The sequence below is a fragment of the Musa acuminata genome, chromosome BXJ1-3 (genome assembly GCF_036884655.1).
Source record: "Musa acuminata AAA Group cultivar baxijiao chromosome BXJ1-3, Cavendish_Baxijiao_AAA, whole genome shotgun sequence".
NCBI classification, from domain to species: Eukaryota; Viridiplantae; Streptophyta; class Magnoliopsida; order Zingiberales; family Musaceae; genus Musa; species Musa acuminata.
In genome coordinates this window covers 11,065,555-11,137,643 of record NC_088329.1, presented here as the reverse complement: position 1 = coordinate 11,137,643, position 72,089 = coordinate 11,065,555, and the positions used below count along the sequence as shown (strand labels likewise).

Genomic DNA, 72,089 nt, shown 5'->3' with positions numbered 1-72,089 from the left:
ATTTGTTATGAACCAAATATGTTTGATTAATATGTCATTTGTGATTTTGCATCTAATGATATTACGTCTATGAATTCTTATATTCTGCCTTGTATTTTGAAACTTTATCTCTTTGGAAATTGTCCTATTTTGACATGGATATGTTAGTCACTTGCTGAGCTTTATATGCTCACCCCGTTGTTGTATAAATTTTTTCAGGATAGCTTATCGCTTGCTTAAATGTTAAGATTGGGCTGAGCCAGTGGAAAGCTAAAAGATTTTGGGCAGATCTTTATTAGTATATATGTTTTTGTTGTATAAGCACACGCTGCATCTAATGAAATGTTGACGATGAATCTAAACTTGTGGATTTTGTATAAGTTTAAAGGACCTCTCATGTTTAGGATTCTGGAATGTTAAGTTTAATTCGTGTAACGATATGAACTTATGGTAAACGTTGGTTTTATGACTGTATAGACTCCCACACTTGTGAATTTATGTTGTGGTTATTAATTTGGTGAGTTGGGTTCAGATTTTATGAATTATCGAGCAATGTGTTATATGTTTATGAACTGCACAGGGTTTATAAATTTATAGATTATAGAGGTGAAATTTTGATCTGAATGTTTTCTTAGTGACCTCAAATGTTAGTTTGGATCCTGGATTGATTTGTTTTCTTGAATTTTAATATCATGGATATTTTGAGGGGCGTGACAATTAGTTTCATGCTAGCATGACTTAATCTCCTATGTCAAAGCCAAGCATCCTCATTCAAAACCGAGAAACACACTTCATTGCAAAGATCATTGATGTCAATGGTGTATACGTTATTCTGTTTTAATGTATTCATAGATATATTTTTGTATGGTTTTTCAATGATGCAAGCATTAGATTCGAATTTGATGATATATCCTTTATCACATAATTGACTAATACTCAAGAGATTATGTTTTAAACCATCAACTAATAAAACATCTTCAATAAAGAAGTTGGATTTGTTACCTATGGTTCATTTGCCAATGATTTTACCCTTGTTGTTGTCTCTGAAGGTGACATAGCCTTCATCTATGCTAGTGAGCTTAGAGAATTGAGATGGATCTCCGGTCATATGCCTTGAGTATCACTATCAAGGTACCATCTCTTGCTTCTAGCTTGTGATGGTGTATGTCTCTGCAAGAAAGGATAATTTATAGGTACCCATTTATTTTTGGGTGCGTCAAAAACTAATCTACATTATTTATTATGTTGCATAGAGTTTATCATGGTTCCTTTAGGAACCCAAATCAGTTTGTTCGGGCTAATTTTCTTGAATGGACAATGATACGTTTTATATCCATGTTTGCAACAAAAGTTGTATTTGCTTTAGTGTCGAACATGTAAGATAGGGCCTTTTATGAAGGTGGTTGGATTTTGGTGAGGACTTCTCACAAATCCGATTTCACTTCTTTTGGGAACGTGACCCTTATTTGATCATGTTCAAAGACTTGCTACCGACCTCGAATTTCTTCAAGGCGTCCTTAAGTAGCAAGTTCTCCTTTTGGAGAGTTTCTAGATCATGGCATTTTTCACATTGAGCTAAACTATCATAATATTTAGTTTTTAATTTATCAAAATTGCTAACAAGACTATCATGCTTATTTTTAGTAATTTATATTTTCTACTAATTGTTTTACATTCATCAAATAAGTCATGGAAGACATTTAATAATTCATCAAATGATAAATCTGCATCAATTAAATTTGTTACCTACTCTCCGATGGTCATTACGGCGTAATGAGCAACTTACTCGGTGTTTGATTCCTCTTCTTCGGACGCGCTCGAGTCATCCCACGTTTCTTTGAGCGCCTTCTTCTTTGATGTCCTCTTCTTGGCTTGGGGACAATCACTTTTGTAGTGTCCCAGCTTTTTGCACTCGTAGCAAATAACTTGGTTCTTTTTGGGTTAAAGTTTATTTTTTGTGTCATTTTTAAACTTGTTTCTCTTAATGAATTTTTTAAATTTTCTTATTAGAAGTGTCAAGTCATCGTCACAGTCCTCATCACTTGAGTTTTCTCTCAAGTGGTCATCTAAAGTTCTAAGTGTCATATCCTTCCTGTTCTTTGGAAGGATGTCTTCTTGCTCTTCATGAGCCTTGCAAGTCATTTCATAGGTCATTAATAACCTGATTAGTTCTTCAAGAGGGAAGTTGTTTAAACCTTTAGCCTCTTGAATAGCAGTGACTTTAGGGTCCCAACTCTTAGGAAGGGATCTTAGAATCTTATTTAAGAGCTCAAAATCTGAAAATCTTTTACCGAGTCCTTTTAGACCATTGATGACATCCATGAAACGGGTGTACATGTCGCCAATAGTCTCACTCGGTTTCATTCGAAAAAGTTCAAAAGAATGTATCAGAAGATTGATTTTTGACTCTTTCACTTTACTTGTACCTTCGTGAGTCACTTTGAGTGTATGCCAAATATCAAATGCAGTTTCACAAACTGAAACGCGATTGAACTCATTTTTATCAAGCGTACAAAATAAAGCATTCATAGCCTTTGCATTAAGGGCGAAAGTCTTCTTCTCCAATTCATTCCAATCGATCATTGGAAGATAAGACTTCGAAAATCCATTTTCGACAAGATTCCAAAGTTCAAAATCTATTGAAATAAGGAAGATCCTCATTCAGGTCTTCCAATAGGTGTAGTCCATCCCATTGAACATGGGTGGACGTGTAATGGAGTGGTCCTCTTGGTTTTTGACGTATGCCATCTCTCTTGGGTTTTAATTCGTTTGAGAGTTAACCCCGCTCTGATACCAATTGTTAGGATCAAGAGCACTAAGAGGGGGGGGGGGGGGGGGGGTGAATTAGTGCAGCGAAAAACTTTCGATGATTAAAATTGCATTCGTACGATGAAATCGTTTCCGATGTAAAATCGTTTTCATAAACTTAACTTGAAAGCAAGTTCGTAAAGGAGTGCAGCAAAAGTAATAAGGAAGTAAAGCACATATGAAGGTTTGCAGTAAGGTAAGCAGCAAGAAGAAATGCAAACCGGATAGCACCGCAATTTTAGAGTGGTTCGGTCAATCTTGACCTATATCCACTTTTGGCTTCCTCCTCCGACGAGGTTACCGACTTCCACTAGAGGCCTTACTTCAATAGGCGAAGGCCAACCACCCTTTTATAGTTTCACTCCTTTTGACAGGCTTAGGAGACAACCCTTACAAACTTTTCTCTCCTCTCTTGAAAGATCAAAACTTGGTAGAAAAGAGGGAGGAGAACTTCTAGCCTTTACAACACTTTTAAGCTCTAAAAATCACATAGTAAGATTGGATTTTTGGTGCATTTTGGTTCCCTTTCACGCAGGAAAGGGTGGGGTATATATAGGCCCCAAACTGGTTTGAATTTGAAGCTAAAAAATGTCACCTCTCGGATTTTCAGGGTCTTAGCGATACTACCTCCTGACTGGGGCGGTACAACTGCTTGACAGCTCGGAGACTGAGCCTCTGGGCGGTGCCACTACTTGACAGGGGCGGTTGCACTACCCAATCTCGCTCGAAGACTGAGCCCAAGCGGTGCCACCGCTTGACTAGGGCGGTTGCACCGCCTAGTCTCGCTCGGAGACTAAGCCCAGGCGGTGCCACTGCCTAACTGGGGCGGTTGCACCGCCCAACTTTCCTGGCAGACCATCTCCTGGGCGGTGCCACCGTCGACCCTAGCAGTGCCACCACCGACCCTGGTGGTGCCACCGCCTAGCAGGAATTCTGGTCCGAATGGGTTGATCTATTCGGCCCAATTTGGGTCTATCAAGGGCCCAATTGCCCACAGATTAAGTTAATGGGATCACCTCCCATTCCTAACTTAATCTACATGCTAACTATGATATTTCTTAAGACATTTACTACAACTTGCTCCAGTGCGTCAATTGCTTCTTCTGGCGAGCTTCCGGCGAACTTTCGGTGAACATCCGACAAATCTTCGGCGATGCTCCGGCGGACTTTCAGCAAACTCCTGGACTTGCGATGATCCACTTAGCGAGTTCCGACGAGCTTCTTTGGCAAGCTCCTGGACTTCTCGGATTTGTTCCCGCAGAACCTCCGACGACCGTCCGGACTTCCGTCAAACTCTCGAACTCCCAACGTGATCATAGTCTTGACTCCGGCGCAACTCCTGCTGCATGTCTTTCTTCCATCGTAGTTAATCCTGCACCTTATCTCAACATATGGATTAAATAACAAATGACAATTGACTTCATCATCAAAATCCGATATTCAACACTATCGACACTCAATAGTTCTCATAAAGTTAGCTACCACTCCTAGTGACCAGTTGTGCTAGATCTGGAACCTCCAGATCTATAAGTCTAGTATCAAAGAGTAGAGTACTTATACAGGACATCCTTAGTGTCTTAAGTCTAAGGACCAATTACACTACTAGGACAACGGAATCGCTGTCTAATAATAATGCATCATCAACCATCCAGCATTACGTAAGCAGATCAATCAGTGAACACATTCTTCAATGAGCAACTATGAGACCAGCTGCATCCATCATATGGATGGGTATACAGCACACTAGTCTGTCTAGTTATCTCGATGCCCCTCTCGAGTAACCTATGATCGGGATTATTTAGGGTCTGTGTTTAAAGGTGAATCAGTCTCATTATCGTGATCTTATCACGATCCGATTCCCATTACACATATCCAAATACATCATAATATATATATATACATACATGTATATATATATATATGTATATATATACATACATATATATATATACATAAATATATATACATACATATATATATATACATAAATATATATACATATATGTATATATATATATTGATAAGACCCTAAAGGTCTTATCGTTGCTCTGATACCAAATGATAAGATCCTAAAGTCTTATCGTAGAAGAAAGGGGAGAAATGGGGATGATAATGATCGCTTCGAGGGGATCGGCCTCCTTGATCGCTTCGAGGGGATCGGCCCTCCTTGATCACTTCGAGGGGATCGGCCTCCTAGGGTTTGTCAAAAGACAGAATAGTATTTTTCATAGATTACTGAAAAGAAGCAGTTACATCCCTATTTATAGAGTTCCACCTAGAGTCCATCAAGACTTGAACTCTAATAATAAATAAATATTAAATAAACCTCTACTTGACTCTAACTGAACCAAATCGACTCAATAAATAACTGGACTAAACAGACTCAATAAACATTATTCAAAAGCTCAGAAAAAGAGTCCTAACAGTTCCTCCCTCTTCAAATCAGCCTTGTCCTCAAGGCTGAGTAGCATCAATCTCAGGGAGCTTGTCTTTTAGCATTTTAGTCATAGGCTATCTGCAACGCATCATAACCCGTTGCTCAAGTAAGTATGGTCTCCACTTTTAGGCAGTGTAAGCAATAGGTCGATCTTTCAGTATAGTAATCGTTGCAAGAAATTCCTGACCTTTGCTATCATAAGTTAAAATCCGTCCATCAGCTTCGAATATATCACAGCTTTCAATGTGGTGGGCTAATTGGGCTACAACTTTCCTGTCCATAAAATTATAAGTGCTATCTGTATCAATCAAAATAGTGACAGGTCGATGCTTCAAAGTTCCTCCGATTTTCATAGTTTGTGGGTTAGTGTAGCCATAAAATGCATGCACTGTATGTGTGATGGCTTTAATATTTTCATCAGTTTTCATACCTTTCTGATCGGAGCCAACTCTTTTACTTCTGGTTCCTCTCTAATTGGCTCAATCATCCGAAGTTGCCCTTGTTTACATCGGTGCTCCATGCTCCACTTTTCATCATATTACAAACCCTTTGCTGATCTTTCCTTAAGTTCTTCTTGGGTTAGTCTTCGGGTGTCAAGGCTTTGGTTGGGAATAGATAGGGTTGGTAGCTTACTGATCATCTGGTTATTGTCACTTTTGTTTCCATGATTTTCCCTGTTGATTTTTTTCTCATGTAGATGTGCGAATGAGATCGCAACTATCATAGTGCGAGATTGATGAGCCTTAGCTTCACACCGGATCTCTGGAAAAAGACCTTCAATAAATGTATCCAGAAGTTGTCGTTCCGACCAATCTCTAGTTTGATTTGATAATCTTTCAAACCTACTCTGATATTGCAACACTGTAGAAGTCTAATAAATTTTTGAGAGTTGTCCATCCACCTTCATGTATGAGTAGATTGTGTCACAATCTTGGGGCCCTTTTCTCGTATTTCCAGATCTGTGCAATGTAGAACTTGAGCTCCCACCTTGTTGAAATTTACTAAGGCTCCCCAGTAAGTCCTTTTTGAAATCATTAAGTACTTCTTGTAATCGATTCTCAATTCTAATTTCCAATGCTTCCATTTGTGCTTTCACCGAGTTATCGGTGGCCATTTCGTAAGACTACAAATCTGTAATCTCAACTCCTATTTTTGGTGTTGGTCAACGGCATCAATCACTGCCCTATTCGGTGCTGCTGTTGTGACGCAGTCGGTGGCAACACTATGAGAATGAAGGGTTGCTGCGAGGATGCGAGGATGTAGCTGTGATCGCCACGTGGGAGGCAGCGATGCTTGTTGCGGTCGCTGCGTAGAGGGATCGTTGTTGCTGAGGGCTTGGAGGCAACGATGGTGGTGCAGTTGGGGCAGCACCGCCAAGGGCTCACCGCTGCAATGGTAGCGACGGCGCGGATGGAAGGCAGTGTTGCTCTGTTTCTATCACACTGTGGAAGAGGCACTGGTGAGAGGCAACGATGCTTGTTGCACTCGCTGCGTGGAGGGATCACTGCTGCTAAGGGCTGGGAGGCAGCGATGGTGGTGTGGTTGGGGGCAGCGGCGGCAAGGACTCGCCGCTGTGGTGGCTACGATGGAGGAAGAGTTGCTGCCCTATGTTTTTGTCACCATGTGTGATGAGAGCGCCGAGGCTAAAAGGCAACAGTTGTGACTGCTGTGACCCAAGGAAGCAATCGCTGAGTAATCGGGTTGAGGCTGCGGTGATGGCAACCAACAACTGTACCAGCGGAGGCAGAACAGGAGGGAGGTAGCGTTGAAGCGGCCGGGGTTGAGGCTGCAGTGGTGGCAACCGGCGGCAGCGGCAAAGATGCAGAGCAAAGGGGCTGCAGCAACGGTGCAGATCGAGGGGGTTGAGGTGAAGGCTGCGGTGGCTGGCAGCAGCAGTCATTGCTGGCCGGAGCACAGTGGCGGCAGTGGAGAAGGAGGTAGCGAGGGTCGTGGCAGGCTGGGCGGCAAGCGGCGTCGTCGCTAGCTGGGCAACAGTGGCGACGGTGGTGGCAACCGATGTTCGCAGCAGCAAGGGGATCCACGACTGCGGCAGCAAGGGGACCCACGACTGCGACGGTGGTAACTGCCCTGTTTCGGTCACCATGGATGCAGAGCAAGGGGGAGCAGCGGTTGGGAAGGCGACGACGACGACGCTCGAGGCGACGGTGGCAGTTGGAAACAAGGGCAGCAAATGTGAGTTGCTCGTGATTGCCCTGTTTTGGTTGCAAAAGATGCAGAGCAAGGGGGAGCGGCGGCTGGGAGGCGAGCGGCGGTCCGGCTAGGGTAGCGTCACTGACGGACGACTACGAGGAGTGGTCCGCTGGCTGGGAAACAGCGGCCGCGGCCTTCTTGCTCGGGCGAGATAGGGAAGCGAGGAGAGGAGGTTGCTAGCCGGGGCGCAGCCGCGGTGGTGGGCGCTAGCCAGGGAGCAACGGCGGCGGTGGTCGTCGGCTAGGAAGCAGCGCCGGTGGTGGTGGTCGCTGGCCGGAGAGCAGTAGTGGCGGGTGGGCTGGCTGGAAGCAGGGGATGCGGGGGTGCATGGTTGCAGCTTCTTCTTCCTCTCTTCATTTCCTTTTTTTTTTTTTTTTGATAACTACGATAGCGTTACAGAGAGAATACCAAGGATCACCGCTCTGATACCAATTGATAAGACCCTAAAGGTCTTATCATCGCTCTGATACCAATTGATAAGATCCTAAAGTCTTATCGTGGAAGAAAGGGGAGAAATGGGGATGATAATGATCGCTTCGGGGGGATCGGCCTCCTTGATCGCTTCGAGGGGATCGGCCCTCTTTGATCGCTTCGAGGGGATCGGCCCTCCTTGATCACTTCGAGGGGATCGGCCTCCTAGGGTTTATCAAAAGACAAAATAGTATTTTTCATAGATTACTGAAAAGAAGCAGTTACATCCCTATTTATAGAGTTCCACCTAGAGTCCATCAAGACTTGAACTCTAATAATAAATAAATATTAAATAAACCTCTACTTGACTCTAACTGAACCAAATCGACTCAATAAATAACTGGACTAACCAGACTCAATAAACATTATTCAAAAGCTCAGAAAAAGGGTCCTAACAGTTCCTCCCTCTTCAAATCAGCCTTGTCCTCAAGGCTGAGCAGCATCAATCTCAGGGAGCTTGTCTTTTAGCATTTTAGTCATAGGCCATCTGCAACGCATCACAACCCGTTGCTCAAGTATGGTCTCCACTTTTTGACAGTGTAAGCAATAGGTCGATCTTTCAGTGTAGTAATCGTTGCAAGAAATTCCTGGCCTTTGCTTTCATAAGTTAAAATCCGTCCATCAGCTTCGAACATATCACAGCTTTCAATGTGGTGGGCTAATTGGGCTAATCAAAATAGTGACAGGTTGATGCTTCAAAGTTCCTCCGATTTTCATAGTTTGTGGGTTAGTGTAGCCATCAAATGCATGCACTGTATGTGTGATGGCTTTAATATTTTCATCAGTTTTCATACCTTTCTGATCGGAGTCCAACTCTTTTACTTCTGATTCCTCTCTAATTGGCTCAATCGTCAGAAGTTGCCCTTGTTTACATCGGTGCTCCATGCTCCACTTTTCATCATAGTACAAACCCTTTGCTGATCTTTCCTTAAGTTCTTCTTGGGTTAGTCTTCGGGTGTCAAGGCTTTGGTTGGGAATAGATAGGGCTGGTAGCTTATTGATCATCTGGTTATTGTCACTTCTGTTTCCATGATTTTCCCTGTTGATTTTTTTCTCATGTAGATGTGCGAATGAGATCGCAACTATCATAGTGCGAGGTTGATGAGCCTTAAGTTCACAACGGATCTCTGGAATAAGACCTTCAATAAATGTATCCAGAAGTTATCGTTCCAACCAATCTCTAGCTTGATTTGATAATCTTTCAAACCTACTCTGATATTGCAACACTGTAGAAGTCAGATAAATTTTTGAGAGTTGTCCATCCACCTTCATGTATGAGTAGATTGTGAGACAATCTTGGGGCCCTTTTCTCGTATTTCTAGATCTGTGCAATGTAGAACTTAGCTCCCACCTTGTTGAAATTTACTAAGGCTCCCTAGTAAGTCCTTTTTGAAATCATTAAGTACTTCTTGTAATCAATTCTCAATTCTAATTTCCAATGCTTCCATTTGTGCTTTCACCGAGTTATCGGTGGCCATTTCGTAAGACTACAAATCTGTAATCTGAACTCCTATTTTTGGTGTTGGTCAAGGGCATCAATCACTGCCCTATTCGGTGCTACTGTTGTGACGCAGTCGGTGGCAACACTATGAAAATGAAGGGTTGCTGCGAGGATGCGGGGATGTAGCTGTGATCGCCACGTGGGAGGCAGCGATGCTTATTGCGGTCGCTGCGTAGAGGGATCGTTGTTGCTGAGGGTTTGGAGGCAACAATGGTGGTGCGGTTGGGGCAGCACCGCCAAGGGCTCACCGCTGCAATGCAACGACGGCGCGGATGGAAGGCAGTGTTGCTCTATTTCTATCACACTACGGAAGGAGGCACTAGCGAGAGGCAACGATGCTTGTTGCAATCGCTATGTGGAGGGATCGCTGCTGCTGAGGGCTAGGAGGCAGCGATGGTGGTGTGGCTGGGGGCAGCGCCGGCGAGGATTCGCCGCTGCGGTGGCTATGATGGAGGAAGAGTTGCTGCCCTATGTTTTTGTCACCATGTGAGATGAGAGCGCCGAGGCTAAAAGGCAACAGTTGTGACTGCTGTGACCCAAGGAAGCAATCGCCGAGTAACCGATTTGAGGCTGCAGTGATGGCAACCAACAACTATACCAGCGGAGGCAGAACAGGAGGGAGGTAGCATTGAAGTGGCTGGGGTTGAGGCTGTAGTGGTGGCAACTGGCGGCAGCGGCAAAGATGCAGAGCAAAGGGGCCGCAGCAACGGTGCAGATCGAGGGGGTTGAGGTGAAGGCTGCGGTGGCTGGCAGCAGCAGTCGTTGCTGGCCGGAGCACAGTGGCGGCGGTGGAGAAGGAGGCAGTGTGGGTCGTGGCAGGTTGGGCGACGAGCGGCGTCGTCGCTGGCTGGGCAACAGTGGTGACGGTGGTGGCAACAGACGTTCGCAGCAGCAAGGGGATCCGCGACTGCGGCAGCAAGGGGACCCGCGACTGCGACAGTGGTAACTGCCCTGTTTCGGTCACCATGGATGCAGAGCAAGGGGGAGCAGCGGCTGGGAAGGCGACGGCGACGACGCTCGAGGCAACGACGGCAGTTGGAAACAAGTGCAGCAAATGTGAGTTGCTCGTGATTGCCCTGTTTTGGTTGCAAAAGATGCAGAGCAAGGGGGAGCGGCGGCTGGGAGGCGAGCGGCGGTCCGGCTAGGGTAGCGTCACCGACGGACGGCTACGAGGAGTGGTCCGCTGGCTGGGAAACAACGGCCGCGGCCTTCTTGCTCGGGCGAGATGGGGAAGCGAGGAGAGGAGGTTGCTGGCCGGGGCGCAGCCGCGGTGGTGGGCGCTGGCCAGGGAGCAACGGCGGCGGCGGTCGTCGGCTAGGAAGCAGCGCAGGCGGTGGTGGTCGCTGGCCGGAGAGCATTAGTGGCGGGTGGGCTGGCTAGAAGTAGGGGATGCGGGGGTGCGTGGCTGCAGCTTCTTCTTCCTCTCTTCGTTTCCTTTCTCTTTTTTTTTTTTTTTTTTTTTTTTATAACTACGACAGCGTTACAGCGAGAATGCCAAGGATCGCCGCTCTGATACCAATTGATAAGACCCTAAAGGTCTTTTCGTCGCTCTGATACCAAATGATAAGATTCTAAAGTCTTATCATGGAAGAAAGGGGAGAAATGAGGATGATAATGATCGCTTCGAGGGGATCGGCCTCCTTGATCGCTTCGAGGGGATCGACCCTCCTTGATCGCTTCGAGGGGATCGGCCCTCCTTGATCACTACGAGGGGATCAGCCTCCTAGGGTTTGTCAAAAGACAGAATAGTATTTTTCATAGATTACTGAAAAGAAGCAGATACATCCCTATTTATAGAGTTCCACCTAGAGTCCATCAGGACCTGAACTCTAATAATAAATAAATATTACATAAACCTCTACTTAACTCTAACTGAACCAAAACGACTCAATAAACAATTGGACTAAACAAACTCAATAAACATTATTCAAAAGCTCAGAAAAAGGGTCCTAACATATACATGCATATATATGTATATATATATACATGTATATATACATGTATATATATATACATGTATATATATATGTATGTATATGTACATGTATATATATATACATGTATATATATATACATGTATATATATATACATGTATATATATATACAGGTATATATATATACATGTATATATATATATACATATATACATGTATATATGTATATATATATACATATATATATATACATGTATATATATATATATATTTATATATATATATATATGTATATATGTATATACATATATACATGTATATGTATATACATATATTTATATATATACATATATACATATATATATATATATATATATATATATATATACATATGTATATATATATATATATATATATATATACATATGTATATATATATACATGTATATATGTATATGTATATACATATACATGTATATATGTATATGTATATACATATACATATATACATGTATATGTATATACATATACATATATACATGTATATGTATATACATATACATATTTACATGTATATATATATATGTATTATATATATATACATGTATATATGTATATATATATTTATATATATGTATATATGCATGTATTTATATATATATACGTGTATATATACATGGATATATATGTATATATATATATATATATATATATATATATATATATATATATATATATATATATATATATACATATATACATATATATATATATATACATGTATATATATATATATGTATATATGTATATATATATATACATATACATATATATATATGTATATACATGTATATATATATATATACATATACATATATATATATACATATACATATATATATATACATATACATATATACATATATACATATATACATATATACATATATACATGTATATATGTATATATGTATATATGTATATGTATATATATATATATATATATATATATATATGTATATATATAAGTGTGTGTGTGTATGCAATAATCAATATAAAGAGATAAAATGCTAAAATATAATAAGCAAAAAAATTACGTGTCAAGTCACACGTATCATCACTCACGTGATTGGCTTGTACAGCACTTATGACTAGCACTACGAGCCTCCATTTTTTCTTATTTATTGGTAGGCCTACGTACTTGTGATTATATTATGATTACTCGAGAAGGCGTAGTGGGAGTGTGGAGGTGATGGCGAGACCCATGAGGCCGATAATTGCAAAGCATAAAGATGTATCGAGATGCTAACGGAACCATTGATGACGAGATGGACGATCACCGTGATGTGAGTGATCGGGCCCAATAGCTCGGGCTTGATCAATTAGGCTGTGGTCCATGATCATTTGGTGTGATTTCTCATGTGATGTATGATTGACTATACACTTACTAGGTATGTATATATATTTGTATGCGATATAGATATATATTAAATATGTATATGTTTGATACGTCATATTAGGAGATCAAACCAAAATACCCTCTCTCTATAATATTAAGTCGGTAAACATAAGGTAATTAGATTAACCCATGTGGCCTTCCATAATTATAGGGAGAAATCGATTCTCGACATAAGTTGAGTTGGTCGATTCCCTCGAGACTCATCTATATTGTGATTCAAGATCTTGCCTATAATATAGAGATATCACTAGTGACCTGAGGATATGGTATGCTTAGTTGAGTCCCTCGAGGGTATATCATTGAATTAGACTCATCCTATGACTTCACCGAACAATATGGTTGGTTGAGTCTCTCGAGGCCATGATGGTTCGGAGGCTGAACGGGACAAGAATCATAAAGAGTTGTGTGATCGGCAAGACTTGCCTACCTTTTTGGGCTTATCGTGATTGGTCGAGTCTTTCGAGATTACGTTAAGATGCTAATTAGATCCCGATCCCTACTAGAGATCCGTCAAGGGGGTCTTTGATTCACATACCAAAGGGAGTTGTATGTTTTGCGAGAAAATAGTGTAAGTTAAGATAGAAGTTCTTATCTTAATTATATATTTTTTTATAAAATCTACATGTAATTTATTTCTGCTACATATTTATTTTTAAAAAATATCATTTTCAAATCCATTACATGACATACTTGATGTCAAATGCCTCATTGGTCCAAATTATATAGATTGGCTTCACAACCCGAAATCATTCTCACAACGAAGAAAAGCGCATACATCCTTGATATAGTGATGCCTATGCCTGAGGAAGGGGCAAGCGAGGATAAAATCACTCGCTATATAAAGTATATAGGTGACTTCACTCTTGCTCAGTGTTATAAATTGGGCTCCATGACTCTAAAGTTATATAGATAGTATGAAAAGATGGATGCTAGATCCATTCTTCTACATCTTCACAAATTATTTAAGGAACAAGAAAGAGCTCAATGATATGAGATATCTAAGAGTCTCTTATGTGTCAGAATGACTCAGGCGACACCAATTCAGATCATATCCTTAAGACGATTAAGTGGATAAAGAAACTAATGGGTCTACGAATAGTCATAAAGGATAACCTATGTGTGGATCTTATGCTTCAATCTCTACTAGATTTATTTTCTTAATTCATCATGAATTTTAATTTGAACAAGCTGTTAGGAAATCGAGGGGGCGACAATACATATGCAACGGAAGAACATAAAAGAAAAATCCCTAATTCCCAAATATGTGTTCGCCGTCGTGCGAAAATTAGTGCGCAAAAATCCGTAAAACTTAAAACTGCGTAAATAAAAGATTGTGTTACCTAGGGAGATCTATATCCCTGAATCCCCGCAGATCTCTAGGAGAGGATAAAGGAGGTCAAGCGCCCTCCTCTCTAGCGGTGATCCATATAGTAGGGCTACGACGATGCTCCTCAAAACTCCAGGCCTGCTCTGAGGAGGAGAAGGGGAGGAGAATAGGAGAGACAAACCAAAAAGGTCTAGCCCATGAACCATTAGTTCCATCCTATTTATAGAGGTCCCTTGTCAACATAACTCTAATGGATCCTGCCCTATTGGTTATTAGATTTCCATCCAACTACCTAATCCTCTTAGATTAGTAGATCTTTATCCAATAATCTCTCATTAGCTCTTATTGGATCTCATCCATAGGATCCAATAATTCAAGGCCTTATTGGATATCCAATAAGATAGGTGCTCCAACGGATATCTCATATCCAAACCTTTACTCATTGCAACGCCTACCATATGTGTATGACCCTATATGCCCAATATTGAGCTGGCTATGAGTCATGCCTATCGGAACTCCTTTTGGCTTAGTGATTTATTATCTCTATAATAATTCACTCGACTCATTGACTGCGGACGTACTAGGCCACTACGCCATAGTCCCTAGACGATATAGGGAAATCCAATCCATTAGACCCATCTGTCCATAGTTATCATGTACCTATAGTCCCTCATCCATCTAATATCCCAGAGACTGTATATCGGGTATGGTGCTGTCAGACCTATATGGTTTATGTTCAAGTCTCGCTCTAATTGAATTCTCCCTGAGAACTCTTTCTCTCTCATTCCGAATTACCCTAACTAGGGATTTGTTTGAGCAAGAACACATAGGATATTCCTCTCATGATACCGAGAGTGGATGATCCTCTATCGACACTCAATAGTCCTCGTAAGGTTGGCTACCACTCCCGATAACTAACTATGCTAGATCTGAAACCTCTAGACCTATAAGTCCAGAATAAAAAAATGGAGTACTCATACAAGACATCCTTGGTGTCTCAAGTCTAAGGACCAGATACACCACTAAGACTACGGAATCGTTATCTGATAATAAGGCATCATCAACCATCCAGCATTTTGTAAGCGGATCAATCAGTGAACTCATTCTCTAATGAGCACCTGTACTATATCCCTAGTGTCCCCACACAGGCAGCTATGATACCAGTTGCATCCATCATATTGACGGGTATACAACACATTATTGTATTCGATTATCCCGATGTCTCTCTCGAGTAACCTATTACCGGGATTATTTAGGGTCTGTATTTAAATGTGAATTTGTCTCATTATCATGAACTCATCATGATCTGATTCCTATTATACAAATCCAAGGACATCATAATATATACATGTGTATATGCAACAATCATTATAAAGTGATAAAATACCAAAATATAATAATAAAAAAGGCTGCGTGTCAAGTCACACATGTCATCACTTACGTGATTGGCTTGCACAGCACTTATGACTAGTACAAGCTTGAGGTGACTCTCCCTAAGCTCCTCAATATATTGAGGAAGGCTTAGAGCACCATCAAGAAAGAGAAGCTAGTTCTTCATACTAGTGAGAACAAAAAGAAAAGGGAGGCAAAGAAGTCCTTTAAGAAGGGCAAGGGGAAGGGCAAACCGGGTAAAACAAAGGTTGCTAAGAAGGACCCGACAAATGATAAAGGCTAGTACTTCCATTACGGTAAATATGGGCACTCGAAGAGGAACTATAAAGAGCACCTTATAGAGAAGACAAAATAAAAGCTTGGAGAAGCTTTAGGTACATTCATGATTAGTCTCCATTTGTCACACACTTATGATAACACATAGGTATTAGATAATGGTAGTGCTTATTAAATCTACAATTCGTTGTAGGTTTTGGCAAGACCTAGGAGATTGGCAAAAGGCGAGATGGATCTCAAGATGGATAATAGAGCAAAAGTTGCTATAGTGGCTATTGCCGAGGTCACCCTACATCTGTCTAGTGGAGCTACTATTACATTTGATGCATGTTATTTTATTTCTTCTATTATCAAAAATATTATTTTTATTTCATATTTGATAGTTAGAGGAATATAAATTAGTTTTTAAGAATAATAGTGGTTCAGTAAAATTGGATGATAAGATCATCATGAGAGGAATACCTGCTCGTAACACTCAGATCATGTGCTATATCAGGCCTGGTATATAACATGGCATACATGATAGACCCTATCACTAAGGCATAGGATATCCTATCTATTTTTGTCCTTTCTTTAGGAGTCTTTGGGGATATACTTCTAGAAAGCGATATCTCATGTCTTATTGGTATGAGACATCTCTTAGAATTTTCATGCCAACATCGACAAGTTAGAATATAGGATAGAGCAGTGTAAGTTCATGGAATACCCCAAAAAAACTTATGAGAATTATTTCTATCACCCCAAGGACCAAAAGATTTTTATAGCTAAGAGGATAGTGTTCCTTGAGAAGGAACACTTTATTGGTGGAGATAGTAGGAGTATGATAGAGTTGAGTGAGTTTGGAGAACCTAGCTTAAGCACTATTCTACAGTCCAAGTCTGTTCAGGTACCTAGCACAAAAATTTTGATTTTATGTAGTGTCACGAAAAAAATTATAAATAGAGTATTTAATGTAATGCTCATATATGTCCGTGTCTTTTGGTTTATTCATGCTTTGCATAAAATATAGAAGAATGGTTAAAGGCTTAACATCACCAATTTAGTTGGGTTTGGTGGCTATTTTAGGCTTGTAAATAAAGGTTATATCATGTGGACACTTGTGAGATATTTCGGTCTGTAGTGGACCATTTGGACCCTTTGTTTTGCGACCATTCAGAGCTTGTGAAGTATGTTTGTAATTTACATTGGTTATAAAGTGTTTTCTGAAATGTTTGCTTATGAATCCCGAGTGAGGCACTTTCTCTAACCCGTTTTCTCTTTTATAGGTCCTAAGGGACCATCGAAGGTCTTAGAGAGGTTGACTTTTGCGGACGAACATGCAAAAGTGACACACGACTTAGGCAAAACCAGCTAAGTCCATGATAGATAGTATCAGAGCGGGACAAGCACTAATAGAAATACTTAGCATGCAAACATAAGGGAATTAGCAAGGCTGCGTTAAGGGCAGAATGCACACGCGATCATTTGGGGGGAAAACGAGCATGGAGATGTAGAGAAAAAGGAGTCGCTCAGATGAGCAGGCATCTTAGATTGGCATTCAGAGGAATGGCCAACCTTTCATGCAAGAGGCACCATAAGGACAAGCAAGCTGGTAAGAATGTGTAGTGCATAAAGGTTGGGATGGCTAAATTTAAGCTACGGCTCAACATTGGCAACCATACTTGATGGTGCTCAAGGCAAGCGAGGTGCTTGGTAAAGGATGAGACCATGTAAGGTGGAATAGGTTGTTCAGCAAATGAAAGAGTTGTGCAATGCTCATAGAGGTGAGGGGAATTGCTAACTCGAAGAATTCGATACTCATTCAAAGGCTTTCATGCAAATGATGGAATGTTCGTGGCCATCCAAAGGCGATCGAATCTCAACGCTATAGAGCATTGAAACTTTCTCTTCGGCATGAGAAGGATACGTCTGTGGGAGGCTAAAGTGTGCAGCGAGTTCAGCATGTTGCTAAGCCTTGAGTGGTGCAGCAGGGGCTGTATTGACGTAGAGTCACAATCTAGCAAGTGTATTTGCGGGAGGTAGAATAATGTATAGTTTATTCAGCAAGGCAGAGTAGTCCAAGAGGATGGTGGTCTCCAAAACTTTCAAATAGAAGGAAGGGAAGAGAAAAGTTACTCCAATGGGCTAGATATCCATGAGGGATAAGTCCTGGCCCTCTAGAGGGAGAATCATATTAAACGGACCATACATGTTGAGGAGGAGTACCTCAAAACTGTTGAATCTCGGATTTTGATGATGAAACTAATTGATTGTGTTTAGATGTTTAACTGCATTTTGAGTGATGCAGGTCTACTCGATCAGGATTAGACAGTTAACGCAGGAGGAATTGACATTGTGCCGGAGGAGATCACGTTAGGATATTGGACGGCAGAACGCTTCGGACGTCGGGCATCGAGCCAAGGAGAGCGGAATTGCGCCAAGGATATCGAGGTTGCGGAGGTCAAATGCTGATTGGGCAACAAGCCATAAGAAAGGACGATGAACTAAAGAATTGGATGAAATGCTAACCAATGACGTGCCGGGCAACAGAATGTCAATTCGCGTTGTAATAATTGTCTAGATCGGAGTAGAGTTTTAGCTTGTGTGTGCAGGATTAACTACGATAACGACGAAGACATAAAGCAAAACAAAGTGTCAGAGTCAAGCATGAAGGATTCATTGCGAGTTCGAGAGTTCGACGAAAGTCCGAAGGTTCGTCGGGAAAGCTGCCGGAACTAGCCGAGAATGAGTAGGGAGCTTGCCGAAGGGTTTTTCGGAAGCTCGCCGGAAGGTTCGTTGGAAGTTCGCGGAGCTCGTCGAGAAAGATCGGAGCTTGCCGAAGAAGCTCGTTGGAACTCGTCAAGATCAAATCGTGAAGTCTAGGAGCTTGCCGGGAGTCCGCAGAATGGTTTCCGAGAGTTTATCGGAAAACCGTCGGAAGTTCGCCGGAAGCTCGCCGGAAGGAGTCTTGACTTACGGACTTTGTAATAGCTTAGAAAATGTCTTTAAATTCATAGTTAGCATGTTACTTAGGGTTAAGATTAGGTGTTAATCCTATAAACCAAGTAGGGGCCAATTGGGCTCTAGTTCGGACTAGTTTGGGCCAATTTTGGAGCCCAACCAGTGAGCTGAAATAGTGTAGGCGGTGGCACCGCCAGATTTGGTGGTGGCACCGCCTAGAACCCGAGAGCCAGGCGGTGGCACCGCCCAGCACCCGAGAGCTGGGCGGTGGCACCGCCAGCATCGGGAACCAACGAGAATTCAAATTTTGGAGCCCAAATTTGAATCCTCTTAAGGCCTATAAATACCCCTCAAATCTCAGCTGAGATTACAACCTTTTGAAAAGCAATAGTTTGAGTTAAGAGCCTTAGAATAGTCTTTGCAAGCCTTGTTTTTCATATTGCTTAAGTGTTCACCTCCTCCCATCTTGTTGAAAAGAATTGTAAGAGTGTGAACCACTTGTAAAGGTTGTAAGAGGGGTATTAGTCCTTCCCCTACAAGAAATTTGCTAGTGGAAGTTGGAAGCCTTTTCAAAGAAGGCTTCGCAAGTGGATGTAGGTCATTTTGACCGAACCACTTTAAAATCTGCGTTATCTGGTTTGCATCCTACTCTTGCCATTTACATACTGCAAACTTCTCTACTTAGTTACTACGCTTCCATACGCTTCTAAGTTATCAAGCTTCTAAAATCGGTTTCCATTGATATTGCTTTTCATTGTATGAAAGATTTATCAAAATCGAAGTTTTAATCCGTTGCACTAATTCACCCCCCCCTCTTAGTGCCGCTCCGATCCTAACAATTGGTATCAGAGCCACGTTTTTCTACTTTAGTTTAACACCCAAATAGAAATGGCTCTTTACGGCTTTCAAGAGGGCTTTTCGGTTGTTCGTCCACCGTTGTTTAACGGATTAGACTACACTTATTGGAAAACTCGAATGAGAGTTTTCTTGATTTCTATGAATTTGGATATATGGAAAATTGTTGAAAATGGTTTTCAACTTCCCTCTAAACCGATGAACGAATGGTCGGATTTGGAGAAGAAGTATTTTTCTTTAAACGCAAAGGCTATGAATGCCTTATTTTGCGCTTTGGAAAAAAATGAGTTCAATCGGGTTTCTTTGTGCGAAACGGCTTTCGACATATGGCACACTCTTAAAATCACACACGAAGGCACTTCTAGAGTCAAGGATTCGAAAATCAATATTTTAATGCATGATTTCGAGCTTTTTCGATTGAAGCCGAGCGAAACCATTGTTGACATGTACACTCGTTTTACGGATGTCGTCAATGGTTTACAAGCTCTTGGCAAATTTTTCTCAAATTTTGAACTTGTTAGTAAAGTTTTACGATCACTTTCTAAAGCTTGGGAATCAAAAGTAACGGCAATACAAGAAACAAAAGATTTAAATGTTTTTCCACTTGAAGAACTTATCGGCTCATTGATGACATATGAAATGGTACGCAATGCACATGATGAACACCATGAACACTTGAATCACCTTCCAAAGAACAGGAAGGATTTGGAACCCCGGACAAATGAATACCACTTGAGCGATGACTCAAGTGATGAGGACAATGATGAACTTGAACTTCGAATACTAAATCTTAATAAGTTTATTAAACAAAAATCTAAAATAAACAATGAACTTGAACGGAGGAAGAGGCCAAAGAAAAGGAAGGCACCCAAGGATGAATCAAGAACTTCCAAAAATGAAACGGCGAATTGGGCTTTGACGGGCTTCGACTACAAGGTAAGTAACTCAACTCTCTTGAATTATTTTGAAATTACTTGAAGTTTTTCATGAGTGCTTAATTTAGATAGTAGGAATAGAAAATAAAAAAAATATTTTTCAAAAATTATATCATGTTTTTCTTTTAGCATCTTTGAAAAATTAAAAAATTTAAGCATGAAAAGATAGATTCACCTAAAAAGAAAAATGTATGACTACAAATAACAAAATGATTTTGTTTGAAAATGCCTTATGCCCAATGAAACCATCATTGATGAATATGCTTTATGTTTAATAGTTTCTTTGGCTTATATGCTCTATCATTATAAATATTTTGAAAATAAATGAAATCATGTTTGATTTGAAGTAATGCGTAATGATCATGCTTAATGATGCATTTTTTGATTTGACATAAAAGTGGCTTTAAAAATGATGTATGTTTTGATTTGACATAAATGAAATAGGCATGCTTATATGAAATAATGAAGTGTAATGCTTGACAATTGTATACTTAATGATGCATAAAGTTGTAATGAAAATATTAATATTTTAATACTATGATTTGATGATTTTATGCATGACATTGTAAAGTTATATATAATGATGCATAATGACGAAATTGTGTAATAAAAATATTAAACATTTTGAAAAGTTATATATAATGATGCATGACATTGGTGGTTACTCCTACTCCATTACCTTTATTGATGATTTCTCAAGGTATGTACATGTGTACTTAATGAAATATAAGTCTGAGGCATTTGAGAAATTCAAAGAGTATAAAAATGAAGTGGAGAACCAGACTAAAAAGAGTATTAAAACTCTTCAATCAGATCAAGGAGGTGAGCACTTGAGTATAGAGTTCACCCAATTCCTCAAGGACCATGGGATTCTATCCCAATGGATACCTCCTTATACACCTCAGCTCAATGGTGTATTTGAAAAGAGGAATCTTACACTATTAGACATGGTGCAGTCTATGATGAGTTTCGCTAACCTACCCATCTCATTCTGATGATACGCCCTAGAGACTGCAGCTTATCTTCTGAATGGAGTTCCAACTAAATCGGTAGTGTCTACACCATATAAGATATGGAAAGAGAAGAAGCCCGATCTTAAGGTTGTTAAGATTTGGGGCTGTCTTGCCCATGTTAAAAGACACAACTTCGATAAGTTGGAATCGAGGACGTAGTTGTGCAAGTTCGTGGGACACCCCCAAGGAAACTTATCTATATTACTTCTATCATCCCGATGACCAAAAGGTCTTTGTAGCTAAGAGAGCAGTGTTCCTTGATAAGGAATACATTTTTGCCAGAGACAATAGGAGCATTATAGAGTTGATCGAGGTTGGAGAACCTAACTCAAGCACCACTCCTTAGCCCGAATCTATTCAGGTACCTAGCACATAAGTTTTGACTTTACGTAGGTCCGGTAGAGTATCCCATCCTCCTGAGAGATATGTGGGACATATTAGAGGAGAGGATGTTGAGGATATTGATCCTCAAACCTACGAGGAGGCTATTATGAGTATAGACTCTAGGAAGTGACAAGAAGCCATGAATTCTGAGATGGATTCCATTTACTCCAACAAGGTTTGGAACCTAGTTGATGCACCCGAGGGTATTATTCTTATCGATTGGAAGTGGATCTTTAAGAGGAAAATGATAGTAGATAAAAAGGTAGAGACCTATAAAGCCTAACTTTAAGAGGAAAATCGATTGCAAGTGGATCTTTAAGTCTAAACTTGGGGTTGATCTCTTTAGGGGATCGGCCTCCTTGGAACTCTATAGGGGTTCCTCCCTCCAAGTTGCTACTCAAAGGCTGTAGAAAAGATTCATCTATTGCTTATGAAAAGAGGAGGAATACATGACTATTTATAGGGCTTCTAAACCCTAACTCCTAATAGGACTCCTACTCAAGACTCTTACTTCTAACCAACTCCTAATAGGACTCCTACTTAAGACTCCTATTCCTTTACAACTCCTAATTCTTCTTTAAGAAACAACCTCCTAACCCTAGCCGGCCTCTTTACCTCTTTAATAGGGGTTAGCTTAGGTAGGTTTTACATGAATGTCCCTCTCAATTAGGACTCTCCTAGCTAGAGTCCTAACAGACCCGCCCTCTTCAAATCAGCCTTGTCCTCGAGGCTGACGATTCATGAATTCTGGAAATTTGATCTTCAAGTCGTCATAGTTCTCCCAAGTGGCATCTTCTGATAATATGTTTGCCCACTGTATTAGCACTTCAGTAGTGGGTCGTCATCGTTGAGTCATAATCCGTCGATCAATAATAGCACTTGGTTGGGTATGGAGTTCTCCTTGCGTAGTCATATTTAGTGGGTGGCTTTAGGCTATCTCCAAGCACCTATTTACAACTTTCGTTTAGCCATCGGTTTGTAGGTGATGTGCCGTACTCCTTTTCAATTTAATACCCTGCATATATAATAACTTTGTCCAAAATCTGCTTTTGAAGATGCAAGTAGAATTTGTCACAAGCATAATGCATCCCTTATAGTGTAATTCTTTTGAGTCCCAATTGTAATGAGCCACGGAGCTTGGTGCTTTCTCCAATTTTTTTATAATCTTACTAGTCTCTGAATCTTCCTGCCATTCTATCTTAATATCCTCAAGGAAGTCGCTGGTCGGAAGTGAAACGGCCGAAACTTCAGCTTGCTCGGGTAGTTGCGAAAGCGCATCTGCAAGAACATTCTCTTTCCCCTTTTTGTAAGTTGTTTCATAATCAAATCTAAGAAGTTTTGTTACCCATTTTTGCTGCTCAGGGGATGATATCTTTCGCTCCAAAAAGTACTTAAGGCTTTTTTGGTCGGTTTTAATTTGAAATCGTCGACCAAACAAGTAGGGTCTCCACCGCGTTGCTGCGCGCACAATGGCGAGCATCTCCTTATCATATGTTGACTTATTTTGATAGGAGGGAGATAATGCCTTGCTAGTGTATGCGAGTGGTCGATCATCTTGCATGAGAATGGCTCCAATTCTGACTCCAGATGTGTCGGCCTCAATAATGAAGGGTCGGTTGAAATCTGGTAGTGTTAGCACCGGCGTCATCGTCATGGCTGCCTTAAGTTTGTCGAAGGTAGCGGAGGCTTTGTCCAACCATTGGAAGACATCTTTTTCCAATAAGGAAGTAAGTGGTGCACTGATCTTTCCATAGTTTTTCACGAACTTACGGTAGTAGCCTGTTAAACCCAAAAAGCCATGTAGCAATTTTATGTTTCTCGAGGTCGGCCAGTTTTGCATTGCTCCAATTTTGAAGGGGTCCACTGCCACACCTTCCTCTGATATGATATGCCCAAGATATTCCACCTTTTGTTGAAGAAAGCAAAAATTCATGGTTGTTGTGTGTTCAAAAGGTGGTTTTCCGCATGTCTTCTTCGCACGCTCGCATTTGATGATACCCGGATCAAAGGTCCAGCTTTGTGAAGATTTGTGCTCCCTTTCATCTAGTAATTCATCTACTATTAGAATAAGGTATTTGTCCTTGATGATTATGCTATTGAGAGCTCGGTAATCAACACATATTCGCCTTGTTCCGTCCTTCTTGCGTACAAGTAGCACCGGCAAAGAGTAGAGGTTGCAACTTGGCCGAATAACTCCTGTTTCGAGCATCTCTTTTATAATCCTTTCTATTTCATCCTTTTGGAGATGTGGATACTGATATGGCTGAGCATTTGCTGAAGATTTGCCTCGAAGAATCGTTATACAATGATCATGTCGACGGGTAAGAGGTAGGTTGCGCGGTTCGTCAAATATATTTGAAAATTCAGCAAGCAAAGGAAGTAGATTTGGATCTTCAAATTCTGTTGGCTCTCCCTTAGTTTGCTGCTCAAGTTGTATCAAAAAGCCGCTGCATGCTTTATGCAAAACATTCTCCATTTGTTGTGTGCAAATCGTTGTTATGTCGTCCCCACGTTTCCCGTGCAATATCACCTATTTCTCCTTACTGTAAAATTTCATAATTAGTTTCATAAAATTCCAAGAAATATCACCTAATGTCGTCAACCATTTAATTATGAGCATGGCCTCATGATTGTTAAGAGGGAGAAGGAAGAAATCTGCAATTATCTCTTGGTCCTGCAGTAATAGTTTCTCCTGCGGGCGCCTATGATCATAATTCAAAATCCGTCCGTCGGTGACCTTAACATCAAACCTGTAGCGATTCTCGATAGGTAATGATATCCAAACAACAAGCTTACGATTTAGGAAGTTAGTAGTACTGCCCGTGTCGATGAGAACAGTGATTGGTTGTTGTTTGAGAAGGCCTCCAATTTTCATCGTTTGCGGGTTTGAGTAGCCGGCTAGTGCGTGTACTGTAACGTCAGTCGGTTGTGGCTCTTTTTTCGCATCTTCTTTATGTTCAAGGTTCTCTTCTGAATGTTCAATGACCTCTTCTTCTATTGGTTCAATCATAAGAAGTCTCCCTTCCATCGTTTGCGGGTTTGAGTAGCCAGCTAGTGTGTGTACTGTAACGTCGGTCGGTTGTGGCTCTTCTTCCGCATCTTCTTCATTATGTTTAAGGCTCTCTTCTAGATGTTCAATGACCTCTTCTTCTATTGGTTCAATCATAAGAAGCCTCCCTTTACTACAGCGATGCTCACGGCTCCACGGCTCGTCACAATGCCAACATAACCCCTTCGCATATCGCTCCCGAAGCTCTTCTCTTGTTGACCTCTTTGGTGTAGGGACTTGGTCGATAGTAGGGGGGGCTGAGGGCTTCAATATTACTGGTTGAGGAGTGACCCTAGTCCTCCAAGCTTCATGGTTCAATTGCTCCTCTTGATGTCGTGCGAAAGAGATGGCTGCCATAAGTGTATACGGTTGTCGCGCTTTAACTTCTCCTCGGATCTCCGGCTTCAAGCCCTCAATGAAGGTCCTCAATAGCTATTTTTGAGATCAATCACGAGTTTGATTAGATAACCTTTCAAACCTGGTTTAGTACTCCTGAATGGTGGAGGTTTGTCGGATCTTTGCTAGTTGTTCGTCAATATTCTCGTAATCGGTTGGTCTGAAGCGAATCAGCAGTCCTTCTTTGAATTGTCGCCATGAAAGGACTCCATAAGTATGTTCAAACCAGTCAAACCACTGTATAGCATCCCCTTCAAGATATATAGCTGCAATTTTCACCATAGATACATCCGCGGTTTTGTGGTACCGAAAATATCGCTCAACGCGCGAGATCCAACCAATCGGGTCTCCTTCTTCCCATCTAGGGAAGTTCACTCTCATTCATGGATAGTTGAGGTCAGTCATATAGCCTCCCCTCCCTTGGAAGTCATCTATTCGGGCTTGGTGTGATTGGGCAAAGCTCTCTCCTTGATTTGATTTCTTCAGGCTTAGTGGTCGGCCCAATCTGAGTTCGGTAAAGAGCATCCGAATCTTATACTCCATTCGCACCTCCAAGGCTTCGAATTTAGCATTGATTGCCTCCTTAGATGCCATAGTATATGCCCCCAAGTCTCTCTTTTGTTGTTGGGTTAAAGACATGTATAGGTCGAGAGAAGTGATGGTTGAAAGGGTTGGTGGATTGGTGGATGTAGGCTGCGGTTTAGGCTTGTTTTGTGGCTGTTTTGGGTACAGTTTGAGGGTGTGGTTTGGCAGAGTTTTAGGGTTGTGGATGAAAGTTTTGGATCTATGGTAGATGGTAGCAAAGGTTTGACAGAAATCCATAGAAGTTGCAGCAAGTATGTGCTGTCTTGTAAGAGTAGAATTGTCGTCGAAGAAACAACGGTTTCTCGACGTAATTTCCACCAAAAACTTAAGAGAATTGAGGAGGGAATTGATAGCAAAATCACAGTTTATATGACAGTAAGGATATCTAATTTAATCAAGAAAATTTCAGCAGTATAACAGCAAGGAAATTGGTGCAAGTTGCAATTGCAGAATTATCATCGAAAAATTTCAGCGGGTTACGATGAAAATTTGCAGCAACATAAAATCGTTTTTAGAAATGAATTTCTTAATAGATCAATCTTAGATGGAAGCCAAGATGATCTATGAAGTGTATAAGAAATTTCATTCAAAAAAGATTGCAAATAGATGGGTTAAGGCAACGATATGCAGCTAAAATTTTCTGCAGCATAGATTTTCAAGTGCAGCAGATTGGACATAAAAGATCAGTAGCTTATATTGAGAATTTTTCGATGAAACTAAAGAGAAATCCACTGTTAGGAAGTGTCAAAGATGTCATAAAAATTTCATAGAAATTTGGATAGAAAAAGCACAGTAGCAAGTTCAAACAGATGGTGCTATGCGGCTTGAATTCTGCAATTCAAGTGCATCAGATTGGACATAAAAGATCAGTAGTTTATATTGAGAATTTTTTGATGAAACTAAAGGGAAATCCACTGTTAGGAAGTATCAAAGATGTCATAAAAATTTCGTAAAAATTTGGATAGAAAAAGCATAGTAGCAAGATCAAACAGATGGTGCTATGCGGCTTGAATTCTGCAATTCAAGTGTAGCAGATTGGACATAAAAGATCAGTAGTTTATATTGAAAATTTTTTGATGAAACTAAAGGGAAATCCACTGTTAGGAAGTGTCAAAGATGTCATAAAAATTTCGTAGAAATTTGGATAGAAAAAGCATAGTAGCAAGATCAAACAGATGGTGCTATGCGGCTGGAATTCTGCAATGTATCTTTCGTCGTAGAGATGAAAACTTTGTAACGAAAAGTTTATGCAGCAATATAGGAACAATTTTTTTTTTTTTTAGATTTTCAAATAAGGATAACTAAATTGCAGCAGCAGTAAGGTAGGAAACCAGAACCTGTTGCAATTCACGGGGAGATCAAAGGATGATCTGCGGTGGTGGAGATGACGGTGGAATTTGGCGACGATCTTTTAAGCAATTGTGTGCATTGCTTTGGGCGGTTGTGGAGGGTTGATGGATGGCAGTGGAAGGGCAGTGAGATGCCAAGAATGCTGCTCTGATACCAGGTGTTAGAACCCTAGCAGATTCTAAACTTGGGGTTGATCTCTTTAGGGGATCGGCCTCCTTGGAACTCTATAGGGGTTCCTCCCTCCAAGTTGCTACTCAAAGGCTGCAGAAAAGATTCATCTATTGCTTATGAAAAGAGGAGGAATATATGACTATTTATAGGGCTTCTAAACCCTAATTCCTAATAGGACTCCTACTCAAGACTCCTACTTCTAACCAACTCCTAATAGGACTCCTACTTAAGACTCCTATTCCTTTACAACTCCTAATTCTTAAGATTCCTATTCCTTTACAACTCCTAATTCTTCTTTAAGAAACAACCTCCCAATTGTTAGGATCGGAGCGGCACTAAGAGGGGGGGGGGTGAATTAGTGCAGTGGATTAAAACTTCGGTTTTAGAAAAATCTTTCGTACGATAAGAACGGAACTTGAAAAGCTTAACTTGAAAGTGTATTCTTAAAGTTGCGCAACAAAGGTAATAAGGAACTAAAGCATGTAAGAAGGTTTGCAGTAATGTAACTAGCAATAATGAAATGCAAACCAGAGATTACGCCGATTTTAGAGTGGTTCGGTCAAATGACCTACATCCACTTGCGAGGCCCCTCTTCGATGAGGCTCCCACCTTCCACTAGCAAATCTCTTGAAATGGAAGGGTAAATACACCTCTTACAACCTTTTACAAACAGTTCAACCTCTTACAAATTTTCAATAAGAAAGAAGGAGGAGAACTCTCTAGCAAATTGAAAACATGACTTGCTAAGACTTTCTAAGACTTTTCTCTCAATCAAAATGCTTCTCAAAAGTTGTAATCTCAACTGAGATTTGAGGGGTATTTATAGGCCTCAAGAGGATTCAAATTTGGGCTCCAAAATTTGAATTATCTTTGGGTTCCCAATGCTAGCGGTGCCACTGCCCAGCCAAGCGGTGCCACCGCCCAGCGCTCGGGTGTTGGACGGTGCAACCGCCCAGCCCAGGAGGTGTCACCGCCCAGCTCTCGGGTGCTGGGCGGTGCCACCGCCTGGCTCTTCGGTTCATTGGTTTGGCTTAATTTTAGCCCAAACCAAATCTGACTTTGGGCCCGGTTGGCCCCTAACCAGGATATAGGATTATCTCTTAATCCTAATCCTAATTACAAGTGAACTACATAACAAAACACATCTTAAGCAAGTTTTCAACCGCGAACGTCGAGTCTTGTTCCGACGAGCTTTCCGACGAACTTTCTTCCAACGGACTCCCATCAAGCTCCCGATCTTGTGATGACTTTAACGAGTAGCCGAGCCTTCTCGGTGATCTCCGTGAGCCTCCGACGATCTCTTCGGCGAACTTCCGAAAATTCCGATAGGTTCCCGATTTCTTCTCGGTTGGTTCCGACAGCATCTCCGACGATTCTTCGGACTCTTAAACGTCCATCGATCTTGACTCCGGTATTCTTTCTTTGTGTTTTCTAGTTATCGTAGTTAATCCTGCACACTTAACTCAATAATATGGATTAGATCAATTAACCCATCAATTGATTTCATCATCAAAATCCGAGATTCAACAATCTCCCCCTTTTTGATGATGACAATCAATTGATGACGGAGTTAAACATAACTCCTCCTATCTATATGCCATATTATGAGAAGATGAAAACACTTGAATTCCATCCATAGAATTCAAGCATAAACCGATAAGTTCTAACCGTAGAACTTATCGTCATTCTCATTAAGCAATAGTAAATACAAAACTTCGATGAAAATCATGAAAAGAGACAATTTTTACTACGATAGAAGATAAAGATTTTCAACATGAATTTCATGATGTAAATGTAAGGCATGCTTTCAATATGATCAATCAATCTTGCGATATTTTCAAGGATTTTGCAAGGCATATAAGACATTCATATCACACAAGTTTTTGTAATTCATATAAGTCATGCTATCGTTATGGTGTAAGTCATCACTTAGTCATCACTTCTCCCCCTTTGTCATCAACAAAAAGAGACAAGCCAGCTAATTGATGATCATAGAAAACAGGTTTAGCATTTAATAGGAAACAAAGTTCATCATTCAAATTTGCCAGAAATAGTTTATCCAAAAGACATCATCATTTATGCAGATCAAAACAGTAGTTATCTAAAAGGAAGGATCAGTTATCGTTCAATCGATGACAAACTTTGAACTTGTTGTTAAAAGCAAACAGAACAGAATAAAAAGATATATCAATTTAATCCTTAGGAGGTAATCCACAGTGCTGATACATGATATCTATTTTTTCATTCATTTGTCGTAGTGTCTTCAAAATTTCAACTTGTTGATTCTGAATTTGTTCTTGCTGTGATTTGATCTGAGATAGTTCCGCCATAATGAGATCTTCAGAGGAGGAAACAGGAGCTGAAGGTGCTGCGCCAAAGGGACTAGGAGGAGGAGATTCATTTCCCATAAGAATTGGTGTTTCGGGGTGTTCTATTGGTGGAGGAATTGGATCCGTCCTTCTAGGCTGCCTAACCCATATGCCATTGCTAAAAGTGCACCTAAGTCTTTTCAGTAGGTTTTTATTTATTATGTTATATCGATCATTTTGAATAGATTCTTCATCAGGTGGAATGCAAATGTCATAGGCATGAAGAAATCTAGTGATTAACCTCCCATATGGCAATATAGTATCTTTAGCCATAATATCCTGCATGTGTTGGTGAATTAAGTACCCAAAACAATTATGCTGACCGGTCATAATCCAATACATGGTTCCTATCTCTATTTGACTTATTTCGTCAAGATGAAATTGTTTGGGGAATATGATGCTTGTGATAATGTGATGAAGAATTTTAGAGTTGAAAGGCAGTAAGTGTTCACAGCTCTTGGGTAGGAAGTCAACGTTTGGATTTGCAAAAATTATTTCTACGGCTTCGGTATAGGTTGCTCCTATTGTGTTGACGTCCCATTTACCATTAAAATAGCATCCCCTATCATTTTCAGTTATGCCAATTAGCTCACAAATAGTGCTGTCAAATATTCTAATGGGTGTTCCTAGAAGGTAAGTGCTTAGGCTATCGTTGTCCTCATATAGGTTGGCATAGAACAATCTAACTAATCGCGGATAGATTGGTTCATCTATTTGTAGTAGAGGTAGAGCTTCTAGGTGTGCAAACCACCTAATGGGTTCTAAGTCCTCTTGTTCATCCAGATCAACGTATTTTCCCTTATGGATACATCGTGTTTCAAATTTTGGAAAGCTAAGGGCTACCTCTTTTGATCTAAAAAGATCATTGTCAAATGAATCTCCTTCAATCCTTTTTCCTTTTGATCTCTTAGGAGCCATTATCTAGACAAGATGATGATGAAATTGTGAAAAATAAGCAAGGGAAAGAGGAAAGAAAAGAGGGAATGGGATACCAAAAAGAGGGATTTCAAGTGTTACCTTATGGAGATTATGTTGAGAGATGGAAAGCTTGGACCACCAAGAATCCTTCTCCAATGCTTCTAAGAGTTAGAATGAGGGTTAGAGGGAATGGGAGAGGGTTTTGAGAGCTTTTTTTTTCGGGTTGGGGGCGGTGTCACCGCCGGCCCTAACCCCTCGGGTTAATAAGGGTCGCTCGGTCGGTGCCACTGCCAAACCGAGCGGTGTCACCGCCTGGCGCCCGAGCACCAGGCGATGCAACCGCCGGATCTGGCGGTGCCACCGCTGGCATCCCGTGGAGGAAAGAAAAAAAATTTTTCTTCCTCCTTTTTGTTTAGCTTCTTCCCTCAAGATCATAAGTTATACTTTAATGGATCATTTTGAATTGAAGAAGAAGGAAGAAATCAAATCCATAAAAGAAAGGAAAAGGACGAGTCATTTTTCGTGAAGCTCATTTTAGGGACAATTTAACATGCCTAATTCCCTTCTAATGAATTCAAATTGATCTTCGTTCAAAGCTTTTGTAAATATATCTGCTAATTGATGCTTTGTGTCAATGAATTCTAAAACAACATTATTGTTAAGGACATGATCGCGTATGAAATGATGCCTAACGTCGATGTGCTTAGTTCTAGAGTATAGAATTGGATTTTTAGTAAGACATATGGCACTAGTATTATCACATTTTATGGGAATGTTTTTAAAGTGAATTCCATAGTCTTCTAATGTATTTTTCATCCAAATGACTTGTGCACAACATGCACTTGCAGCAATGTATTCGGCTTCCACCGTAGATAGTGCAACTGAATTTTGTTTCTTGGAAGTCCAAGAAACAAGTGCATGTCCTAAAAATTGGCATGTTCCGGATGTACTTTTTCTATCTATTCTGCATCCGCCAAAATCGGCATTTGCATTAGCTATTAGATCGAATTTTTTAGATTTTGGATACCACAATCCTAAATTTGGAGTTCCTTTAAGACACCTAAATATTCTTTTAACACTCTTCAGATGAGATAATTTAAGATTAGATTGAAACCTAGCGCAAAGTCCTACACTAAACATAATATCTGGTCTAGTCGCGGTGAGGTAGAGTAGACTACCTATCATTCCCCTATATGTTTTTTGATCGAAATTTTCACTATTTTCATCCATATCTAACTTAGTCGCAGTACTCATAGGGGTGTTTATTGCTTTTGAATTATCCATGTTAAATCGTTTTAACAATTCTAATGTATATTTGGATTGGTTAAGAAATATACCATCACTAAGTTGTTTGATTTGTAATCCTAAAAAGAAAGTTAATTCACCCATTAAACTCATTTCAAATTCATGACTCATACATTTGGCAAATGATTCACATAGTGATTCATCCGAAGAGCCAAAAATAATATTGTCAACATAAATTTGCACAATAAGAAAATTATTTTCAAAATATTTAATAAATAATGTAGTGTCAACCTTGCCTTTGGTAAAATTATTTAAAATAAGAAAGGAACTAAGCCTTTTATACCAAGCTCTAGGAGCTTGTTTCAAGCCATAGAGAGCTTTAGTCAATTTGAATACATGATTAGGAAGAAGAGAATTTTCAAATCTGGGAGGTTGTTCGACATATACTTCTTCGGAAATAAAACCATTCAAGAAAGCACTTTTGACATCCATTTGAAATAGTTTAAAATTATTACTACTAGCATAGGCAAGGAGCATCCTTATGGCTTCTAATCGAGCCACGGGAGCGAAGGTTTCTTCGTAATCGATACCTTCTTCCTGGTTGAAACCTTTGGCCACTAATCTAGCCTTGTTTCTAACCACGATACCATTTTCGTCTTGCTTGTTTCTAAAGACCCACTTAGTACCTATGACTAAGTGGTCACTTGGTCTAGGAACAAGCTTCCATACCTCATTCCTCTCAAATTGGTTCAATTCTTCTTGCATTGCAATGACCCAAAAATCATCTTTTAAGGCTTTGTCAATGCATTTAGGTTCAATTTGAGAAAGGAAAGCGGCGTTGGCACAAAAATTCTTGAAAGAAGAACGAGTTTGAACCCCTTTTGTTGTATCTCCTATAATTAGCTCCTTTGGATGAGCATCTACATACTTCCATTCTTTGGGTAAAGAAATTTCGGAAGAAGATGCATTCAAATGGCTATTTTGAGGAGGGGGTTCGTTTAAATTCAAATTATCAAAACCAAGATCATAATCAAAATCATTTTTCTTTAAATCAGAAATTTCATTAAAAACTACATGAATAGACTCTTCTATTACTAAGGTCCTTTTGTTAAAGACACGAAAGGCCTTAGAAACGGAGGAGTAACCAAGAAAAATGCCTTCATCGGATTTAGCATCAAATTTACCTAGGGCATCCTTTTCATTTAAAATAAAGCATTTACAACAAAAAACTTTAAAATAAGAAATATTTGGTTTTTTGTTATTCCATAATTCACAGGGAGTTTTTGATAGAGATGGTCTTATTAGGACCCTATTCATGATATAACAAGTCGTATTTACGGCTTCGGCCCAAAAATATTTGGGTAAACTATGTTCATTTAACATAGTTCTTGCCATTTCTTGTAGGTTTCTATTTTTCCTTTCAACTACTCCATTTTGTTGAGGATTTCTTGGAGTTGAGAAGTTGTGATTGTACCCATTAACTTCGTAAAAATTTTGAAAGTCACGGTTTTGGAATTCACCACCGTGATCACTCCGAATTGATGAGATCATGAAGCCTTTTTCGTTTTGAGTGAGTTTACAAAATTTAGAGAAACACTTGAAGCAATCACTTTTGTGAGCTAAGAAATAGGTCCAAGTGTATCTAGAGTAGTCATCCACAATCACAAAAGCATATTTGCTTCCACCTAGACTTGTTGTATCAATTGGTCCAAATAAATCCAAATGGATCAATTGTAATGGTCTAGTGGTGCTAATTTGATTTTTTGGTTTGAAGCTTGTTTTTATTTGTTTGCCTAGTTGACATGCATCGCATACCTTATCCTTAATAAACTTCATATTCGGAATCCCTCGTACTAATTCTTGAGATGAGATTTTAGATATTGTTTTCATGCTTGCATGACCTAATCTCCTATGCCAAAGCCAAGCATCATCATTTACGGCGGAGAAACACATTTCATTACTTAGTTCATCAAGATTGATGGTATAGACATTATTTTGTTTTAAAGCAATCATAGTCATGTTATGATTTGGTTTTTCAATAATGCACATATTTGATTCAAATCTAACGATATAACCTTTATCGCATAGTTGACTAATACTCAAGAGATTGTGTTTCAATCCATTAACTAGTAAAACATCATCAATGGAAAAACTAAATTTGTTACCAATAGTTCCCTTGCCAATGATTTTGCCTTTGTTGTTGTCTCCGAAGTTCACGTACCCTTCTTCTTTGCTAGTGAGCATAGAGAAATGAGATGGATCTCCAGTCATGTCTTGAGCATCTACTATCGAGATACCATCTCTTGCTCCTAGCTTGTGGGTTTGTCTACAAAAGAGGATGATTTTTAGGTACCCATTTGATTTTGGGTGCCTCAAAAATTGACCCACTAACTTTGTTATTTATTATTGAATCCTTTATAGTTCCTTTAGGAACCCACATTAATTTTTGTGAACTAATTTTCCTAAATGGACATTTGTAGGCAATATGTCCGGATTTGCAACAGAAGTTGCATTTCATATAAGAGGAAACATGTAATGTAGGTCCTTTTATGAAAGTGGTAGGATTTTGATGTAATTCTTTTACAAATCCAATTCCATTTCTATTTGCGATGTGACCCTTGTGTGCAAGGATCTTATCTAATCCTTTGCTACCAACCTTTAACTTGTTTAAGGTTTCTTTAAGAAGCAAATTTTCATTTTTTATTGCTTCTAAATGCTCACATTTAGAGCATGGAGGAGTTTGAAGATTATCAAACTTATCTTGTAGCAAGGCATGCTCTTTCTTTAAGATACTTAACTTCTTGCTAACAGTTCTACATTCATCAAATAATTCATGAAAAGCGATAGAGAGTTCTTCAAAAGATAAATCTTCATTAAATAAATCACATACCTCTTCTCCTAAAGCCATTAGCGCGTAATGAGCAACTTGCTCGTTGTTGGACTCCTCTTCTTCGGACGCGCTTGAATTATCCCACGTTGCCTTGAGCGCCTTCTTCTTTAATGTTCTCTTTTTGGCTTGAGGACAATCGTTCTTGTAGTGTCCTGGTTTTTTGCATTCATAGCAAATCACTTGGTCCTTCTTTTGTTCAAATTTATTTTTTATATTATTTTTAAATTTATTCTTTCTTAAATATTTTTTAAAATTTTGAGTCAAAAGTGCAATGTCATTGTCACTGTCCTCATCACTTGATGTTCCTTTCAAGTGGTCTTCTTGTGATTTGAGTGCCATATCCTTCCTGTTCTTTGGAAGGGGGTTCTCGAGCTCGTCATGAGCTTGACATGTCATTTCGTAGGTCATTAGAGACCCAATGAGTTCTTCAAGAGGGAATGCTTTAAGGTCTTTGGCCTCTTGAATGGCCGTAACTTTTGGATCCCAACTTTTAGGGAGGGATCTTAAGATTTTAGTTACTAGTTCAAAGTTAGTAAAATCTTTACCAAGAGCTTTGAGTCCATTGATGACATCTGTAAACCGGGTGTACATGTCTCCGATGGACTCACTTGGTTTCATTCGGAAAAGTTCGTAAGAGTGCACAAGGATGTTGATTTTGGACTCTTTCACTCGGCTAGTGCCTTCATGAGTGACCTCAAGAGTTCTCCAAATATCAAAAGCCGAATCATAAATTGAAACACGATTAAATTCGTTTTTGTCTAGTGCACAAAACAAGGCATTCATAGCCTTTGCATTTAAAGCAAAAACCTTCTTCTCCGATTCATTCCATTCGCTCATCGGAAGAGAAGATTTTTGAAATCCATTCTCGACAATAGACCAAAGCTCAAAGTCCATAGAAATGAGGAAGATCCTCATGCGAGTCTTCCAATATGTGTAATCCAACCCATTAAACAAAAGTGGTCGTGCAATAGAATGGCCCTCTTGCATGCCAGAGTAAGCCATCTCTCTTGGGTATTAAACCAAATATGAGAGATAACCTCGCTCTGATACCACTTGTTAGGATCGGAGCGGCACTAAGTGGGGGGGGTGAATTAGTGCAGCGGATTAAAACTTCAGTTTTAGAAAAATCTTTCGTACGATAAGAACGGAACTTGAAAAGCTTAACTTGAAAGCGTATTCTTAAAGTTGCGCAACAAAGGTAATAAGGAATTAAAGCATGTAAGAAGGTTTATAGTAATGTAAATAGCAATAATGAAATGCAAACCAGAGATTACGCCGATTTTAGAGTGGTTCGGTCAAATGACCTACATCCACTTGCGAGGCCCCTCTTCGATGAGGCTCCCACCTTCCACTAGCAAATCTCTTGAAATGGAAGGGTAAATACCCCTCTTACAACCTTTTACAAACAGTTCAACCTCTTACAAATTTTCAATAAGAAAGAAGGAGGAGAACTCTCTAGCAAATTGAAAACAAGACTTGCTAAGACTTTCTAAGACTTTTCTCTCAATCAAAATGCTTCTCAAAAGTTGTAATCTCAGCTGAGATTTGAGAGGTATTTATAGGCCTCAAGAGGATTCAAATTTGGGCTCCAAAATTTGAATTATCTTTGGGTTCCCGATGCTGGCGGTGCCACCGCCCAGCCAAGCGGTGCCACCGCCCAGCGCTCGGGTGCTGGACGATGCAACCGCCCAGCCCAGGAGGTGTCACCTCCCAGCTCTCGAGTGTTGGGCGTTGCCACCGCCCAGCCAGGCGGTGCCACCGCCTGGCTCTCCGGTTCACTGGTTTGGCTTAATTTTAGCCCAAACCAAATCTGACTTTGGGCCCGGTTGGCCCCTAACCAGGATATAGGATTATCTCTTAATCCTAATCCTAATTACAAGTGAACTACATAACAAAACACATCCTAAGCAAGTTTTCAACCGCGAACGTCGAGTCTTATTCCGGCAAGCTTTCCGACGAACTTTCTTCCGACGAACTCCCATCAAGCTCCCAATCTTGTGATGACTTTAACGAGCAGTCGAGCCTTCTCGGTGATCTCCATGAACCTCCGACGATCTCTTCGGCGAACTTCCGAAAATTCTGATAGGTTCCCGATTTCTTCTCGGTTGGTACCGGCAGCATCTCCGATGATTCTTCGGACTCTTAAACGTCCATCGATCTTGACTCCGGTATTCTTGCTTTGTGTTTTCTGGTTATCGTAGTTAATCCTGCACACTTAACTCAATAATATGGATTAGATCAATTAACCCATCAATTGATTTCATCATCAAAATCTGAGATTCAACACTAACCCTAGCCGGCCTCTTTACCTCTTTAATAGGGGTTAGCTTAGGTAGGTTTTACATGAATTTCCCTCTCAATTAGGACTCTCCTAGCTAGAGTCCTAACAAGATCAGTTGGGAGCCAAGAGGTGCATTGCAGCTAGAGAAGAAGATTGAAGACTCAGCAAAGGCGAGGAGTTGTAGTGTCGGCAAAGGCTTCGACGAGGATGTTGAAAGAATAAGTGGGGGAGAATATCATAGACAAAATTGTAAATAGGGTGTTTAATATAATGCTCATGTATATCCGTATCTTTTGGTTTGTTCATGCTTTGCACAGCATGTAGAGGGACGGTCGAAGGCTTAACAACCCCAATTTAGTTGGATTTGGTGGTCATTTTAGATTTGCAAATAAAGGTTATGTCATGTGGACACTTGTGAGAGATTTTAGTCTGTAACGGACCATTTAGACCCTTTGTTATACGACCGTTCAGATCTTGTGAAGTATGTTTGTAATTTGTATTATTTATAAAGTATTTTCTGAAATGTTTGCTTGTGAATCCCGAGTGAAGCACTTTCTCTAAACCATTTTATCTTTTGTAGGTGCTAAGGGATCATGAGAGGTTTCAGAGAGGCTGACCTTTGCGAACGGACACGCAAGGGTGCCGCACGACTTAGGAAAAACCAGCTAAGTCTATGACAGTAGGTCCGGTAGAGTACCCTATCCTCTTAAGAGATATGTGAGACATATCAGAGGACAGGATGTTGAGGATATTGATCCTTAGACATACAAGGAGGCAATGAGTATAGACTTCGGGAAGTGACAAGAAGCCATGAATTCTGATATAGATTTCATATACTTCAATAAGGTTTTGAACCTAATTGAAGAACTTGAGAGTATCGTACCCATTGGTTATAAGTGGATCTTCAAGAAAAAGATTGGAGTAGATGGAAAGGTTGAGACTTATAAAGCGAGGCTAGTGGCTAAGGGTTATTGTCAAAGGCAAGGTGTTGCCTATGACAAAACCTTCTCATATATAGCCATGCTATAATCTATCTGAATTCTATTGGCTATTGTAGTACACTATGATTATGAGATTTAACAAATGGATATAAAACTTTCATTCCTCAATGACAACCTCGAGAAAGAGGTGTATATGATACAACATAAGAGATTCGTGTCTAAAGAAAGTCCAAATAAAGTGTACATATTTCTTAGGTATATCTATGGATTAAAGTAAGCCTCCTGAGTTGGAACATAAGATTAGATGAGACAATCGGATTTTATAACTTCATTAAGAACGAAGATGAGTCTTGTGTGTACAGGGAGATAAGTGAGAATGCTATCACCTTCTTAGTGTTGTATGTGGATGACATCTTGATTATTGGGAATGATGTAGGAATGCTCTCTATAGTAAAGGCTAGGCTATTTAGACATTTCTCCATAAAAGACTTAAGGGAAGTATCTTATATCTTGGGGATTTGAAACTATAGAGATAGATCCAAGGTGATACTTGGCTTATCCTAGTCAAGGTACATAAACACCATTGTCAAAAGGTTTGACATAAAAAATTCCAAGAGAAGTCTCATACCAATGAGACATGGGATATCGCTTTCTAGGAGTATATCCCCAAAAACTTCTAAAAAAAGAATAAATATAGATAGGATACCCTATGCATCAGCGATATGGTCTATCATATATACTATGCTATATACCAGGCCTAATATAGCATATGCTCTAAGTATCACAAGTAGATATCAATTAAATCTAAGCTTGGAGCACTAGAAAACAGTAAAGTGTATCCTTAAATACTTGAGAAGGACTAAGGATCTTTTACTGATATATGGAGGAAGTGGCCTTAGGGTTGAGGGCTAAACAGACTTGAGTTTCTAATATAATATCGATGATAACAAGTCTAATTCAGGGTATGTGTTCACCTTGAATAGAGGAGTAGTATGCTAGAAGAGTTTCAAACAATATACTACTGTTGACTCGACTATAGAGGTAGAGTACATTATTGCAACAAAGGCAACAAAGGCAACAAAGGAGGGAGTCTGGATAAAGAAATTCATCACGGATCTAGGAGTGATGTTGGGCAACAAGCCAATTCTCTTATATTATGATAAACAATGGGGCAATTTCTTAAGCAAAGGAACCATGGTCTCATCAGAAGTCTAAGCACGTTCTGAGGAGGTTCTACCTAATTATAGAGATTGTGTCCCAAGGAGATATATAAGTGGAAAGAGTTTCATCCAACGATAATATCACAAATCTACTAACAAAATTACTATCTCATATTGTCTTTAAGCATCATAAGGGTCTGGTGGTGATCAAACACATAGGTGATTGACTTTAGGTTAAGTGAGAGATTGCTAATCATATGTGCCTTGCAAGTCAATCATGTGAGTGATGACATATGTGACATGATACATACTCTTTTTTCTTATTATTTATTTAGTATTTTTTTCACTTTATATTACCTATTGTATGTATTATGATGTATATGGATCTGTGCAATGGAAATATGATCATGATGAGATCACAATAATGAGACCGAGTCACATTTAAATATAGAGCATAAATAATCCCGATCATAGGCCACTCGAGAGGGACATTTGCTAGTCAAAGGTATCTTGCAAATCAATCACGTGAGTGATAGCACGTGTGAGATGATATGCACTCTTTTTATTTATTATATTATTTGATATTTTATCACTTTATATTACTTATTGCATATATATATTGCTAGTCATAGGTGCACTGAAAACCAATCACATGAGTGATGGCACGTGTGACATGACACACACTCTTTTTACTTATTATATTATTTAATATTTTATTATTTTATATTGCTTGTTGTATTAATATATTGTGATGTCCATGGATCTATTCAATAGGAATCAGATCGTAATGAGAATACGATAATAAGACTGATTCGCCTTTAAATGCAAACCCTAAATAATCTCGGCCAATCAATTAACTTATTCTCCAATGAGTACCTGGCTCTGATACTACTGTTAGGAAATCTAGGGCAGTATCACATGTGTAGTGGAAGAACAAAAAATAAAATCATAGATTTTACGTAGAAAAGGTTTCATTATCGTAAGAATATTGGTGCGCAAAAATCATAAAACCGAAAAACTATACATATATGTAAGATATGTTACCTGTAGAGATCATATATCCTTGAAATCCTATAGATCTATATGAGAGGATGAAGAAGGTCAAATGTACTCCTCTTTAGTGGTGATCCACACGACAGTAGCTATGAAAATGGTCTTCAAATCGCTGCACAATCCTCCTTTATATATGTACCATGCGATTTTGAAGGGGTCGACCCTTCTTGTTGTCCACATGCCCTAAACTGAGACTATTGGTTGAGGAGAGGGAGAGAGGAGTATAGGAGGTGGTAGCAAAAAAGGAGTCTAGCCTAATGAATCCTACCATATTAGGTATTGAATCTCAATCCAACTACCCAACCTTCTTGGATTAATAATCCTTTATTGGATTTTATTCACAAGATCTAATAATTCAAGGGTTTATTTGATATCCAATAAGATAGGGGCTCCAACGGATATCTCATATTTGAACCTCTACTTATCGTAACACCTACCATTTGTATGTGACCCTCGAGGCCTAATATCGAGCTAGCCGTGAGTTATACTTGTCATAACTTTTTTTGAGTAAGTGACTTATTATCTTCATATTAATTCACTCGATTCAACGACTACCGACATACTATGTCATTACGTCACAATCCCTAGATGATACAGGTGAATCTAATCCACTTGACCTATTTGTCCTTAGTTATCATGTATCTATAGTCCCTTATCCATCTAATATCCTAGAGATCATATACCAGGCATGGTGCTGTCATGCCTATATGAAATCTTCTTGAATCTCGCTCTAATCGGATTCTCTCAAAGTTCTCTTTCTCTCTTAATCCGATGACCCTATCCAAGGATTTTCTTGAGCAAGAACATATAAGATATTCCTCTTATGACACTAAGAGCGGATGATCCTTTATCGACACTCAATAGCCCTCGTAAAGTTGATTGTTACTCCCGATAATCGGTTGTGCTAGATATGAAATTTTCTTACCTATAAGTCTGGTATCAAAAAGTGGAGCACTCATATAGGATATCCTTGGTGTCTCAAGTCTAAGGACCAAATACACCATTAGACAACAGAATCATTGTTTGATAATGAGGTATCATCAACTATCCAACATTCCGTGAGTGGATCGATCAATGAACTCGTTCTCCAATAAGCACATAAACTATATCCCTAGTGTCCCCATATGAAGAACTATGAGATCAGCTGCCTTCATCAAATGAATGAGTATACAGTACATAAGTTTATCCAATTATCTTAATATCCCTCTTGAATAACCTATGACCGAGATTATTTAGGGTCTATGTTTAAAGGTGAAGCAATCTCATTATCGTGATCTCATCACGATTCGATTTTCATTGCATAGATCCATGAACATCACAATATATGCAACGAGCAATATAAAGTGAGAAAAAATATCAAATAAATAATAAACTAAAAGATTGCGTATCATGTCAAATGTATCATCACTTTCGTGATTGGCTTGTAAGGTACCTATGACTAACAAGTATATACATTTAAAATAACATATGATCATTTGAATTCAATTTTCTCATAATCTTTTAAAATGACATATAGATAGGTGAAGTTTGGTTAAAACTCTATCATCAATTGATTATCGTCATAAAAAAGGAGATTATTGAATATCAGATTTTAATGATGAAATCAATTGATTAGTTTATGAACTAATATGCTTTTAAGATAAGTAACGTAGAAAATACTTCGTTCACAGACTCGAGCTATCAAAAGGCAAATTGTCGAAGCAAGAGAATCAAATGTGCCGGGAAAAGTATCGTATCAAAAATTGGGCATCGAGCTAAAGGATTGGTCGACCTATTAAAGATTATACTTCATGCTATAAGTTCGGGCATTATGCTAGAAGAATTAGGTATTTTATCAAAATATAGGATGTCATGCAAAAGTCAACATGTCGATAGATTAGACGATATACCGAAGGAAAGGATAATGTGCTGAAGGTTTGGATGAAGTGCCAAAAGATCGAATGATATACCAAAATAACATACAATGTGTTGAAAGCTTCATAATTATGCAGGATATGTGGTTGGATTTTAAAAGTCTTGATTGAGATCTTTTTAGGTCAAATTGAGTTGGTATTGGGTTGAAACCATGCCAACTTGTCAAAAAACTTATTGGGCTTAAATCAAGGCTGAATTGGGCCTATTAGAAGGCTAAATTGATGACCTAAGATAGGCTAGGCAGTGGTACCGCTAGGACCAAGCGGTAATATCGCTTGAGTCAGTCGAAATGCACTGTTTGTGCTTTTTTGGTGGTTTTAACGGTAGTACCACCCAGGCCGATAGTAGTACTGTTAGGATCAAGAGCACTAAGAGGGGGGGGGTGAATTAGTGCAGCGGAAAACTTTTGACGATTAAAAAAGTGTTCGTACGATAAAAATGATTTCGGTAGAAAAGTCGATTCGTAAATCTCTTTAACTTGTAATCAAGCGAGATGTAGTTAAAGGAAATCTATGAAGGCAGTTTGCAGTTATGATGAAAGTTAAAATGTAAGTGCAAACTGAAATATGATGTTTGTACGATAAAACTGATTTACATCTAAACACCGATTCGGAAAATGCATAGCTTGAAACACGATCGTATATGCACAGAAGGCAGTAAGCTTTTGAGGAGGTTTGTAGTAAAGATAAGATTCTCAAAGTAAATGCAAACCGAGATTTAGAGTGGTTCGGTCAATCTTGACCTACTCCACTTTTGGCTTCCTCCACTGACGAGGTCACCAACGTCAACTAGAGGCCTTCCTTCAATAGGCGAAGGCCAACCACCCTTTTACAGTTTCACTCCTTTTGACGGGCTTAGGAGACAACCCTTACAGAATTTCCTTTCCTCTCTTAACAGATTAGACCTTGGAAGAAAAGAGGAAGAAGAACTTTCAACTCATACAACACTTTTGAGCTCTAAAAATCACAAAGTAAAATTAGAATTTCGGTGGTTTTTGGGTGCCCTTTCAATGCTGAAAGGGTGGGGTATTTATAGGCCCCAACCCAGTTTGAATTTGGAGCTCAAAACTGTCAATTCCCGGAATTTCGGGATCTGGCGGTTGCACCGCCTGACTGAGGCGGTTGCACCACTCAGCTAGAGCTCGGAGATCGAGCCCAAGCGGTGCCACCTCCTATCAGGGGCAGTTGCACCGCCTAGTCTCGCTCGGAGACTGAGCCCAAGTAGTGCCACCGCTTGGCTGGGGCGGTTCAACCGCCTAGCAGAAATCAGGGTCCGAATGGGTTGATCGATTCGGCCCACTTTGAGTTTTTCAGGGGCCCAATTGCCCCAAGATTAAGTTAATGGGATCACCTCCCATTTCCAACTTAATCATTATGCTAACTATGATATTTCCTAAGACATTTACTGCAACTTGCTCTGGTGCGTCAATCGCTTCTTTCGACGAGCTTTCGGTGAACTTCCGTCGATCATCCGATGAACCCTCGGTGATGCTCCTGCGGACTTCCGGCAAACTCCTGGACTTGCGACGATCCACTTGGCGAGTTCCGACGAGCTTCTTTGGCAAGCTCATGGACTTCTCGGATTTGTTCTCGCAGAACCTCCGACGACTGTCCGAACTTCCGTCGAACTCTCAAACTCCCAACGTGATCATTGTCTTGATTCCGACGTAACTCCTACTGCATGTCTTTCTTCCATCGTAGTTAATCCTGTGCACTGAAAATAAAACTTCGATCGAGACAATTAATCCTAAGCAATTAACCAAGTTGTCCGGCATGTCATTGGTCCCTCGACGCTTCGTCTGATTCTTCGGCGCATCGTCCTCTCCTGCAGCCTATTGCCCAATCGGCCAGTTGACTCCGCAACTTCGATATCCTTGGCACAATACCCGCTCTTCTTGGCCCGATGCCTGAGTCCACGGCCCGAAGCCTTCTGTCGATACATTGACCGATCCACCGGCCCGTCATCCAATCTTCTGACATGTTCCTCCGGCACAACATGATTTTCCTACTTTAATTGTCTCATCTTGATCGAAGCATCCTACGTCACTCAAAACACAGATTAAATCATAAACATATATCAAGTAGTTTCATCATCAAAATATGAGATTCAACAATCTCCCCCTTTTTGATGATGAGAACCACTTGATGACGGAGTTAAACTTAACTCTCGGAGTTTAAACAAACTCCCCCTATCAATATGTCATATTAATAGAACCTTGAATTCAAACTGAATTCAAGTTATTACAATATTCATCATGAATACTTGCAACACGTCATCATAAACTTATGCATAAACTTATGCATAACATCATACTTCTCCCCCTTTATCATCAACAAAAAGGAGAAGTCCAACTATTCTTGTGTTTGAAATATTAGTTTAACTAATTGCATGAAAAACATAATATCAAGTTTTATCATCATGCAGTTTTGAAGCCAGAAAATTTAGCAAATGTTACATCATGCTTAGAACATTCAAGATATCAAGTTTTAGATATGTAAGTTTTACAGCATACAAGATAGCACTTTTAGGACATGCAAGCTAGCAATGTTACAACATTTTAGAACTTGCAAGCTAGCAATTTAGAGATGTTCAAGAAGGCAACTCTTGCTTCTTGAAATATGCAAGTTGCAAGCTAGTAAATTTTTGCTTCCTTTGCAATGTTTGAGCTCGCAATTTTGCTTCCATTGCAAGGTGTAAGTTTAGCATGTTTAATTTTCTTGAGATAGCAACTATTTGCTTCTCTTTATACTACAAGCTAGCAATTTTTACGATATGCAAATGCAAGATAGCTTTCTTGTGTAAGCTTATGATTCTTGCTTCCTATTGCAATGTGCAAGTTGCAAGTTTTGCTTCTTGAGATAGGCAAGATAGCACTTTTGCAATTTTTGTTTGGCAAGCTTGTGATGTTCAAGATAACAAGCTCTTTCTTCTCTTTTAAGAAGTGTCATTTTTGCTTTCTTTGCAAAGTGCAAGCTAGCAAAATGCCAAACTAGCAAGAGATAATGTTTTACATGAGGCAAGCAAACAATTTGACAAGTGTTACATTTGCATCTTCTCTTTAGAGGAGTGTAATTTTTGCTTTCATCTTGAATTGTGTAAGCTAGCTAGTTTGCCTCTTTTCATGATGTCCACGCTAGAAATTCTTGCTCCCCCTTTGTCATTGTCAAAAAGAAGGGAAGACCCTTTTTTCAATTTTCAGATTATGACAAAGGTAAGTATCAATTTTATTTGTACATCATTATATATTCAAATTAAAACATACACAATTTCAAAAACCTTATTTTTCATGCACGATACCGAAAAATAAATCAATCATCATTAATGGGTATATCATACATGATACTCAAACATTAAAATTTTTAAGCATTTATCAACATGTTGATCATGATACCAAACATTCATCATTTAAAGCATTCATGATACATATCATATGCAATACATCATGTACATCATTGTCATAAGTATAGCATGCATCATTTCAAATTCATGAATATTTCATCATTGCATGCATCATGCCAAATCATAAAATATACAATCATCATTAATGCATGATTCCTAATCATCATTTATTTTGCAACATGATGGTACCAAATTTATCAAATTAAATTCTACCATGATCGAAACTTCTTATTTGTATACATCAAAACAAATTAATGAATATTTCATGTATTCTTATCATCACATAAGGAATATCAAGAAGAATTATTAGGTGATGAGATAAACATTTCATGAATACAAGGAATTGCATAAAAATCGTATCATGAAATATTAGAACATGTGACTACCAAAAGACATGATTTCTTTTTGAAAAACCTACTCTATAATTAATCAAAAGAAAATCTTAGGAGAACGATTAATGAAAAAATCTTGATTCATAATAAATCTTAATTTGTAAATATCACGGAACCAAGATCATTATTTTGGATAAAACTCATTCAAATTCAAATCACCAAAAATCATTTTTATGGTTCACAAAATTCGTAACATAAGTAGATTCATGATTTCATTGATAATATATTTTCTCCCTTTTTAAGTATTTCATTTTAAGTGATTGATTTCATGCTAGCATGCTTTTTCATTTATGTTAAACATGCATCAACATTTAGGATCGAAAAATGAATTTCATCATAAAACCATCAAGATCAATAGATTCTCAAAAATGAATTATTATGATCAAGAAAATCCGAAAATGAAATTTAACACTTTCATGCATTCGGACAAGGTTTTGCTATAGATTTTCAAGTTCAATCATGAAGATAAAACATGCTCATGATCATAAAAAATTTTTGTATCCAAAACACATAATTTCCAACATGTTATTAAGGCATGTAATAGTGTAAAATCATCATGGCAATTAAGTGATTTGAATATTGAATCAAGAAAGTCCGAAAAATAATCTTAACAAGTTCATGCATTCGAGCACATTTTTGCCATAGTTTTTCAAATACACTCATGAAAATAACACATGCTTATCATCATGTATAGCTTAAAATCTCATGCATAAAATTGTTAATCAAAATATTTAATTTCATCATTATGCATTTCTTCAAATCAAACATGATTTTTTTAATCAAAATCGAGAAATAACAATGGAAATCAACGTAATACACATTATTACTTCTTAACCATGATTTCATATTTTCAATCAAGATCATTTTATTTGTTTATCATAAAATATGCAATAATATCATTTTCGAAATTACTTAGCATGATCATAATAATTTTTTATTTAAAACATGTAATTTTTAAGAAAATTAATTCTAAACTAAAAAAGAAAATACATCATGAAAGCATCAAGTAATTTCAAAATAAATTAGGGGGATTTCGATTACCTCATCATTGAAAGCGGTTAAGGCGTAGTTTGCCACCTCGCCTTTCTTGATTTTCTTCTCGTCTTCGGAGGAGCTCGATTCATACCACTTTGTGTTCTTCTTCTTTGGCCTCTTCCTTCATTCAAGTTTATTGTTTATTTTAGATTTTTATTTAATAAACTTATTAAGATTTAGTGTTCGAAGTTCAAGTTCATCATTGTCCTCATCACTTGAGTCATCGCTCAAGTGGTATTCATTTGTCCGGAGTTCCAAATCCTTTCTGTTCTTTGGAAGGTGATTTTGTTCATCATGTTCATCATGTGCATTGTGCACCATTTCATATATCATCAACGAACCAATTAGTTCTTCAAGTGGTAAGTTGTTTAGGTTTTTAGCTTCTTGTATTGTAGTTACTTTTGAATCCCACTTCTTAGAAAGAGAACGTAAAATCTTGTTTACGAGTTCAAAATCTGAAAAACATTTTCCAAGAGCTCTTAAACTATTGACGACATCCGTGAAACGGGTGTACATGTCGCCTATAGTCTCGCTTGGTTGCATTAAAAAAAGCTCAAAATCATGCAATAAAATGTTAACTTTCGAGTCTTTGACTCTACTAGTTCCCTCGTGCGTGATTTCAAGTGTTCGCCAAATTGTCACGGACTTAGCTGGTTTTGCCTAAGTCGTGCGGCACCCTTGCGTGTCCGTCCGCAAAGGTCAGCCTCCCCGAAGCCTCCCATTGTCCCTTAGGACCACCAAAAGAGAGAACGGGTTAGAGAGAACACCTCAATCGGGATCCACAATCAAACATCTCCGAAAAACACTTTATAGACAATGCAAATTACAAACAGACTTTACAAGCTCTGAACAGTGGCACAACAAAGGGTAAAATGATCCATTACAGACCGAAAATCTCTCGCACATATCCACATGACACAACCTTTATTTACAAGCCTAAAGAGGCCACCAACCCAACTAAAACGGGACTATTAAGCCTTCGGCCGCCCTCTACATGCTGTACAAGGCATGAACATGCCAAAAGACACGGACATACATAAGCATTACATCAAACACCCTGTTTCAAAGTTTGTCCGTGACATTCTCCCCCACTTATTCCTTCGACGTCCTCGTTGAAGCCTTTGTCAACACTGCAACTCCTCGCCTTTGCTGAGTTTTCAATCTTCTACTCCAGCTACAATGCGCCTCTTGGCTCCCAGCTGCTCTCCGCTGCTGTTTTTGAGTAGTCGAACCTTTGATCCGCCATGCTGCTGCAACTCACCAATGACTCTGACTCTGGTGTGGGGTTGGCTGAGTTGTGTTGATCATTACTGATTCCTGCAGATCCCCCAGATGAAGGAAAAGACCATCCTTACTGCGCCAGTCTCTCAAATTCCTCATGCTGCTTGAACTGGGTGGATGCTTGTTGGAGCTTTAACGAGTATCATCTCGCAAACTTCTGAAGTTTTGGGTCCTTCCTCCACAAAATTTGCTCATTGACTCTTTTTTCACTTAGTTGTCATATCCAAGTAGGTTCGCATCACTTCCGCTTTCGATTGGCATTTCGTTGGGAAATGAAGCGGACAATCTACTCTCAGTAGCACTGATCACCGTTGGTGAGGATTTAACAACTATTGTCTTCCATTATCTTTGAAGGGTCTTTGAACATATGCAGAGCTCCTCTGCTGGATAGATAAGAGAATTGGGGTACTCGGTTTCGCCTATTCTCTTAAGAGTTGAGAAGGCAAAGGTTACTTGACTTCACCCGCCTCCTCGAGGTTGTACTTCATGCATCGAGCTGGTTACTGGCCTTCGCCTGCTCTTTGCTCACACTTCTAAAGCACATGAAGTGTTTGCACTCCTTGCGTTGAGTTAGCTACTGTGATTCACCTTCTCAATGCCATCGAACTTCTGGAATGCAGGAAGTTGCACATGAAGTGTTTGCACTCCTTGCGTTGAGTTAGCTACTGTGATTCACCTTCTCAATGCCATCGAACTTCTGGAATGCAGGAAGTTTTCACCCCAACTTGGAGTAGTTCTCTCATAGGTTTGGTCGCCTCTGGGATTGTACCGTCTTCTCCATCAACCCTGCCGCCTACTCCTCTGAGTAGCAAAGGTACAGCACAGCGTACTGCTTGCTTCGTTCCTTGGTTATGCACTCTTGCATGACCCGAAGTCCTTCACTTTCGGCTATCTTGATGAGAAGCACATTGACACCGGTCTTACGAAGTTCTTCGGCCTCTGCCCTTCAACCTTGTCTCGGTACTTGGAGATTGCCTCTGCATTCTCCACCTCCTCGGCCCCTTTCACGACCAAGCGCTCTCCCTGCATGAGAGCAAGGGATCAATGACTTTCACGGAAGTCCCGCCTCTGCGGTACCATGGTGCTGCCATGCCCATGGCCCTACTATCCGTCGCCTCGCATCTGCATCCCTTTTCTTCACGATCAGTAGATATGTCTCTGTGGCACTCCTCTGAGTCCACCTCCATTCTAACTGATGCTTAATTTTGGGTAGCTAAGTCCCTCTGGACTCGTCGTCGCTTCCTCGCCCCTTTCGACCCCCCTGCTTTAACACCTCTGTGTTCTCCAAGCAGTCTATTTGGTCGATGGAGAGACAGACTGCAACTCCCATGCATGGCCTCTGCCATCACATTGTAGGGTTTGCACCAATTCTGTTCTCCTTAGCTTCCTTGGTAGCAACGTCCGCTTACTCGGCCTTGTCCTCTGACTTGCCGGGCTCCCTTGAGCGAATATGAGCTCTGGAGCAGTCCAACTCTCCAACTGCTTCGATCATACCTCTGCATAATCAAGTTCCTCCCATAGAACTCACTGGTACTTGCATTCAAACTTTTCCATTGGTGGAACCCAGCCCCCCATATGCTGATGACCAAGGTTTTCATCCGATGCAAAATTCGATGCACGCCCGAAAGACCCGCCTCTACGGTACCATGGCCTTCACTCCTTAAATCCATAGCCCTTCTTACCGTCGTGTTGTTCACCGAAGTGGAGCTTCCAGTAGCCCCCGATCATACCTCCATATGATCAAGTCCCTCTCGGGACTAAGTCGTGTGTATCGCATTGCTACGAATTGTTCCACCACGATCCGCTGCACCATGTCGCCTCCTGGTGACATCTCCATTGCATTCTGATCCTTGTGGAATAAACTCGAATTGTGAACCCTCCATGTGTGGCCTCTGCCAATACATTGCAGGGTCTCCTCCACCTTCGATTTTGTTCGCTCCTTTGGCAATCGACCTTCATCCACCCACTCTTGGGTCACACCTAGATGAAGCACTGCTCTAGGACAGTCCGTCGCCTAGTAGCTCCCGAAGTCCACTGACTTCCCTATAATTTGTGCACCATTGTCTGGATCCTGGGCCTCTGCCCCTACCAGCACAATCTCCGCTGCGCACCGCTTCCTTTATAGCAACTCGAATGGCAACACTGTGGCATATTCTTCAAGAGTACCCGCCTCTGCGTCCTCTTGCCCCGTGCTAAGGCCTTTTGTACCCAACTTCGCCTCTACAAATTGAGTCACCTTAGTTCCTCCATCAAATGCTTCTCCGAGATAAGGTGCATGTGCCCCGAAGCTCTCTTCGTCTTTGGCACCACGCAAGATGAGTCTGCTCCGTCAGAATGAAGGACCCATGGAACAACATGATCCTACTCTTGCCTCTGCAAGAGTTCATGTCCTTGACCTCTGTCTAAGGAAAGCACTGTGCCTCTGCTCCACGTTCCAACTTCTATGCTGGCTCTCTTCATGCGGCTTGAGTACTTCGCCAAGTTACACCCAAGTTGCTCCGCTCCTCGTTTTTGCATTAAGTCGATGGTGGCCCTCGTGCCCACCATTCCACGGGTCAGCCCTCCCTTGAGTCCGATCTCCACATCGACTCCAAGTGTGCCTTCATTTAAGTTGCTTTGGGTCGCTCCCCCACTTGATCTCACAATGCATCCACCAATGCATTCTCTCAAGCGAGATCATGCGATGACTCCTCGCCGCTTGCTCAGTCCATCGAGCTTCGTGGAGTTGTTGTTTATTGAGGTACTCCTCCTCAACATGTGAGGTCCATCCCACATGATTCTCCCTCTGGAGAGCCGAGATTTATCTCTCCTGGATAACTATCCCGTTGGAGCAACATCTCTCTTCGTTTCGGAGACCACCATCCCCTTGGACTACTTCGATCTGCTAAACAAACTATGCATTGTTCTGCCTCCTGCAAACGCACTTGCTAGATTGCGACTCCCCGTTAATACAGTCCCCGCTGCACCCCTCAAGGCCTAGCAACATGCTGAACTCGTTGCACACTTCAGCCTCCTACGGACGTATCCTTCACATGCCAAAGAGAAAGTTTCAATGCTCCATGGCACCGAGTTTCGGTTGCCTTGGGATGGCTGCAAACTCTCCATCGTCCGCATACAAGCCCATGTATGAGTACCGAATTCCTTGAGTTAGCAATTCCCCTCACCTCTGTGAGCTTTGCACAACTCTTTCGATCGCTAAACAACTCATTCCACCTTGCATGGTCTCATTCTTGCCAAGCGCCTCGCTTACCTAGAGCACCATCAAGTATAGTTGTCAACGTTGAGCCGTAGCTCAAACTCAGCCATCTGAACCTTTGTGCACTCCGCATTCTTCCAAGCTTGCCTGTTCTCGTGGTGCCTCTTGCGCGAAGGGTTGGCCATTCCTCTGAATGCCAATCTCGGATGCCTGCTCCTTTGAGCGACTCCTTTTCCCTACATCTCCATGCCCGTTTTCCCACCAAACGGTCGCGCGTGTGCTGACTGCCCTCAACGCAGCCCCGCTAGGTCCCCCACGTTTGCATGTTAAGTGTTTCTATGAGTGCTTGTCCCGCTCTGATACCATCTGTCACGGACTTAGCTAGTTTTGCCTAAGTCGTGCGGCACCCTTGCGTGTCCGTCCGCAAAGGTCAGCCTCCCCGAAGCCTCCCATAGTCCCTTAGGACCACCAAAAGAGAGGACGGGTTAGAGAGAACGCCTCAATCGGGATCCACAAGCAAACATCTCCGAAAAACACTTCATAGACAATGCAAATTACAAACAGACTTTACAATCTCTGAACAGTGGCACAACAAAGGGTAAAATGATCCATTACAGACCGAAAATCTCTCGCACGTGTCCACATGACACAACCTTTATTTACAAGCCTAAAGAGGCCACCAACCCAACTAAAATGGGACTATTAAGCCTTCGGCCGCCCCTCTACATGCTGTACAAGGCATGAACATGCCAAAAGACACGGACATACATAAGCATTACATCAAACACCCTGTTTCAAAGTTTGTCCGTGACAAAATGTCAAAAGCCGTTTCGCACCTAGAAATCCGATTGAACTCATTTTTGTCTAAAGTGCAAAATAAGGCATTCATAGCCTTTGCGTTTAAAGAAAAATACTTTTTCTCCAAATCCGACCATTCGTTCATCGGTTTGGAGGGAAGTTGAAAACCGTTTTCAACGATATTCCATAAATCCAAATACATAGAAATCAAGAAAACTCTCATTCGAGTTTTCCAATAAGTGTAGTCCAATCCGTTAAACAACGGTGGACGAACAACCGATAAGCCCTCTTGAAAGCCATGAAGAGCCATTTCTCTCGGGTGTAAATCTGAAATGAGAAATACTGGGCTCTGATACCAATTGTTAGGATCAAGAGCACTAAGAGGGGGGGGGGGGTGAACTAGTGCAGCGGAAAACTTTCGACGATTAAAAAAGTGTTCGTACGATAAAAACGATTTCGGTAGAAAAGTCGATTCGTAAATCTATTTAACTTGTAATCAAGCGAGATGTAGTTAAAGGAAATCTATACAGGCAGTTTGTAGTTATGATGAAAGTTAAAATGTAAGCGCAAACTGAAATATGATGTTCGTATGATAAAACTGATTTACGTCTAAACGCCGATTCAGAAAATGCAGAGCTTGAAACACGATCGAATATGCGCAGAAGGCAGTAAGCTTTTGAGGAGGTTTGCAGTAAAGATAAGATGCTCAAAATAAATATAAACCGAGATTTAGAGTGGTTCGGTCAATCTTGACCTACTCCACTTTTGGCTTCCTCCACCGACGAGGTCACCGACGTCAACTAGAGGCCTTCCTTCAATAGGCGAAGGCCAACCACCCTTTTACAGTTTCACTCCTTTTGACGGGCTTAGGAGACAACCCTTACAGAATTTCCTTTCCTCTCTTAACAGATTAGAACTTGGAAGAAAAGAGGAAGAAGAACTTTCAACTCATACAACACTTTTGAGCTCTAAAAATCACAAAGTAAAATCAGAATTTCGGTGGTTTTTGGGTGCCCTTTCAGTGCTGAAAGGGTGGGGTATTTATAGGCCCTAACCCAGTTTGAATTTGGAGCTCAAAACTGTCAATTCTCGGAATTTCGGGATCTGGCGGTTGCACTGCCTGACTGAGTCGGTTGCACCGCTTGGCATAGCTCGAAGACTGAGCCTCTAGGCGGTGACACCTCCTATCAGGGCTCGAAGACCGAGCTCAGGCAGTGCCACTGCCTGACTGAGGCAGTTGCACCGCTCAGCCAAAGCTCGGAGACCGAGCCCAAGCGGTGCCACCTCCTATCAGGGGCGGTTGCATGTTTGGACTCTAGCTTGGAGAGTCCTAATTGAGAGGGACATTCATGTAAAACTGTTAGGACTCTAGCTAGGAGAGTCCTAATTGAGAGGGACATCTATGTAAAACTGTTAGGACTCTAGCTAGGAGAGTCCTAATAGAGAGGGACATTCTGTTAGGAGGTGTTTTCTTAGAGAAGAATTAGGAGTTGTAAGGGAATAGGAGTCTTGACTAGGAGTCCTATTAGGAGTTGGTTAGAAGTAAGAGTCTTAAGTAGGAGTCCTATTAGGAGTTAGGGTTTAGAAGCCCTATAAATAGCCATGTATTCCTTCTTTTTTGAAAAGCAATAGATGAATCTTTTCTGCAGCCTTTGAGCAGCAACTTGGAGGGAGGAACCCCTATAGAGTTCCAAGGAGGCCGATCCCCTAAAGAGATCAACCCCAAGTTTAGAATCTGCAAGGGTTCTAACACCTAGTATCAGAGCAGCGTTCTTGGTGTCTCGCTGCCCTTTCATAGCCATCCATCAACCCTCCACAACCATCCAAAGCAATTCCCACAATTGCTTAAAAGATCGTCACCGAATTCCGTCATCATCTCCACCACCACGGATCATCCTTTGATCTCCCCGTGAATTGCAACAGGTTCTGGTTTCCTACCTTACTGCTGCTGCAATTTAGTTATCCTTATTCGAAAATCCAAAAAAAAAAAAATCGTTCCTATATTGCTGCATAAACTTTTCGTCACAAAGTTTTCATCTCTACGACGAAAGATACATTGCAGAATTCCAACCGCATAGCACCATCTATTTGATCTTGCTACTATGCTTTTTCTATCCAAATTTCTACGAAATTTTTATGACATCTTTGACACTTCTTAACAGTGGATTTCCCTTTGGTTTCATCAAAAAATTCTCAATATAAACTACTGATCTTTTATGTCCAATCTGCTGCACTTGAATTGCAGAATTCAAGCCGCATAGCACCATCTGTTTGATCTTGCTACTATGCTTTTTCAATCCAAATTTCTACGAAATTTTTATGACATCTTTGACACTTCTTAACAGTAGATTTTCCTTTGGTTTCATCGAAAAATTCTCAATATAAACTACTGATCTTTTATGTCCAATCTGCTGCACTTGAAAATCTATGCTGCAGAAAATTTCAGCTGCATATCGTTGCCTTAACCCATCTATTTGTAATCTTTTTTGAATGAAATTTCTTATACACTTCATAGATCATCTTGGCTTCCATCTAAAATTGATCTATTAAGAAATTCATCTCTAAAAACGATTTTATGTTGCTGCAAATTTTCATCGTATCCCGCTGAAATTTTTCGACGATAATTCTGCAATTGCAACTTGCACCAATTTCCTTGCTGTTATACTGCCGAAATTTTCTTGATTAAATTAGATATCCTTGCTGTCATATAAACTGTGATTTTTCTATCAATTCCCTCCTCAATTCTCTTAAGTTTTTGGTGAAAATTACGTCGAGAAACCGTTGTTTCTTCGACGACAATTCTACTCTTACAAGACAGCACATACTTGCTGCAACTTCCACGGATTTCTGTCAAACCTTTGCTACCATCTACCACAGATCCAAAACTTTCAACCACAGCCCTAAAACTCTACTAAACCACACCCTCAAACGGCACCCAAAGCTGCCACAAAACAAGCCTAAATCGTAGCCTACATCCACCAATCCACCAACCCTTTTGACCATCACTTCTCTCAACCTATACATGCCTTTAACCTAACAACAAAAGAGAGATCTTAACATCATAGATTTGGAGGCATATATTATGGCATCTAAGGAGGTAATCAATGCTAAATTCGAAGCCTTGGAGGCGCGAATGGAGGATAAGATTCGGATGCTCTTTACCGAACTCAGATTGGGCCGACCACTAAGCCCGAAGAAATCACATCAAGGAGAGAGCTTTGCCCAATCACACCAACCCTAAAGATATGACTCCCAAAGATATGACTTCTATGACCAACCCCAACTATCCATGCATGAGAGTGGACTTCCCTAGATGGGAAGAAGGAGACCCGATTGGTTGGATCTCGCGCGCGGAGCGATATTTTCGGTACCACAAAACTGCTGATGTATCTATGGTGAAAATTGCAGCTATACATCTTGAAGGGGATGCTATACAGTGGTTTGACTGGTTTGAACATACTTATGGAGTCCTTTCATGGCGACAATTCAAAGAAGGACTGCTGATTCGCTTCAGACCAACCGATTACGAGAATATTGACGAACAACTAGCAAAGATCCAACAAACCTCCACCATTCAGGAGTACCAAACCAGGTTTGAAAGGTTATCTAATCAAACTCATGATTGGTCTCAAAAACAGCTATTGAGGACCTTCATTGAGGGCTTGAAGCCGGAGATCCGAGGAGAAGTTAAAGCGCGACAACTGTATACGCTTATGGCAGCCATCTCTTTCGCACGACATCAAGAGGAGCAATTGAACCATGAAGCTCGGAGGACTAAGGTCTCTCCTCAACCAGTAATATTGAAGCCCTTAGCCCCCCCTACTATCGACCAAGTCCCTACACTAAAGAGGTTAACAAGAGAAGAGCTTCGGGAGCGATATGCGAAGGGGTTATGTTGGCATTGTGACGAGCCGTGGAGCCGTGAGCATCGCTGTAGTAAAGGGGGACTTCTTATGATTGAACTGATAGAAGAAGAGGTCATTGAACATCTAAAAGAGAGCCTTGAAAATGAAGAAGAAGATGTAGAAGAAGAGCCACAACCGACCGAAGTTACGGTACATACACTAGCTAGCTACTCAAACCCGCAAACGATGAAAATTGGAGGCCTTCTCAAACAACAACCAATCACTGTTCTCATCGACACGGGCAGTACTACTAACTTCCTAAATAGTAAGCTTGCTGTGCGGATATCATTACCTATCGAGAATCACTGTAGGTTTGATATTAAGGTCACCGACGGACGGATTTTGAATTGTGATCATAGGCGCTTGCAGGAGAAACTATTGCTGCAGGACCAAGAGATAATTGCATATTTCTTCCTTCTCCCTCTTAATAATCATGAGGCCATGCTCAGAATTAAATGGTTGACGACATTAGGTGATATTTCTTGAAATTTTATGAAACTAATTATGAAATTTTACAGTAAGGAGAAATAAGTGACATTGCACGGGAAACGTGGGGGCGACATAACAACGATTTGCACACAACAAATGGAGAATGTTTTGCATAAAGCATGCAGCGGCTTTTTGGTACAACTTGAGTAGCAAACTAAGAGAGAGCCAACAGAATTTGAAGATCCAAATCTACTTCCTTTGCTTGCTGAATTTTCAAATATATTTGACGAACCGCGCAACCTACCTCTTACCCGTCGGCATAATCATTGTATAATGATTCTTCCAGGCAAATCTTCAGCAAATGCTCAGCCATATCAGTATCCACATCTCCAGAAGGATGAAATAGAAAGGATTATAAAAGAGATGCTCGAAACAGGAGTTATTCGGCCAAGTTGCAACCTCTACTCTTCGCCGGTGCTACTTGTACGCAAGAAGGATGGAACAAGGCGAATATGTGTTGATTACCGAGCTCTCAATGGCATAATCATCAAGGACAAATACTTTATTCCAATAGTAGATGAATTGCTAGATGAAAGGGAGCACAAATCTTTACAAAGCTGGACCTTTGATCCGGGTATCATCAAATACGAGCATGCGAAGAAGACATATGGAAAACCACCTTTTGAACACACAACAACCACGAATTTTTGCTTTCTTCAACAAAAGGTGGAATATCTTGGGCATATCATATCAGAGGAAGGTGTGGCAGTGGACCCCTTCAAAATTGGAGCAATGCAAAACTGGCTGACCTCTAGAAACATAAAATTGCTACATGGCTTTCTGGGTTTAACAGGCTACTACCGCAAGTTCGTGAAAAACTATGGAAAGATCAGTGCACCACTTACTTCCTTACTGAAAAAAGATGTCCTCCAATGGTTGGACAGAGCCTCCACGGCCTTCGACAAACTTAAGGCAGCCATGACGACAACGCCGGTGCTAACACTACCAGATTTCAACCGACCCTTCATTATTGAGGCCGACACATCTGGAGTCAGAATTAGAGTCATTCTCATGCAAGATGGTCGAACACTTGCATACACTAGCAAGGCATTATCTCCCTCCTATCAAAATAAGTCAACATATGATAAGGAGATGCTCGCCATTGTGCGCGCAGCAACGCGGTGGAGACCCTACTTGATTGGTCGACGATTTCAAATTAAAACCGACCAAAAAAGCCTTAAGTACACTTTGCAGCGAAAGATATCATCCCCTGAGCAGCAAAAATGGGTAACAAAACTTCTTGGATTTGATTATGAAATAACTTACAAAAGGTGGAAAGAGAATATTGTTGCAGATGCGCTTTCGCAGCTACTTGAGCAAGCTGAATTTTCGATCGTTTTACTTCCAACCAGCGACTTCCCTAAGGATATTAAGATGGAATGGCAGGAAGATTCGGAGACCAGTAAGATACAAAAAAAATTAGAGGAAGCACCAAACTCCGTGGCTCATTACAATCGGGACTCAAAAGAATTATGCTATAAGGGACACATTATGCTTGTGACAAATTCTACTTGCATCTTCAAGAGCAGATTTTGGACAAAGTTATTCCATATGCAGGGTACTAAATTGAAAAGGAGTACGACATATCACTCACAAACCAACAGCCAGACGGAAGTTTTAAATAGGTGCTTGGAGACAGCCCAAAGCTACCCACCAAATAGGACTACCCAAAGAGAACTCTAGACCTAGCCAAGTGCCATTATTGATCGACAGATCGTGACTCGACGACGACGACCCACTAATGAAGTGCTAATACAGTGGGCAAACCTACCAATAGAAGATGCCACTTGGGAGAACTATGACGACTTGAAGATCAAATTCCCAGAATTCAAGAATCATCAGCCTCGAGGACAAGGCTGATTTGAAGAGGGCGGGTCTGTTAGGACTCTAGCTTGGAGAGTCCTAATTGAGAGGGACATTCATGTAAAACTGTTAGGACTCTAGCTAGGAGAGTCCTAATTGAGAGGGACATCCATGTAAAACTGTTAGGACTCTAGCTAGGAGAGTCCTAATTGAGAGGGACATTCTGTTAGGAGGTGTTTTCTTAGAGAAGAATTAGGAGTTGTAAGGGAATAGGAGTCTTGACTAGGAGTCCTATTAGGAGTTGGTTAGAAGTAAGAGTCTTAAGTAGGAGTCCTATTAGGAGTTAGGGTTTAGAAACCCTATAAATAGCCATGTATTCCTTCTCTTTTGAAAAGCAATAGATGAATCTTTTCTGCAGCCTTTGAGCAGCAACTTGGAGGGAGGAACCCCTATAGAGTTCCAAGGAGGCCGATCCCCTAAAGAGATCAACCCCAAGTTTAGAATCTCCAAGGGTTCAAACATTGCACCACCCAGTCTCGCTCGGAGACTAAGCCTAAGCGGTGCCACCGCCTAGCTGGGGTGGTTCAACAGCTTGGCAGAAATCAGGGTCCGAATGGGTTGATCCATTCGGCCCAATTTGGGTTTTTTAGGGGCCCAATTGCCCCAAGATTAAGTTAATGGGATCACCTCCCATTTCCAATTTTATCATTGTGCTAACTACGATATTTCCTAAGACATTTTCTGCAACTTGCTCCAGTGCGTCAATCGCTTCTTCCAGCGAGCTTCCGGCGAACTTTCGTCGATCATCTGATGAACCCTCGGTGATGCTCCTGCGGACTTCTGGCAAACTCCTGGACTTGCGATGATCCACTTGGCGAGTTCCAATGAGCTTCTTTGGCAAGCTCATGGTCTTCTCGGATTTGTTCCGGTAGAACCTCCGACGACTGTCCGAACTTCCGTCGAACTCTCAAACTCCCAACGCGATCATTGCCTTGATTCTGGCGTAACTCCTACTGCATGTCTTTCTTCCATCGTAGTTAATCCTGCACACTTAAAACAAAACTTCGATTGAGATAATTAATCCTAAGCAATTAACTAAGTTGTCCGGCATGTCATTGGTCCCTCGACGCTTCGTCCGATTCTTCGGCGCATCATCCTCTCCCGCAGCCTATTGCCCAATCGGCTAGTTGACTCCGTAACTCCGATATCCTTGGCACAAGACCCGCTCTTCTTGGCCCGATGCCCGAGTCCACGGCCCGAAGCCTTCTATCGATACGTCGACCGATCCACCGGCCCGTCGTCCAATCTTTTGACATGTTCCTCCGGCACAACGTGATTTTTCTGGCTTAATTATCTCATCCTGATCGAAGCATCCTGCGTCACTCAAAACGCAGATTAAATCATAAACATATATCAAGTAGTTTCATCATCAAAATATGAGATTCAATAAGTACCACCAAAGCCTTTATTTGTGGTCCCATTATAGTGGTAGTACTGCCCAATGCTGACGGTAGTACTGCTAGTACCTTGAAAATTCAGGGATTTAAATTTTTGGCTTCATTCTTGAAGCCTTTTGGGGACTATAAATACTCCACTTATGCTTGCTTGATGGAGAATAAATTCTTGGGTACAAAAGTGTTATAAACTATCTTTTTTAGATGTATTTGAGTCTCTTCCTTCTTGAGTTTAGAGGTGATTTCAAGTTGTCGGAGGTGAAAGACCTTGTAAAAGAGAGAGTGTAAAGGTTTTCTCCTAAGCCTATTAAAAGGAGAAAAGCTATTACAAGGGTAGTTGATCTTCACCCATTAGAAAGAAGATCAATAGTGAAAGTCGGTGGCTTTAAGGGGCGAAGAATCATGGGTGGACAAAGGTCAGGAAAACCGAACCACTATAAATCGGTTTGCATCTCTTTTCTTGCCTTTGTTTTGTTATTGCTTACTGATTTACTTCACTCGCTACCTTTACTCACACTTTTGATTAAACACATTTTTGATATGGATTTATTGATCTAAACTTAAAATCGTATAAAATTGCTATATTATTATTTCACCCCCCACCCCCTCTCCTCATTGTGTCATTACTATCCTAATAGTAAAAACATAATTAGTCTTACATCTCATGACAACTTAATTACTTGAAACTCCTAGTTGCTGATGTCTAGATTGTCTACTCTTGCCCTTCTTTGAAGGTCAATAATATAACCTCCATGTGCAGTTGGTGCAATACTAAAAAGCTACTTTTAGTCCTTTACCTATTGCAATTCATTATCTAATTTTTTTACCATCAGAACTTGATTAAATACTTTAGCATATGTTAGTAAAATTAATGTAATAATGAAGTTTTTAATTAGTAGACAAATTCTTCTCTCAAAGTGATGAGCTCTTTGATGTTCATTAAAGACAATATATAGAGAGAACTGAACCAACTTAGTAAAATAATGATCATACTCCATCACAATCCCACTTCCCTAGTGGATGCTAAAGAACTCCTATTGTTTCTAGAAGTAGATTGAATCAGGGAAAAAAACTATTCATATAATTCATTTTTAAATTGCTCTGAAGTCACTACATTGTCTCTTGCATCCAACATCCTCTTTTTTTAGGTCCAATAAGTATTTGTCTTTTCTTTCAAAATGAAAGAAGCGAAGGACACCTTCTGATTTTCTCTACATTCAATAACTTCAAATATTTTGTCCACTTGATGGATCCAATATTTAACAAATATTAGATCTAGCTTGCCCTTAAAAACAAATGATTCCAAACTCTCAATTGGAATCTAGTCTAGTGCTACTAGGAGATTGTTTGAAAAATAAAAAAATAAAAAAAAAAATTTTAGCAATACTAGGTAGGAACCTTTATAATTTGATTGTAAAATAAATATATATTCAAAGTCAATCATTTCACTAGCGTATATCAAATAACTGAAGAAGCACTCCAACAACAGATAAAGAGACTTTATCCTATAAGATGAGTTTATATTCTCCCGACAATAGATAGAGACAAACCTATATCACACTCCCAACAACACATGGTGTAATTTCCCTCGCTCGTCAAAGTGATGACTTGTTTTTCCCAAGAGTGCATGAGGAATCTAGTCATTACATCTAATAGCCCATTAATCCCCAAAGAGAATCGACCTACCTACCCTTGATAGAAAAACAAAATCATCTCATACTGATAATATATATATCGGGATGAAATAATACAATGAAACATCTTAATTTGTCTTTCGAATATCATTATTCTCAAATAATATCAATTAGTAGTCAATTGACTTAAACTTAACTCAATCAATAAAATTGAACTCGATTTAACTAGAACCTAATTGAATTAATCTTTAATCCTCATTTAATCAATTTGGAACCATCATAGATTAGTATAATTTAAGCTAGATTAAAATATAATAAATAGTAATTGATTAAAAAGATGAAATTACATAAGAAATAAAATAATATTTTTAATAACCTATTATTTAAATCTTATTAAAATTAAGTATTACAAATAGCATCATGCATGCAAGATATTAATTAATAAAAATTAATGGGTGAGGGACATCACTCCATTCGCTATTTATAGTATGATATAGGTTTGTCTACATCCGCACTTAGGAGAATATAAATTATTTCCGAAGGATAAAATTTCTCTATCTATTGTTATAGGAGTGTTCCTTCGAGTATTTGATATACACTAGTAGGATGATTAACTTTTGGATATGTATTTGTCTTACAATTGACTTATATATATGTTCCTATTCAACATCGTTGAAATTTTTTGGTTTTATTTTTTATTTTCAAAATAGGCTCTTATTAGCACTAAATTGGATTCCAATAAAAAGTGACTTTCATCTACTAATGGGTTAGAGCTAGTTGAATTTTATTTTTGAGTTGACATCACTATATTTCTCGAGTATTATTTTTTACTTATATTTTAATTAATAAATAAATTATAATAAATATTTATAATTTATTTATATTAATTATAATAAAATAAATTATAATTAATTAAGTGATGTTTATTTACTTACTCTTGATGCACTCATATATTATAATCTTATGAAACAAAAAGGATATGACAAGTCAAGCCTTTACCTCCATCTTCCCTCACTGTGTGTCTTCTTTCCGGTATCGATCTTCAGATTTTTTATTTCTTTGTGCTGAACAATTTGCTATTCTTGAATCGATCTCGAAGTTTCATTTTTTTGGTCTATTCTTGAAATGATTCAGTGGCGCAAGGGCGAAGAATGTAGGTGTGGCCATCAATTAAGCAACATCTTGATTCATTTGATCACTTCAATTGTGATATTGAGATAATCAACTAATGACATCATCATCTACCGGTACTAACATAGATTTTATCGTAAGCAAGACATGAACAAACTCCTCGAACCCTAGTTTATTTTGAAACATTACCCTAAAACTATTAAAACTAAGGATAGCAATGGGTCTTCAAAATCTCTATGACCCACATAAGCATTATCATATATTTTTATTGGGTTTGAAATAGTTTTAGATAGAAAAAGAGACTAATCAGATTTAATTCACGTATGAGAAACTAATCAATTCATCAGTTGAACTATTTTACTCTAAAATCAACATGGTTTTATTTTATTTGATTGCATGTAATTAAAAAGAATCCTCTTCTTACAATATTACTAATAATTATACCACTCGAAAAAAAAAAAATTTTTTGGAAGAGGAGCTTCACATCAAAGCTATAACTAACGGAAAGGCGTAAGGGCAACAAAGTCACCCCAGCATATTGGTGAAGGCTAAAGCAATAGTGCACATCTGCGTCAAGTCGGAGTCCTCCTTGGTCAAGGGCGAGGGGACCTTCAGCTCCTTGAAACCGTCCTCGCAGGTGTCGGGCGCGTCCACAGCGGCGCTAAGATAGGTCTTGGCGTCGACCAGGCGACCCTCCTTGATGGCCGGGATGGACGTGTTGAGGTCGGAGAACAGGTCCTCGTAGACGCTCCCGCAAGACTCCAAGCCCTGCTTCGTCTTTGGATCACTCGTTCTGGCTAGCAAACTCTTGACCTTAGCGCTGGCGCTGGTGGTTTTGTCCTTCGCCAAGGTAGCCGCGATCACCGTCAGCGACTTCTGGTCCGCCGACCCGCTCCCCGGGTACGGGAGGAGCTCCGCCACGCAGAAGTCATAGTTGATATTGGGGCTGCTATTCGCCGCGTCCCTGCACGCCTTCTCAACCGATGCCTCCACCCCGGGGAGGAGGTGGTGGTGGAGGAGGAGGACTGCCACCGCCAGGAGAATACAGATGGTGGACGGCCTCATCGATCTGCTACTATCGATAGCTTGGTTAGGTTATGCGTGCTCGCAAGGAGACGAAGTTGATATCAATATATATACTTATTGAGGCGGATAAATATTACCGAATTCTAGAGCCATTATTAGGCAAGAAATAAAGAATTCAACTATGGAATTTTTTTTTATAGAAAGAAACAATTTTAAATATTTAGTATCGATTATTCCTTATTAGTGTTCATAAGGATTATAAACAATTCTAAACATTTATAATTTGATTTTATATGTGGAATAATTATTTTTTAATTTGTATTAGACGTGGAAATCTGGGTTTTACTATTGATATTTAAGTTAGATTAAATTATTTTAGTACATGGGTCAATGAGATGCATGGCTGGGAAAGCAAGTGAAGGCTGAAAGTTCCATGTATGAATGCAGATTCTCTTACGTCGGAGGCCTCGATACATCGAATGAGATTCGGATAAAATATTAGGTTAACTGTATTTTTTTTTTTTGGGAAAATATTACATCGAATGAGATTCGGATAAGCATGTCAATGAGATGCAGTAGCATTGGGTATTGTTGGCAGGTAGATCTTGTCGCGTCCTTTAAATTGTCCCTTTCCACATATTTTCATAATAAAACTACTCATTCATTAGGATATGCGAGCAATGACTCGACACCAAATCGATAGCAGAAAAAGAAAATAATGAATGCATATCAATTTGCTCTAACGCCACTCTAAAACATGATCAATGGGATGAATGAAAAATCATCATGTATCCAAATTATAAATGATTATAAAGGAACAAAACAAGAACAGAAAGAATCAACTAGCTTTGCTTTTTAGAATAATGCTTACTAACATTTCGTCCTAGGATATTCTCTAAGACACGACTAAAGAGAATCAGATAAGAAAAATGAAAATTTGCATGTAAGAATAAGTAGTAGTTTAAGGATAATTATGAGCTCTTTTATAGGTGGAAAACTTTATCTACGTGGAAATGCTTAAGAAACCAAGAATTCCAAATTCCCTACGTCATATTCTACAAGAAAAATATATGTTATGACGAATGAATTTACTAAATATATGTGCAACGCAAAGAAATTTAAACAGAATAGTAATCCAAAGAAAATGACAAGGTGATCAGTCTCTTTCTTTTCTTCACGTGATAGTAAGCTCAGAAGAATTCCTTTAAACTCTGAAATCATCGTTTGTCATGCATCTAATTCGAAAGTTCAGGTAATGTGTTCAAGCTGCTACCAACCAAATGTTCTAACAAATCTCCTCTCATCTTTTGGTGAACTTAGATGCATTATCTACCTATCAGCCTGGGCAAGCTTATTTGCTTCTCATACCATTTATAATTTACCGATGTGGATTCTAACATACCAAGAGTGTAGAGCCTTCTTAAAAAAATCTTATTACAAAGTAACTTGGCTTCGTATAATGTTTGTTAAAGTATTCTAGATCTCCTTTATTGTTGTCTTTTCTACTATAATGTTTGCTAAAGTATTCTAGATCTACTTTATTGTCGTCTTTTCTATGATGTTAGAACTTTATCCGCCAATATTATGTGTAAGTTGGTGATTACAGTGCCATTCATTTCTAACATTTTATTATATGTAAAATCTTTGGGTCTATCTCCAATTTGCTAGTCAAAGGTGTTTTGCAAGCCAATTATGTGAGTGATGACACTTATGACATGATACATACTCTTTTTTCTTATTATGTATTTAATATTTTTTACTTTATATTGTCTATTATATATATTGTGATGTCCATGGATCTATGCAATGAAACTCGGATCGTGATGAGATCATGATAATGAGACCAATTCGCCCTTAAACACAGATCATAAATAATCCCGGTCATAGGTCACTCGAGAGGGACATCGAGATGACCGGATAGATTAGTATATTGTATACCCATCCATATAATAGAGGTGGCTAGTCTCATAGTTACTCGTATGAGGACACTAGGGGTATCCCGTAGGTGCTTATTAAAGAATGAGTTCACTGATTGATCTACTCACGGAATGCTAGATTGTTGATGATACCTCATTATCAAACAGCGATTATATCATCCCAATGGTGTATCTGGTCCTTAGACTTGAGACACCATGTATAAGTATTATACTCTTTGATACCGAACTTATAGACTTGAAATTTTCAAATCTAGCATAACCAATCATCGGGAGTGGTAGTCAACCTTACGAGGGCTATTGAGTATCGAAAGAGGATTATCCACTCTCAATGTCATGAAAAGAATATCTCATGTGTTTTTGCTTAGGCAAATCCCTAGCTAGGGTTATTTATTTTGAGAGAGAAAGAGTTCTTTGAGAATTTGATTAGAGCGAGACTCGAGTATATTTTGTATGAGCTTGATAGCATCATGCCCGGTAAATAAGCTTTGGGATATTAGATAGATGAGAGACTATAAATATACAATAACTAAGGACAAACAAGTCCAATGGAGTAGATTCCCCTATATCATCTAGAGACTACAGCATAATGGCCTAGTACGTCCGTAGTCGATGAGTTGAGTGAATTATTATAGAGATAATAATTCACTAATCTAGAAAGAGTTCTGACATGTATGACTCACGACTAGCTTGATATTAGGCTTAGAGAATCACACACATATGGTTGGTGCTACCACGAGTAGAGGTTAAGATATGAGATATCCGTTGGAGCCCTTATTTTATTAGATATCCAATAAGCCCCTGAATTATTGGATCCCATGGATAAGATCTAATAAGATCCAATGAGAGATTATTGGATAAAGCGCCACTAATCTAAGAGACTTAGGTAGTTAGATGGAGATCTAGTACCCAATAGGGCAGGATTCATTAGGGTTAAGTTGATAGGGGGCCTCTATAAATAAGAGGGAACCAAAAGGCCCTAGGCTAGAACCCCTTTTGGCTGTCACTTCCTATTCTCCTCTACCCTTCGCCTCCTCAGCCAGCAACCCCTATTTGGGGTTATAGACAACAAGAAGGATTGACCCCTTCTTGATTGCGTGGTATGCGTAGCGAGGAGATTTGGACAGTGATTTAAGGAGCATCTTTGTAGCCTCTACTGTGTGGATCACCATTAGAAAGGATGACACTTGACCTCTTTTATCCTCTCCCATGGATCTACAGGATTTCAAGGTTATACAATCTCCCTAGGGGACACATCCCTTAACACGTGTGGTTTTCTGGTTTCGCGAGTTTTGCGGACCAATCTTTACACAATGATGAAACCTTTTTATGAAAATCTAAGATTTTTCTTTCTATTCTTCTACTATATATATAATGTCACCGCAAGATTTTCCAATAGTAGTATCAGAGTCAGGTTGTTCGTGCGAAAGATTAGTTTTTGAACTATATGTGTTGGGTTTTAGAAAGGCTTTTGACATCAAAATTGTTGATGCAAAAAGCAAGAAAGTGTATTAACTATTGCTGAACTCACAAATTGGCCAAAGGCTTCTTGTAGCCCTATAGTAGGATACCTACGGACAGGGGTTGCAGGCGGTTGGCGACAATCTACCTATAGGCAAGCCACTTGCATGCAAGGGCGACGCCCGCTGGCAGGCCGCTTGCATGCAGAGGTGGCCGCCCTTGTGCAAGGCGGTGGCCTACATGCAAGATAGCAACCGCTTGAAAGGTGATGGCTGAACTACCACGCTACCACAAGGGCGGCACCTACGGGCATAGCTCCCGCAAGTGAGCCTCTTATGGGTAGAGCGACTATCGATGGGGTGGCAATGATCGCAACGTAGGAGGGTAGGTTTTTAAACAAAAGATAATTTTACCCCTCTCGATTTTTAAAATTTTGAGGTTTGTCCTTTCTATCCAAATTACATAAACACCATTCACAAATAAAAAAATCCTTGTATATCCTTAATTTAAAAAAAATATTAGTTAATTAAAAGATTTAATTAACTATTATTATTTATCTAGTAGTCTATAATGATATGTACATATGTTGTATGATGTGAACAGATGATCATCGACCATATGATATGATGTATGTGTGTGATGTGATTATTATTATTATTATTATTATTATTATTCTTGAGGCCTACGTGTTAGGTAATCTTGGAGGTGACATCACATGCATCGCGGAAGAACATAAAACAAAATCCTTGATAAGATCCTAAAGTTTTATCCTAAAAAAAATGAAAGAAATGATAGAAAAGGGGATGAAATGGTAAGGCTCTGATATCAAATAATAAGACCCTAAAGTCTTATCCTAAAAGAAATGAAAGAAATGATAGAAAAGGGGATGAAATGGTAAGGCTCTGATATCAATTGATAAGACCCTAAAGTCTTATCCTAAAAGAAATGAAAGAAATGATAGAAAAGGGGATGAAATGGTAAGGCTCTAATACCAAATGATAAAACCCTAAAGTCTTATCGTCGCTCTGATACCAAATAATAAGACCCTAAGGTCTTATTGTAGAAGAAAGGGGAGAAAAGAGAATGATAATGATCGCTTCGAGGGGATCGGCCTCCTAGAGTTTGTCCATAGAGTGGAATAACATTTCATTGATTGATTGATTGCTTTCAAAAGAAAGGGTTACATCACTATTTATAGAGTTCCACCTAGAGTCCACCAAGACTTGGACTCTTAATAATAAATAAATATTAAATAACCTCAACTTGACTTTAACTGAACTAAACAAACTTAATAAACAACTAAACTAAATAGACTCAATAAACATTATTCAAAAGCTCAGAAAAAGGGTCCTAACAATTCCTCCCTCTTCAAATCAGCCTTGTCCTCAAGGCTAAGTAGCATTAATCTCGGGGAGCTTATCTTTTAGGACTTCAGTCATAGGCTATCTGCAACGTATCACAACCCGTTGATCAAGTAAGTATGGTCTCCACTTTTTGACAATGTAAGCAACAGGTCGATCTTTTAGTGTAGTAATCATTGCAAGAAACTCCTGGCCTTTGCTATCGTAAGTTAAAATTCGTCCATCAGCGATCTTTACTTCGAATATATCACAGCTTTCAATGTGGTGGGCTAATTGGGCTGCAACTTTTTTGTCCAAAAAATTATTAGTGCTATTTGTATCAATCAAAATAGTGACAAGTTGATGTTTCAAAGTTCCTCTGATTTTCATAGTTTATGGGTTAGTGTAGCTAGCCAATGCATGCACTATATGTGTGATGGCTTCAATATCTTCGTTAGTTTTCACACCTTCATGATCGGAGTCCAACTCTTTTGCTTCTAATTCCTCTCCAATTGGCTTAATCATCAAAAGTTGCCCTTGTTTACATTGGTGCTCCATACTCCACTTTTCATCATAGTACAAACCCTTTGCTGATCTTTCATTGAGTTCTTCTTGGGTTAGTCTTTGGGTGTCAAGGCTTTGGTTGGGAATAGATGGGGCTGGTGGCTTACTGATCATCTGGTTGTTGTCTCTTCTATTTCCATGATTTTCCTTGTTGATTTTTTTCTCATGTAGATGTACGAATGAGATCGCAGCTATCATAGTGCGGGGTTGACGAGCCTTAACTTCACACCGGATCTCTGGAATAAGACCTTTAATAAATGTATCCAAAAGTTGTCATTCAAACCTACTATGATATTCCAATACTATGATATTCCAATACTGTAAAAGTTTGATAAATTTTTACGAGCTGTCCATCCACCTTCATGTATGAGTAGATTGTGTCACAATCTTGGGGCCCTTTTCCAGTATTTTCATATTTGTGTAATGTAGAACTTGAGCTCCCATCTTGTTGAAATTTACTAAGGCTCCCTAGTAAATCCTTTTTGAAATTATTAAGTATTTCTTGCAACCGGTTCTCAATTCTAATTTCCAATACTTTCATTTGTACTTTCACTGAGTTATCAGTGGCCATTTCGTAAGACTGCAAATCTATAATCTCAACTCTTGTTTCTGGTGTCAAGACTAAGGCATAAATCACTACGCTACTCGGTGCTGTTGTTGTGATGCAATCGATGGTAGCACTATTGGAATGAAGGGTTGCTGCGAGGATGCGGGGATGTAGCTGCGTTTGCTGCGTGGGAGGCAACGATGCTTGCTATGGTCACTACGTGGAGGGATCGCTACTATTGAGGGCTGGGAGGCGGTGATGGTGGTGCGGCTAGGGGTAGCGTCGCCAAGGGCCTGTTGCTGTGGTGGTTACGACGGAACAGATGGAAGGCAGCGTTGCTCTGTCTCTACTGCACTATGGAAGGAGGCGTTGATGACGCCGAAGGATCACGTGCGGTTGAGGACACGACGGTGTCATTAAAGCGGCCGAGGTTGAGAAGAGGAGTCAGTGCGTGCGTTGCCGAGGTTGAAGTGACCGCACAAGAGCTTGCTGCGTGTGCTGTTGGAGGGCGACTGCAGTGGCATCACCGAGGTTGAGGCTACAATGGAAAATAGGAATCAACAGTGGCAGGCTAGGCGACGAGCGGCGCCGTCACTAGCTGGGCAGCAGTGGCGATGGTGGTGGCAACCGATGTTCGTAGCAGCAAGAGTACCGGCGACTGCTTCATAGCAGCAAGAGGATTACCCTGTTTCGGTCAGCAAGGGGGAGTTGCGGCGGTCGTTCTCGCCCGATCCAGGGGGAGCGGCGGTTGGGAGGCAAGCGGCGATCGCAGCACGGTGGCTGGCAGCGGTGGTGGGTTGGCTGGAAGGCGATGGCACTCAAGCCACAGCTGCAATCGACGAGGGGCTGCGGCAATAGAGGAAGCTCTATTTCTGCAACCGTTGCAACGAGGGGCTGCGGCAACCGGCGACTACGGCTGCGACCCGGTGGGGGGCTTGGTTAGGGTTGCAGTTGGGAGGCGGGCGGCGGTGATGGAGCAGTCGAGAAGCAATAGCGGCGGTGGGGAAGAAGTTGCCTTGCAGTGGCGATTGAGAAGAGGAGCGGGGCTACGGCAGGATGAGACATTGGCAACGTCGTCTCCTAGCAGCGGTGGTGACTCGAGTGGGAGGCGACGGCCACGGTGGACTCTGGCTGGAAGCGGGGCAGGGTCGGTCGCTGGCCGGAGAGCAGCGATGGCCGACCGTGGGTTGGCCGAAAGCAAGGGAAGCAGGGGTGCATGGCTGCGGCTTCTTCTTCTTCTCTCTCTTCTTTCTCTTCTTTCTTTCTTTCTTTCTTTCTTTCTTTCTTCCCTTTTTTTTTCTTTTGAGATGATGAACTGCAACAAGAATGCTGAGGATCGCTGCTTTGATAACAATTGATAAGACCCTAAAGTTTTATCCTAAAAGAACTGAAAGAAATGATAGAAAAGGGGATGAAATGGTAAGGCTCTGATACCAAATGATAAGACCCTAAGGTCTTATCCTAAAAGAAATGAAAGACATGATAGAAAAGGGGATGAAATGGTAAGGCTCTAATATCAATTGATAAGACCCTAAAGTCTTATCCTAAAAGAAATGAAAGAAATGATAGAAAAGGGGATGAAATGGTAAGGTTCTGATACCAAATGATAAGACCCTAAAGTCTTATCATCGCTCTGATACCAAATGATAAGACCCTAAGGTCTTATCATGGAAGAAAGGGGAGAAAAGGGAATGATAATGATCGCTTCGAGGGGATTGACCTCCTTGATCGCTTTGAGGGGATCGACCCTCCTTGATCACTTCGAGGGGATCGGCCCTCCTTGATCACTTCGAGGGGATCAGCCTTCTATGGTTTGTCCACATAGTGGAATAACATTTCATTGATTGATTGATTGCTTTCAAAAGAAAGGGCTACATTACTATTTATAGAGTTCCACCTAGAGTCCACTAGGACTTGGACTCTTAATAATAAATAAATATTAAATAACTTCAACTTAATTGTAACTGAACTAAACAGACTCAATAAACAACTGAACTAAATGGACTCAATAAACATTATTCAAAAGCTCAGAAAAAGATTCCTAAAAATCCTCAATTTTTCAAAAATATGTTCGTCGTCATGTGAAAATTAGTACGTAAAAATCCACGAAACTTAAAACTGCCTATATGATAGATTGTGTTACCTAGGGAGATTGTATATCCCTGAATCCCTATAGATCTCCAGGAGAGGGTGAAGGAGGTCAAGCACCCTCTTCTCTAACTGTGATCCATATAGCAAGGTTGCGACGATGCTCCTCAAATCTTCAAACATGCTTTTAGGAGGAGAAGAGGGAGGAGAATAGGAGAGGCAACCAAAAAGCTCTAGCCCATGAACCACTGATTTCCTTTGATTTATAGAGGTCCCCTGTCAACTTAACCCTAATGGATCCTACTCTATTGGGTATTGGATCTCTTTCCAACTACCCAAGCCTCTTGATTTGTGGATCTCTCTCCAA

General features: G+C 40.0%; 1 protein-coding gene across 1 annotated transcript; it reads right to left on the bottom strand.

The window, feature by feature from the left end:
* Nucleotides 1–63,287: 63,287 nt before the first annotated feature.
* LOC135636229 (putative invertase inhibitor) lies at nucleotides 63,288–63,827 on the bottom strand. Its single transcript, XM_065147867.1, has one exon. It carries the CDS (start codon nucleotides 63,825–63,827, stop codon nucleotides 63,288–63,290), a length of 540 nt encoding a protein of 179 aa, XP_065003939.1.
* Between the last annotated feature and the right edge of the window lie 8,262 nt (nucleotides 63,828–72,089).

Bases quoted from the DNA above. Each gene is read 5' to 3' on its own strand.
- LOC135636229 (XM_065147867.1), bottom strand. From the start codon at position 63,827: ATGAGGCCGTCCACCATCTGTATTCTCCTGGCGGTGGCAGTCCTCCTC.